Below are 72,089 nucleotides of genomic sequence, written 5' to 3'. Positions count from 1 at the left end.
ATTTTTTGACTGGGTGAGCACACCATTTCTTTAAAATTTTTGTGTGTTTTTACACTGCTATAACACAAACAAGTCTTGCTGAGTCTGCACAATTATTGCACCAAATCGATTGCCAAAGGGTTGTTTGTCATACAATATGATTAGTTTTGCGATGTGCAGTATGGTTTTCATACAGCGCTCATTCCAACAGGACATGGTCCTCTCAGAGGAAATGAATGGCAGAATTTTCTATGACTGTTTCTATGAACTGGTCATTTATTTAAGGTGGAAGCCTATATAAAATGGCTGATTTTGTTAATGTGGAATTTTTTAAAGGTGGCCTGCAAAATATGATTGGAGATTTTTAATGTGGTATTTTTTTAATATGTCAGTTTCTATGAAGTAGCTATTTACTTAAGGTAGAAGTCTAAAAAATGGCTGATTTTTTAAAGCTGGTGTTCAATATCTTAGCAGTTTTTAAAGGTCTTTATGGTTATTTGAAGTGGGCATATATTTAAAGTGGAAGTCTAATTTAAATTAAGATGGAATGTCAGTCAAAATAATGGCCATTTTTAAGGATTATTTGAAGTGGTCATTTATTTGAGGTGAAAGTCTAAATAAAAATTTTAATAAATAAATACATTTTTTCAGATGGAATTTTTATTAAAGTGGCAGTCAATGTATATTGCCAGTCTTTTTTAAACTGGTGGTATTTTAAAGGTAGTATTGGATATATTGTTCAATATATTTAACATCATAGCTATTAAGAAGCATATAAGCTAATGTTTCAATAATGATATCAATACATGACAAGCCAAATTCAATGTTTGTTCACAAACTTTCCCCCTCTAGTTACATCTGTACCTAAATAATTCACAGTGCATATAAATAGCACTTAAAGGTGAAGTTTATGATTGTAATCAAAAACACTTTTTATAAAATTCAGATGTTGTTTCCTCACCATTTGCTAGCTCTCCAGTTTGTTTGTGTCTATTGTTTTTACAAAGCCCCAGTGTCTGTTTCAGTCCGGCGTGTTCGGATCAATTAATTTATCAATCTCAAAGATTTTATTTGTCATTGAAGCATGCTCATCCATTGAAACAAAACTTTTAGTTCTGTGTTTTCATTTATGGTTTGTGTTTTGCTTTTGTGTTTGTGTGATATAAAAACAATAAGGCCATATGTTAAACACATTTTTCTGGAATGCTGCAGGTTTTGGGGATTTCCCATTGTGTCTGTTCCAAGTTGCTCTGTGTACAAGCAGCACACACATTGTTCTACTGTTAATTCTGCTGACGTTTGCAGCTATTGCAATAGCACACATCATCATCTGCAACATCTTTTCTCCAAAAGCTTGTTAACACTCACTATAAGGAAGGCATTATCATAAAGCTGCACCCATTGCAAAAACAGACAATGAACTGTGCACACACCACTTGTACTGTTTTTTTCAAAGAAAGACATGAAAGGAAATAAGATGTGCTGTACAGGAGCTCAAGGTCACCATGCTGAATACCATTTATGGGTGATAAAGTCCACTTGTGTTACCTAAAGGTTAATTACATTCTCTTCTCCAGAAGGAGGTGTATATTTGTAATCTTTCAGTACAGATATGTGTAAAATTAAACAACATTAGTCCCGGAGATGAAAGGAGGCGTATGAAACCAACACTGGTTTAAATTCTACAAATAAAATAAATAAGATACCATTATGTTCTCTAATTAAAGGTACAGAATATATATACCCTTGAGGGTACCACTATAGTGACAGATTGTTTGTGATTCAGAACTAATCAATCTATTCCACATCAGTATCTGACCTTACTGATGATCTAGATGGACTAATGGATGCATTCAAATCCTTACAAATGTACTTTGATATCTAGTGTAAATTTCCCTAGAAAAGTAGAGGCTGTTACTTATGCAAGAAAGGGAACAAAATCACTATTAAATTAATTTTTAATTAATTTCAATACCACTAACACCCCAGAATAAATGTAGAAATAGCAGGTGTCAAACTTTTGGTCTTATGGTGTATCTCTCTCTTTAGCTCTCTCCATTGTTTAGCTTTCTATCATCTTTCTAACTTCTCCCTCACTTAATGATTCTCACCCCATTTTCTCTCTGCATATTATATGCCACTTTCTCTTTATTTCTATTCTCACTCTCTTTATCTAAATTCTATTCATGTTGTGCTGCGTTTAATTCCAGCTGAGCAGATTTAGCTTTGTGACTCACACACAGGTGAGAAAGCGAGTGAGCAAGGAATAATAGAGAGAGAGAAAGAGAGAGAGAGTGAATGGGAGGGGGTGAGTTGGATGGTCTCCCACATCCTCCTCCCTCCTCCTCTTCTTCTTCCTCCTCTCCTCCTCTCCCATGATGACATCACACAGAGCTCCTTCTGAAGGAAAAGCTCCAGTGATGATATCATCATCTTAATCAGTATTGAAATACAGTCAAAAGTCTGGAATCAACATATATATTAATACAAATATTTGCTGTGGCTGGAGCTTTTACATTTATATAAATGTGGATATGTGGATATGTCCTTTTCTCTATATAAATATACATATATATATATATATATATATATATATATGTATAGGGGATCTAAAGGGAATGTCTATGACTGTGGGGAAATGCTGTTCTCTTTGGTTTGTTTTTACATTCAGAAGCTCCACATCTTTTAAAGTGGAATATTATGTATAAGTAAAAAAAATGACTATTGTCTATATAATGACTATTGACGTTTAAACAGTTTGTACATTTTTATACATTGTTTGAATTACCACAAGAAGTAATTTGTTTAGTTTTGTAGCACATTCAGTCTGCATTTATTGTCATGTAGTTAGCCCTCTCCCAACTGTGGAGACAGTTCCAACTTAAATAACCCAAAACAGTAAAAATAAGTCAATGTTACCCACCTATAGAGCAGAAAGAGAGCAAAAAGCTACTTGGTACTGGGCCAGCCTAGAAGAGGCATTTTCTCTTACTGACTGACTGACTCCTAATTTTGAAACATGCATGCGTGAGTAGGAACATTATTTCACAGAGAGAACTTAAGGTGGTGCTACTACACCTTCAGTTGTTAGATCAGCCATATATCACATAGTGCTTTTTCACCAATGAGGAACTGAACTGAATTTGGAACCATTCGGCATGTTTCCACGAACATAAACTAGTTCGCGAATCAGAAATATTCCCGGTTGGAACCAAAGAAGAATAGGTTCTTCAGCCTGAACTATGGCTTCGTCCGTGGGCTTGTCGAGGTTCAGTAACTCAAGAAAGAGCTCAAATAAAGCTGGAAGGGGTCATTTACAAAGTTTCGTATAAATAAATAATAGGAAATAAGACAGGAACAAGCTCCGTTTGTTTGTGTTTGGCTCTGCGTTAGTTATATTACTCTGCTGTTCACAACTTCAGCAGGACGGCTCAGATCTCTGCAACATTTACACACATATCTCACAGAGAGAGTGTGTCTTTGCCTGAAATATTGTAAAGGGAAATGGTGAGGAGACATTTTGTGGTGTAAGTGTGTTTATAAAACTCCATATAGCTGCGCACAGCCACCTTAATCTTCATGTGCTTTAGTCTAACCTGTTCCATTGAATAAATAAGTAAATGTAATTCTTAAATTCAACAAAATAATCTTGGTCTTCTTTGTTCTTTGGTGGTAGATAATCTAGCATTTATTTTTAAATAAAATGAATAAGAAAAACACTGTGTTATATATTATGAACTACTTTTTTCACTTCTGAATTTATTAGTCCTGTCCTCCATATTTTCTGTACAAAACAAATACATAATAAAAACCACATGTAAACAAAGACATTGATATGAAGCACCAAAGCTTCTCCAGACTCTCCAATAACAAGAGTATGTATTTTGGATTTTCCTGTTTTTGAAATGCTGGAAACACCTCTGCGACAATAGCTATATGGCTAATGGCTTACCTAGTCTTGTTTTGATTAAAAATATGAATGTCACATTTATATTTGATGTTTACTTTGCTCTAGCAGTAATAGATTGCAGTCCTTGTACCTGAGTTTAATTGGCTTTAATAAACTATTGAGCCAAAGGTTTGTAAATACCTGCTCATTCCAAAATTCAGTTTTTCAGGCTATAGGCATATACACTTTTCTGGGAAGTTTTTACCAGTGCTGGGACAGTCCTGTGAGAATTTGATTGCATTCAGGATGTTGAATAATTACTTTTGACATTCCACCTTATCTCAAAGATATCGCTTGGTGTTCCAGCACTCCAGATAATACAGTTACACTCTAATAATACAATTCTAATAATGCTTGCTAGATATATGAGCCTCCCAGCTCCAGTGCAAATGGGAAAATGTAATCTTCAGATGCAAAATATCTTTAGAATGATTGATTGCATTAGGAATGAGGAATATCTGTTGTGTAAACAGATATTTTATAACTATTGCTTAAGTTACTGCAGGCACAACTGACAGAACTGAATGTGGTGTAATGCAAGACAATGGAAAAGTGCATTTCTTAATAAAAACTCCAACAATTTGTTTTATAATGGAGAACCTGCAAAGTCGTGATCCGTCTGAAACTGGAGGAGTGAGGACGAGAGAGCTGACATCTACTAAAAGAAAGACAGTGGCGGAGGTGGAAGTGGGGGTTGAAAGGATGAAGGAAGGTGAGTGACTCACTATTTGTGTTCTTGATCTTAGCTGTACTTTATTCCACTGGCGGTGGGGGTGAATTTCCTCAATATATGTAGCCCTTCAGGGGAGGAAGAGAGGAAAAGTGAGAATGAGAAAGTGAAAGAGTGAGAGAAAAAAATAAAGGAAAGTGATGGAGAAGGAAAAGACAGACAGGGGGAGGAGAGAGAGTGAGAGTGTGTGTGTGTGTGTGTGTGTGTGTGAGTGAGAGAGAGAGAGAGAGAGAGAGAGAGAGAGAGAAAGCGATGTCCCATCCTCAGGTGGAGGTTTTCTCCTACTTCCCCCCACCTCCAGCTTAGAGACAAGCTAAATTTAGCCCAGTAACTCACTGCCTTCATTACAACAGGGACTGCATCTGACACACACAAACACTCTGTCTGGTACAGACCTCTGAAGTCATGTCTTTGTGAATGCCAGGTCATTTTTCATTTCAACTGATTATATTTAGAAGTACAACAAAGAAATAAACATTGTGTTTTTTAAAAATTCACCTAATATTAAATCTAGAACAATGGTGTTTTCTAATATTCTCTAATATTCTCTAGATATCTAAAGAGCACGCTTGAGGGTGCAAATATAGCCACCATAGTCACATGTATTTCTGAGTATACAAGAAGTTGCAGGAATTTGCTGCAACAGTAATCTATATGCAATTATTTAACACCTGTATGAAACTGAAAATAATACAAAGACAATATTTAAATCAAATTCAAAACACTGGACCAAACCAACTCACAATGGTGTCAGGTGCCTGGTGTCAGTAAATGGCTAAAAAAACAAACTGTCTAAGTCCGGTATGCTACATAGGTGAGCAATATTGATATATTTTTGCTGTTTTGGATCACATAAGGTGGAAAGACTCCAAATTCAGGAGACAGCTAACTGCATTGCAGAAGGTTTTACAAAACCAAAACAAAAACTAAGTGTAAAAAAATGTAACAAAAACAACGTAAGTTCAATTTAGTTTCTGTAGTAATTTAAAAAGTGAATAATAACTTAGACAAATTCAATTCCAGCCACATACAAACAACAGTAATTTTTTCCCTCTAACATGCCATTCCACTCTAAAAAAACACAGACCAACATAAAACAATCAGAGAGAACTGGGTTTCCCCACATTCACAGATGTCCCCTTTAAAGTACTTAAAGGCAAAGTTAACAATTGTAATTAAAATAAGTTTTTACGTTTCCTCACCATTTTCATCTCTGCCCCTGTGTGCATGCTCATGTTTTACGAAGCCCCAGTGTAAATGAATTAATAAACAAAGTGTCTTAGTTAGGCATACTAAGCTTTCTCTTTTTGTCTCTGGTCATGACAGAGGCATTTGGTTATTTTTTAGACATTGGAGAGAACTCCAAATGTTGAAAAGCACAAACCGAAATGATTATTGCTCTATTCCTGCTCCGTAGGTAGGTAATATTTACTTATTTTCAGATCACTTAATGTGGAAATGTCTCCAAGCTCCAGAGACAGCTAAATGCATGAAAATAAACACAGATCGAAAGTGCTACAAAACTAAAAACTTGAGTTACAAATTAGTTTCTCTGGTAAACAGTAAATAAAAACTTATAGACAAGTTAAAATTCACCCACTTACAAACAACAGTTTTTAATTCCCCTCAAACTCTGTCTGAACACTAAGCACTTTTGTGAGTCCCTCTGGATAAGAGCATCTGTTAATCCTGTAAAAGTAAATGTAAACATGCCGTTCCACAAAAGATGTGAAGCTTAGAGCTATATTTCATCAAAATCCTAGATGTTCCCATTAAATAATGAAAGACAAAAAATTAGGGAGACCAAAAAAAAACTGCTGCTCAGTATTACAAACCAAAAGTGGTTTTCAGACCCTCTAGAGAGTTTTTTTTTCTCTAAATATGACTAGCACCAAATTTAGCATCTTTCTATACAAGCCCTAGCTACTTGTCATTGAAGAGAATGCGAAAAATGCTCCCAAAGACACATTTGCTTCAAAATATGTTTCTTTTTATTTAATTTTTCTAAACTCCTGAACTGAAATCACATATTTGATTGAGATATTCAGCTTAATTCTAGCAGTAAATACATGTGTTATGAATGTTTGATACAAGACCTGAAGAAGAATTTGGACCTGAAAATGGCAAAACGTCACGCATGGCGTCACACCTAACAATGGCTTGATCTTCCAACTCAGTGGGCAGTGTTCTGATCGGTTAGTGAGTGGATAGCATGCTGATTGGCTAGTCTGCTCCGCTGTTAAGGATATTGAGTTAATTATATTCAGTATATCCAATATATGTATTGGTGTATCAAATCTGAATATTGAAAGGGTATGTGTGTCGTCCAATTTATACTGTGACTACAGTATATATAATATACTGTCTATATTATCTGTGGCCTAATGGCGGGGGGCCATGGCCTAATGGTTAGAGAGGAGGGCTTAGGACTGAAATGTCATTTGTTCAATTCCCATGACTGGCAGTAAAATGTTGGGGGCTGTGGGAGTGAAGAAAAAGCACTCTGCCCTCTCCCTCAATCCATGGCTGAGGTGCCTTTGAGCAAGGCCTTGAACTCACACCTGCTCCATGGTCACTGGAGAGTGCTGCCCACCACTCTGGGTGTGTGTTCACAGTCCCTATTACACTGGTGTTTGTGTGGGTTCACTGCCACAAATGGGTACAATGCAAAAAACACATTACGTTGTATATGTGCAATGACATATAATTAAACATAATAACACCAGCTATTTAACCTGTAGGTACTACTGCAGCTTAACCCCCACATTTGACAAATTTTGCTGGTTTGAGTGGGATATATACAACAATGGATTTGGAATTCATGGGATCTAGCAACCCAAATCATGGGTTATGGAAATGTTTTGGTACATACAGGGTATCCTGGTATTCATATTTCTCATAAAGTAAAACAGCTAAGATTCAGTATTCCTAATATGGGCAAGACAACGACTAAAGAATGGTGTATGACTTCAGAGGACTGTGCACATAAACACTAAAATTAATATATGCAATAGGAAGCACAAATTGATTTTTCCTTAAGCTAAAGCATGCTCCACTGATCGTTCTGCACACTCTCACACACACACTATTACAAGAATAATATATTTATACAGCACTTTTCAGTTAGACCAGCTCAAAATTTACATTACTGAATATCAACAAATACAGGAACAGTAATAAAAACAGAGAGAGATGTGCAGGTGGACTGAAAACACAAACACACACATGCACACACACACACATTAGCACATTACCTACCACTCTGTGTCTCTGACCATCACATGGGCTTTTTATGACTCATCAGGGGGAATATGAGCATGGGGGTGGAACTGATTCTGTGAGAGTGTTTGTGTGTTTTTGTGCTGAAGCAGGTTGAGAAATGGAGATCACGTATGTGTGTCAGTGCACATAGTGAACCGGAAATATTTAATTTGAATAAATGATTAAAGCCTACGGAGAAAAATGGACTACTAACAACAGTGCAAGACCCAGTGTTGCACCATCAATTATGCCCATCACTTAAAATGTTCATCTTTGAGAGAAAGAAGAAATTCAAGTTCCACTCTCGATTCCGATCTGAACAAAACCACAACTGTGAGAAGAACAAGTCCAACTGTAGGTCTGAAAGGATGTGGAGCTGTCCAGAAAAGGAAATTGATGTGAAAGAAAAACAAAATAAACTACTGTTGTTTCCCAGAACAACGATTTTTTTTCAGACTGAACTTTGGAGATGCAACTGCAGATTTCTTTAGAAACTGAAAGTATATCTCCAGAAGAAGTGGTAATGAAGGCATATATATATATTTTTCTAAAAAGGATCATCCAGCGTGCATTTGAAGGCAGCTTAAGAGCTAGCCTAGATGCTATCAGCATGAAAGCATTTGCCTACTGACAAGTTTTGTTAGTTCCATGTAACTAGACTATCTTATAAATATCAGAGTTTTAAAGGAAGTATAGCAGGTGTGTGTAAATACAAATGGTTCTTCTAAAGATGCACACACAGTCTGTCATGGACTTTCTCATTTGAAATATCAGAATTATTCTTTCTTTAGATTTCTGGCAACCAAGCAAATGTAGCCAGCAGATAATGTGTATAGGCACAATATGATACAATTATATCTATAAAAATGTACAAAAGGAGGTTTCTTCTGTTCCCATGGTCCTATATTCCACAACTCTGAACAATACATAATGGGAACCTGAAAAACATGTTCCTCAGCTCTGTATTTACTTAACCTTCCTCCTGTGTTAGTTTTCTGTTACTATCTCTTATGTTAATTGGTCGGTTTTGACCCGTGTCTTAAATCAGCCATAAGATACCCTAAAAATAATGAATTATCAACCAATTTGTTTCTTACCTTTTGTTTACCTTGTTAGGCTTCTTTATCCATGAAAGGATTGGTTTTAATTTTTCATTGTTGCATACTGTAAACTGGAGATGTATACTCTACAAAACACAAACTCTAATCTGACTTGGTGTTACATGTCTGGACATGTCTGTCTTTCCTTGTTTTGTGAAACAGACAAAGATAGAAGCCCCTAACTGAAGCCCAAGTGTTTGTAGGAATAGCTGTAGTCTGTTGGTGTATAGGGTGTTTATGAGTCCAGATTTAGCACTTGTTTTTGTTTCTGATTTAAAATTATACCTGGGTTAAAATTGACCCTAACAACAGAAAAGTCATATATTTTTACAAGAGCATTTTATAATTTAGTAAAAACATTTTTTTAAATTATTTTGTTTAAATAGAAGTTCCTGACAATGTCAAACGGTCTTGATGCAATAAACAAATTTATGGAGTACTTGTATGCGTTTAAAGCCTAAAAACGGGTTGGTCAAGACCCTAACAGAAGAGGAAGGTTAATATTAGACACGTGTATCACGTATGTGTAATATGGTTTCCAAAGGACCCAGACTCTTATCTATGTAAATTTAACCCTGAACACCATAAAGGTTAATTTGTAGTGATTATGTAGTTGTTATGTAGTTAAAAACAGAATAATATTTTTGATGTATTTTAACTTGAAACTGGTCACATTTCAAATGAAAACAGCAGGAGGGTTAATTCATGTTAACAGTATATTGAACTATAACATAGCACCCAAGGAAGATATACACCTTTCCCATTACTTATTAGATTTGTAACTCAGCTATTGTTACATACCAAACATGAAGATGCAGGAGGTTTATTGAATGATTTGGTTGGTTAATACTTATCTCCTGTCCTTGGATTTAGAGTTTGGGCACGACTGGCCAAAATTACCCGTTTTACCTGTTTTAAGTGACAACTTAACAGGCACATTTTACTGTTTATTTGCTGAAATTATCATAAAAAATACCTGTGCAAAATAATGACACAATAATTATTATTATTTGCTGAAATTTGGGGGGGAAATAAGCCACCCATAGATGATGTGTTATTTTAATTTAAAAAATATCAAAAAACAAACCTGCAAAGGTGTATTAATTATGATTATGAGGATATCTTTTAAATATTGGAAGGTTATTTTTGGTAAATGGCAAACATCTCAAGTTTTTTCCATGTGACAGCAAGTCCAGTCCTACAGACTGGAGGCAGATCTGAGGCAGAGTGGAGACCAGGTTGAGGCAGAGGGCGAGGAATGTGTCTATAAAAAAACAGGAGCTTGTTAAACATATGAAAAATGATGAGAAAGGCTGAGTCAGCCTCCCATAAGTAAATACCAACCTTGACTCACAGCAACTATATGACTAACAGCTCAACTCCAACATGACCGGATGTCCACTGCGGCAGTGTTACACTCATAGAGCTCAACTAAAAATTGGACCCATAGTTACAGATGACACCTTCCCATTTCATAAATGACTGACAGCATAAGTGGTTTGTTTGTGATATATTAACTGAAACTTAACATTAAAATGTGCAGAAAAAGTATTTTTTTTCCTTAAAATAGACTTTCCCTTAATATCATATCATAAGGGCAAAACAGGATCCTAATTTTCTCAAATTTAATATTTAATATTTCACCCCATTCCACAAGTTAACACAGCTCCTTTGGGTCTTAAAGAAATATCTCTGACACAACATGTTTTGTTAAAAATACCACAATGACCAAACAATACAGCAACATTCTCCTTGTATCTAAACAGTAATGTTAAGAATGACTGGTTTCAGCACGCATTCCTTTAAATGAGAAAGAATCACAATTAAATTTGCACATGTTTCCACATTAGGAAAACACAATCACATAATTAAAACCACGTTGACATTGATATGAAGCACCAATGTCAAGGGTATGTATTTTGGGCTTTCCTGGTTTTGAAATGCCAGAAACACCTCTGTGACAATGACTATATGGCTAATGGCGGTCCGGCAAAACTAGACTTGCATAGTTTCTCTTTGCTCTTGCTTTTAAAACATGGGAACTATGAAGAAGAATTGCAGTAGTTTTGAAAGATATATGTTTTTCCCATTCTGGCTGGTTAGAGGACTTCAGCTGCTCATTAGCTCTGCGTCTCTGTTACAGTGTTTTCTTGTTTCATAATGTACAAGTTTTCAGTGGGTAACAGGTCGGGATTAGTTTAGATTCTCTACTCTTTTACTAAAGAGCCATGCTTTTGTAATCCATCCAGAATGTGGATTGGCCTTCCTTTACTGAAATAAACAAGGCATTCCAAGCAAATTCAGTTTTCTGAATAGCAGCCTGTTTCTCCAAATCCTGTATATATCATTCACGATTAACAGTGCCTTCAGAGATGTGAAAGTGACCCATGCCATGTTCAATAGTGTGCTCCCATAACATCACAGATGCTGACTTTTGAACTGAGCACTTATAATAAGATGGACAGTCCCTAACGTTCTTCACTATTGTAAGTTAAGAAAGATTCTTCCTTAATTGTTGTACTATTTACTCATGCAGTAATTTATATATATTTCTCAACATATGTAAATGAAATATTGGTAGGCTGCATTTGATTTGAGACCTGATAAATTAGTTGTGTTGAAATGTCCACTTGTTTCCAGTCAACATGTTCAAAGCTCAATTTTACCCAACTCTGATGAATAAGGACTACTGTATCCTGGAATGGCAGCACAGACACACACCCACACCCACACCCACACACACACACACACACATGTACAATATCAGCTATTTTGATTAAGCTTTTAACGCTGACCCTGATGACGCTCTCATTGTATTGTATTATTTCGGAAAAATAAAACACAGCTGACTTCAGCTTTGGAGGTTTTCAAGTTCCCTTAAGTAAAAACCACAAACACACATTAGTGTCATTTCTCTCATTCCCTCACACACACACACCCATACATACACCCACACACATACACACACACACTTCTAAATCACACTTACTGTAAATGACCAGCAAACTATACTTAAGAGAACAGAAATACAACAGGGGCAAAAGATAGAAGCGTAGAAGTTGGAGAGTTCATCATAATTATTCACATCTGATAGTTTCACCAACTGCTTGAGACTCTTCCAGACAATGACCCCTACAGTACGTTTCTGTGTATTTTACAAGATCAGAAACTACCTAAAATGGAAACCCTTTAACCCTATAAATTTGAATCAGAAGTCCATCACAGAACCTATAATTAAGACTATCTCTAGAAAATTTTAATAGAAATGTTATTATAAACCCCACAGTAGAAGCTCAGGTACCACCATGCATCAAGCATGATGACAAAAAATACAAACAATAGAAAATCAAACAGACAATCCATAGATGGTCATACCATGATTAACAGCAGGACACAATGCCAAAGGTTTGATTAATCCATAATATAATTATTAATTATATTATTATTAATTATTAATAAAAATACCACAATAAGTACACCATTAATAGAATAAAACCATAAAAGTACCACCTATAAAATAGTTGTAGAATACTGTCATATATAAAGATTTTAATAACGGCTGTTTATACCCATATGTTATTTTAACTGTAAACTTCAGAACAAAAGGAAAAAGTTCATTAAAATGTGTAAAAGTGCCCTTTGTAGAGGATGTGTTCACTTATATTCACCTAGAAAAGTCTTAATGGTAGAAAACACTTAATGATAGAAAACTCTTAATGATGCGACATAGTATGTTTGCCTGATCAGGGGATCTGTCTATGGGAGGACAGCAAGACTTTTGCCTGTGTGTCTGTGTATTATGATGAAAATAGTAGCACTTGATAAGGTTTTGGTAAGGTTCCACAAAATGAATGGAAGTCTTTGTAATTGCCCCATAATGCAGGAAAAACAGTGTGTTTGTATGTGGGAGTATGCAGTGCTGCTCCATGCATGAGCAAGTGTAAGACTGCTGGTGTGTGTGTGTGTGTGTGTGTGTGTCTGAGTGTGAGAGAGTTCAGAAGAATGAAGTTTTTGTGCATTTTCATGCACCTGCTTTACTTCCCTTTAAAAATTACATGAACTAGTTGAGTTACAAGGAACTGACCAAGCATACCCAAGGAGGGAAAGAAAAAAACCTTAAAAACATTATAATGTTTTCAAATTCAATCTATCTTCAGCTTTATCTCACTTCAACGAAACAAACTACTATTGTAGTTTTACTGCTTTACTACTATTATCACTATTATGTCATTTTGTCTCTTTAAAATATTGAAAATCAAAAATTGAAAAAAGTTTTTTGTAATAGTTTATTAGATTAGTATACTTTACATTATACTATACTAAATCATTATTTAACCATGTTTAACTAGTATATTTAAATATAGTCTTATCTTCACCCATAAGACCTAAAATTCCCAAATGGTAACTTTCTTTCACAGTGTGAAGAACCCTCTCCATGAGTGTGAAAAGATGAGGAGCTGTCAATGAGTCCACACTGAGAAATGGTAGCAAAAAGAAAAGAATAAAACAAAAAAAACGGTTGGACTTTATCAGAACAATGGACTGGCCACCCTGGAGCCCAGATGTTAACATCACTGTAAGTGTTTGAAATTGCCTTAGATTGAAAGAAGCACAAATTTCAACCAAATTCTAAGACTTCAGAGGACTGACAGGAGTATCTCAACAGTCATAAATGACCAGAATTTAACAGTATACAAGTTTTTATTCAAATTCCTTTCCCTTTTTATTTTTTTTGTAATCTGGCCTATGGTCCAAGTTATCATTATTGTTCCTTCAGATTACTGATGTGTTAAGTAAGGAAGGAAACAAAATTCATGGCAAAGTGATATAGACTTCCACTATCCTTGTGTTTTACATGCCATTATTGTATGCATATGTGTGTATAAGCACACAAACACATGTGGAACCATGGGGCATTTATCCTCCTTGCCTTTGTAAATTGAGCTATGTTCCACTCAGTTTTTTCAATAAGTAAACAGGAGCGTATGTTCTGTCCTAAATTGCAACAACCTCCCTATATATTGCACTTCAGACAATAAAACTACTTCAACCAAACAGTGCAGTAGTTTGACAAGGATATGTCAAACTTGTAGCCAAATACAAATGGTTTTATTAGATGGCATACAATGCACTACATGAGTGAAGTAATTTTATGACCCACAAGGTGCACTGTATAGGGTGTAGGAAGACATTTGAGATTCCACCTCAGTTTCATGATCATCTCATATTTTCAGAAAAGGAGAACTAATTTATTAAATTTTAAGCCAAATCAGAGACATAATTTAGGCAGACAAAATTATTTACATTCTAAGCGTGCAGGGTCAGCAACGATCAGAATATTTACTCTGTAAACTGGGTGAAGGGAAAAAGTGGCTTTTGTTACACGCTGAAAGAAATCACATGTATACTAAATGGATTTTTGAAGCTTAGAGAAGATGTTCATTTGTGTAATTGTCATGTAGGGTCACAAGAGTATAAAAATGCATTGAGGACTAAAGTGTTAACAGTTTTTCATTAGACTCTAGGATGAAAATGCTAATATGGCTAATAGTGGATATCGACATTTCCTCCTCAGTATAAAACCGCAAAATCCCTTTAACATCTGATGCAAAGTGTCAGTTGGCTTCTTTAATTTTAAATACTATGAGACCCTCTCCAGTGCAGGGAGAGGAGCTGTGTATGAGATAAATATATCCATCTTTCACATTGGTTTATCATAGCACTGCTTTGCAAAGCTAGACACACATTCCGCAAAATGGCAACTGCATGCAAAAAAATAAATCATGTGACATAAAGGCAAGGATACAGTACTCTATGTAATATACAACAGACTTCCATATAGTTTATTGACTACTGAAGACTTCTAGTACGGAAATCTATAATAGCCTATAGTATTGATAATCTATTTTTAATTAGCTCCAAGCTCTTTAAGCTTCAGGCATTTTTTTGGTTGATATCATACTCATTCTTTTGGGAAATTAACCAGAAAAGAATAGATGGAGAGTGTACCTCCCCAACTAAACACAGAAAAAAAACACAGCTGAACATGCCTTCTCAAGTGACTTTTTAGACTTTTTGTGGATTCCTGGGCTTTGAGGAAAGGTAAACACTCTAAAGCGACTGCCTGGCATCAGAGCTGAATTCAGGACACTGTGTGAAGGATGTGGATTGTTTTGGCCACGCACTGTCGTCCAGCTCAGCCCAGAGCTGCTCCCGTTTCCTGTCGGACAGGAAGTGACTATCCCCACTGGGCTTTGTGACGGCAAGAGAGCAGGAAGGGGAAACAGGCTGCAGGAAATAGCTCCACCACAAAAAGTTTACCCACTCTCTCATGCACTGTTCACACACTACTACTGTACAACCCCCTAATCCCAAAAGACTGGGACAGTATGTGGAACACTGCATAAACATAAATAAATAAATAAATAAATACATAAAGAAATAAATAAATAAACAGCACTTAATAAAGTAATACATTTTGTGAATTGACATCATACAGAGTGACAATATCCTGCACTTAATTAGTGGTGTTACACGTTATCTCCAAACATCATTAAGCACCACTACCTCACAAGATTTTTACATGGGTCATCGAGTAGGCACCTCCCTTCTCCTGTTTCGCTGATGTAAACCCACAACACCTCCAGAAATTTCAACAGTGTCCTAAACCCACCACTTCCAAGCTCAGTTTACAGTCCTAATTAAAGTAAAAGCTCTTCTGGAAAGAGCGTCTACCAAATGTCATATGTGTGAATGTCTGTACTGTAATTTACAGTATGTACAGTACATTAATGTTTCTAAAATTTTGTCTGTAATCAGGTCTCACACTGAGGCAGTTGAGAAATAGCAGCTTCTCTTACTCTGTCATGCCTTGGGTCTTGTAGTAATATTGATTGAGATAAAAGCTATTCCTGGCTACTAGCTATTGGCTTTGGTGTGTTTTCTGTTCTGTGTTGGAGTTTTTTTGGTCTACTGAGAGTGAAACTAGTACAGTCATAACAGCACCGAAACACCTCTCACCTCAGGCTCTGGGAAAGAAGTGGTGTGTGTGTGTGTGTGTGTGTGTGTGTGTGTGCTCAGAAACACATCAGTTCTTTAGAATGTGCCACCTGCATGCTGACACTTGTTTACAAAGGAGCCACATGATGCTTTGGAAATTTCAGACATCACATTAGTCCATGTGTTATGATTATACATTCAAAGGTCACTTCATTAGAAACTCTTCTCTTACAGTTCCACCTTGATGAAGGCCAGTTTCAGATTTTAAAGGAGCAATCAGCCATTTTATGACAAATTATATCATTATTTATGACCGATTAAAGCACATTATATAAAATAGGGCACTTTGAAGCAGCTGCATATCCGTTCCATCGTGATATATATATATATATATATATATATATATATATATATATATATATACACACACATACAGGGGTTGGACAATGAAACTTGTTGGGGTTGGCTAAATTGGACCAGCCTGGTGGCCAATCTTCATTAATTGCACATTGCACCAGTAAGAGCAGAGTGTGAAGGTTCAATTAGCAGAGGGTAAGTTGAACATCTCCCATGGCCTGCACAGTCACCAGATCTAAATATTATTGAGCCACTTTGGGGTGTTTTGGAGGAGCGAGTCAGGAAACGTTTTCCTCCACCAGCATCACGTAGTGACCTGGCCACTATCCTGCAAGAAGAATGGCTTAAAATCCCTCTGACCACTGTGCAGGACTTGTATATGTCATTCCCAAGACAAATTGATGCTGTATTGGCCGCAAAAGGAGGCCCTACACCATACTAATAAATGATTGTGGTCTAAAACCAGGTGTTTCAGTTTCATTGTCCAACCCCTGTATATATATTATTTGATTAAAATTTTCACACAAACAACGCATCAATGCAACAACATGGAATTTGTGACACAGAGATTTAGTGAGAAAACCTAGAGAACAATCACTATTTACAAGAGCTGTTTGTTTGTGTGGTCATTCACGTAGCCGGTGAAAGTACACATAAACAAAATCACACACACATACAACACTTATGTGTGCAGTGCAAGTGTGAAAGGCTGTGTGCCCATATATTTTATCAACATGAGTAGCTGGTTTTATTAAAAAAAGCAGATGACGCACACACAATAACAGCCCTATCTCACTTCCTGAAGTGTGTGCGTGTGTGTGCATGATGCAGTGATGTGGGATGGCTACAGTTTGAAACATGCTGCACCTTGACGTCAAACTATTTCAAGTGAATGACCCATTCAGAATCACAGAACAACAGCCATTCCTGACTTCAGTATCCTGGAAGTGATGGAAATGATGGAAGTTTGGACCAGCTGGTGTCTGATGCTACAATGCTAACAGGTAATGGAAGCGTATGGCCTGGCAATTTAGCATTAAGGAGACTACAGGCTTAACTCCTCACACACTTCTATAAGCCCCTCCTGGCCCAAGTACTCCTCTCTGTAGAACCAGAAATCCACTTGGTCGGAGTCAGATCACATCCGGCTCCACCCACATCCAACTCCTTCATAGGAGGTTAGGGTTAGGTTTACTGGGAGGAGCCAGTTGTAGTCTAAGCCAATGAAAACAGAATGAGGGAGGAGCTGGATCACATCCAACTCCTCCCTATGGATTTTGGGACCTGCAGTACCGGCCTTCTCCTCCTGGCGGCTCCTGCGCCTTAAAGGCCAAGCCAGAAACTTTATTTAATTGTCTTTCTCAATTCATTACAGCTGGGGATTATTATAGTGGATTTCAGTGAAAAATAAATAAATCATAATTTGAAACATATTTAGCCTTTTTGATTGGATGTTCTCCTGCTGCGTTTACTGTTATAACACCTTTATATGCTTGCTTTTGGTTATTTTTTATAGTAAAAATAATCAGTGCAGCCTTTCATTTAATTTTTTCCACAAAAACCCAAGGATGACTGTAGATATTGGAGTAGTTTATTGAACTTCATTCATTAAACAAACATTCTCTCTCTGCTCCTCGTCTTTGTCTTTTCTCCGGTGTGCTCTCCTCACAGTATTTAACACCCAATACACATAATGGTTATCTTTAAAATAAACAGTGATCATTTAAGTCAGTGATTGCGGAAAATTGAAAGACTATATTAGTAACCATAATAGTAGCTTTCGGAAGTGAACAGATCTCAATAGCACTCCCCTATAAACTATATTTTACAGAAAAAATCGCTACATGTTCTGCTTCAGCTTCATTTGCTGTGTATTTATCTCAGACCAGTGTCGTTTAACATCGAGGGATATAAACGAGAGATAAATGGGTTTATTAATAGATAAACACTACATTTTCCTACAATTTAATGAATTGCCCGTTGCTCCTTAAACAAAGGAAACAATTTTGCGATTTTGCAATTTTGTATGAATTACAATTTTGAAAATAAATTCCAGTGACATGGGAGAAAAAATTCTCATCTACAAAATGGAGGCACTGTAGAAAACGTTTTGGAACCATTGAGAAATTTGGAAACCCTTCCTTGAAAAAGAGGTTTGGCATTGCCTCAGTATTTAAAAAAATGGTGAACCAAATTCCAGGACATCCTCATTTAGAGTGACCATATGTCCTCTTCTCCCCACACATTTCCTCTTGGGGACTCTTTTGGCTGGGATTTCTAAATTGCTTAAATAGTCTAAATATCTTAGATTTGGCTTTTGTTGTCTGCAAACTTTTCCCCATCCCAATTCTTACCCCAAGGCCTTCCTTGAAGTGTGTATTTGATGGCATTGAATGACGTTGAAGAATGAGCAAAAGAGGAGGGTTCAAGTTTTAAAGTGATCAAGTGGTTGGAGATTTGAGATCAGAATTGGGACACACTTCGCCTTGCATCTCTTCAGCTGTGTACATCACTAATGCTCAATACTATGATGTTTTGATTGATGCTAGAACAGAAATGTGTTGACCGTTTGAGATAATCTCCAGATTATCTAATTATTTAATAATCTCCAGATTATTAAAGCCAGAACACAAACGAGCATGTTATAATTCAAAGTATCTAATGAGGCTGTGAATGGACTTAGCTAAAACATGCAACATAATTTGTCAGACTTTATATAGAAATATACACTGATCCACCATAACATTATAACCATCTCTTTGTTTCAACACTCATTGTCCATTCTCTCAGCTCTACTGACCAGGCAGGAGCACTTTGTAGTTCTACAATTACAGACTGAAGTTCGTTTTGCTCTACATAATTTGTTTGCTCCCTTTCACCCTGTTCTTCAATGGTCAAGACCCCCACAGGACAGATATGAGAATGGGTGGTGGATTATTCTCAGTGCTGCAGCGAGACTGACGTTGTGGTGGTGTGTTGGTGTGTGTTGCGCTGGTATGAGTGGAGAAGACACAGCAGTGATGCTGAAGCTTTTTGACATTGTGTCCACTCACTATCAAATGTCTGACACCAAACATGTTGTGGCAGATCAACTACACTTGGAGTAAGGGGAAATATGTTTGATATTAGGCCGAACTTATGCATTAAGACTGATTCATCTGGAATGCTGATAGTGACTGACAAGTAGAAACAAACACACTTCTTGAATGGGGATGGACACACACACACACACACACACACACACACACACAAATAGAGCTATGATATATAAAGTCTTATAACGATCTTGTCTGTCTGCTTTTCTTTGCAATAGCTTTTAGAACATCGCTGTGACAGCTTGATGGCATTCAACCATATCAACATTACTAAGGTCAGGTAGTAATGTTGAATGATTAGTTCTGCCACTCAAACTCATTCCAAATATATGAAAAAGGAAGCTCCATCTCACCAGAGGAAAAATAGTTGCACTGCTCCATAATCAAACGCTGAGTGGCGTAGACAAAACTTGATATTGAGCACAGTAAACACAAATACAAGCCCACACACAGACATGTTCTTGCATGCACAAAGACACCCATGCACACACCCATAGTGCAGAGACAGCAGGAGGTCTTGCTTACCATTTCTCTCCTGCTGTATGAACTATGCATTGTGCTTGATATATATGTGTGTTGGTCAGTAGTGTGTAGTAATGCACTGCATTTACTCCATTACATTTACTTGAGTAACTTTTTGGATAAATTGTACCTATAAGAAGTGGAACGGTGGCGCAGCAGGTAGTGTGACAGTCACACAGCTCCAGGGACCCGGAGGTTGTGGGCTCAAGTCCCACTCTGGGAGTCTGTGAGGAGTTTGGTGTGTTCTCCCTGTGTCAGCGTGGGTTTCCTCCAGGTGCTCCAGTTTCTATAAGTACAGGGAAAGTACCTGTTAGGTAAGGTGTAAGATAAAAATAGGACTGAGTAAGTAAAGGGTATGATAGTTGAAAGTATCTTACAAATACTTTACAAATAAGGCACGTAATTATGTTCTAAATCATTTGAACTTCTCGGCATAATTATAGATTACAAAATTGAATTACAAGTATGACAGTTTATGCAAGTGACTATTACTGTCATTTTTTTTATAAATAAGGAATACAGCTTCTATTTTACATTACTTCTGAATGTAATTATAAAACCCCAATTCCATTAAGTTGGGACGTTGTGTAAAACAAATAAAAACAGAATACAATGATTGGCAAATCCTTTTCAACCTATAGTCAGTTGAATATGCTACAAACACAAGATATTTAATGTTCAAACTGATAATAATGAAACTTAATTGTTTTTTTTTTTTAAATATTCACTCATTTTGAATTTGAGGCCTGCAACACGTTCCAAAAAAGTTGGGACAGGGGCAACAAAGATGAGGAATACTCAAAAAACACCTGTATGGAACATTCCACAGGTGAACAGATAAATTGGAAACAGGTGAATGTCATGATTGATTATAAAGAGAGCTTCCCCGAAGGGCTCAGTCATTCACAAGCAAGGATGGAGTGAGGTTTCCCTCTTTACGAACAACTGCGTGAGCAAATCATCCAGCAGTTTAAGAAGATTTTTTCTCAACATACAATTGCAAGGGATTTCATTGTCTACAGTCCATAATATCATCAAAAGATTCAGAGAATCTGGAGAAATCTCTGCAAGTAGGCAGGAAACCAATATTGAATGCACGTGACTTTCGATCCCTCAGGCAGCACTGCATTAAAACCCAACATCATTCTGTAATAGATATTACCACATGGGCTCAGGAACACTTCAGAAACCATTGTCAGTGGACTGTCCGGATTGTTATCAGCGCAAAGTTCAAAAGCCAGCGTCACTGATGGTATGGGGGTGTGTTAGTGCCCACGGCATTGGTAATTACACATCTGTGAAGGCACCATTAATGCTGAAATTTACATACAGGTTTTGGAGCAACACATGCTGCCATCCAAGCAACGTCTTTTTCAGGGACATCTCTGCTTGTTTCAGCATGACAATGCCAAACCACATTCTGCAAGTGTTCTACAACAGCGTGGCTTTGTAGTAAAAGAGTGCGGGTACTAGACTGGCCTGTCTACAGTGCAGACCTGTCTCCCATTGAAAATGTGTGGTGCATTATGAAGCGCAAAAAAGGCAACGGAGATACCAGACTGTTGAGCAACAAAAGTTGTACATCAAACAAGAATGGGAAAGAACTCCACCTACACAGATTCAACAATTAGTGTCTTCACTTCCCAAAAGCTTATTGAGAGTTGTTAAAAGAAAAAGTGGTAAACATGCCCCTGTCCCAACTCTTTTAGAACGTGTTGCAGGCCTCAAATTCAAAATGAGTGAATATTTGCAAAAAACAATGAAGTTTATCAGTTTGAACATTAAATATCTTGTCTTTGTAGTGTATTCAATTGAATATATGTTGAAAAAGGTTTGCAAATCATCGTTTTCTGTTTTTATTGATGTTTTACACAACGTCCCAACTTCATTGGAATTGGGGTTGTAGATCCCTTAAAATTATTTACAGTGCACATACAGGGAAGGACATGGTCAATTACATTCATTACAGGCACTATCAGAGTTTCAAGCAGTGGCGATTGCTCTAAGACTGCAAGGGAAGCTCAGCTTCCCCTAAAATGTACAAAAATAAGTGATCAAATATATGCTGTTGTGTGTACATGTCATTGAATAAATATGCACTACAATGCACTCAACTTTTGTTCAGAATCATCTTCTAATAACTGGTAGAGACGCGGCATTCCTATCAATCATTCCCGCAGCTCTACAGTGCTGGTCCACATAGTTCAATAGCGAAGGGCAGCGAAACGAGACGAGTGATTGGATAAATGCTGGGCTTTGTCCCGCCCATCGGATGCTCAGCGTCTCTGGGGGTCTATGGGACAGTGGGCTGGCCTCGGCTGGCCCGGACGCTCAGCTTCTGCATGATGATTGGATGATCTGTCTGAGGCTGAATTCCTTTTTGATTGGCAGCGAAATTAGCGAATCAGCGATCCTTTGGTGTAAAGATCCGTGGGAGCACAGGCGGACACACTTCACATGGGCCAAGGCCGTTTAAGCAGCCTCCCAGTAAACAAGGAATGTCCCTGGACGTTCAAAATAGGTCTAAAAATAGTCTGTCCGTCAAGGACATATTTTAAACATCAATGGACGTCCAAAATCCATCTTAATAAGTTAGTTAAGTGGTGACCAATCGATAACGTCAGTGGACGTCCAAAATATGTCTAATAGTCGTCTTTTCAATGTCTGTGTTTGGACGTCTTTTCAACTTTCATTTTCAACCTTAAGAGAACGTTGATTAGACGGCAGTCATTACGTTATTTCAACGTTGAATCAACGGCTAAATGTTTACTGGGCTAGCTCTGCTGGCCATTGAGAGGACACTAGTCAAGTCCCTGGAAAAGACGTCTTGTTGGTACGACAGGGTCACAGATCATTTTCTTAAAAAGGAACGGAGGGTAGAATTTACGTATAAATAAACCGACATATTTTATGATGTAGGCAGAAATTGAGCGTCCCCTCCTTGAAAGACCAGCATCCGCCACTGGTTTCAAGGTGCTTTGTACTCATTAGGTTCAGAAAATGTAATTTACCTCAATAATCATCATCACGTACTTCTGAGATATTTTACTCTGTTTTGCCCATATGTATTAAGACATTATAGGAACATAACTAACTAATGATGGAATGGGTGTTTCTCTTCTGGTCTTCTTCCTTATTTGTAACATGTTTGTAAGATACCCAGTAATAACCACATATTTCTAGTATCATACCCTTTACTTACACAGTACTTATTTTATCTTACGGCTTACTTAACAAGTACTTACTCTGTACTTACCCAGTAATTAGCATACTCTTTACTTTAACTTGAGTATATTTGTGAAGAAGTGATACTTCGTTACATTGAGCTACATTCTGTTCTTTATATTCATTCATTCATTCATTATCTGTATTCATTATCTGTATCCAGTTCAGGGTCGCAGTAGGTCCAGAGCCTGCCTGGAATCATTGGCCACAAGGCGGGAAGACACCCTGGAGGGGGCACCAGTCCTTCACAGGGCAACACAGACACACACACACATTCACTCACACCTACGGACACTTTTGAGTCGCCAATCCACCTAACAACGTGTGTTTTTGGACTGTGGGAGGAAACTGGAGCACCCAGAGGAAACCCACGCGGACACAGGGAGAACACACCAACTCCTCACAGACAGTCACCCGGATCGGGAATTGAACCCACAACCTCCAGGTCCCTGGAGCTGTGTGACTGCGACACTACCTGCTGCGCCACAGTGCCGCTCCTGTTCTTTATATTCTGCTACTTATTTATATCTATCAGTCCAATGAATTATCTCTTTGTTTTGTTTTGTTGAGACTTCCAACAGAGGCTCTGTCACATGACTGCATCTCACCAATCAAATGTATCAAATCTACCATATACCAATCAAAGGGGGTATAGTACCACACATTAAAGACTTAAACACTTAGACAATGGCTCTGATGATCTTCTCTGTGTGTAAGTCTCTCTCTCTCTCTCTCTCTCTCTCTCACACACACACACACACATGCACACACACACACATTCATGGCCCACTGCAGTTCTGTTTTAATGCTAATAACAAGACATGAGTGAGTGTTACAGGAGACGGAGTGAGTGTGTCCATGTCTGGTGGCAAATGCAGGAGTGTAACCTATTACTCGGAAAGCCAGTGCATCACACATTCCACACACAATTTATTCACATTCATTTTGATATCTCCTTTCATCACATCATCCCTATTCTTTCTTTCTCTTTCTCTCACTCTCCCAGTATGGATATATGGATCACTTGATATATGACATTCTGGGCTTATTTCCCAAAATTTGCGCCCACATTTTTTACACTACTATGCATTATTATATTAATTGGAGATTATTTTACACCTTTCTACAAACTGTTAAATCCGTCCTACATAATGGATCTTGAATAAAAATAAAAGCAGACTTAAATATGGCGTTCACATTTTTAAGTAAAACAAACTTTTTTATACAATTCTGAAGATGTTTCTTCACCATATGCTAGCTCTCCAGTCTGTTAGCCACACACAGGCCTAATGTGTTTACAAAGCCCCTGTGTCAGTAAGGGGCACTAAGGGCATCAGTAAAAGACTAAAAAAAAACAAAGTGTCTCAGTCTGGTATGCTAGGCCCTCTCTCTCTTTACATCTACAATGTGAAGCAACAATGTAGGTGTGTCTATAAGAGTGGACAGTAAGAGTGTCTGTCATACATGTACACACAAACAAACTAACACGCAGGAAGCAAGACGTTAGAGTCTGAAAAAGTAGGCATCATTGTGTGTAACGCTCCAGACTTGGTGGTTTTTCACTGCATTTCTCTCGTGTGTTTGTGTGTGTGTGTGTGTGTGTGAGTGTGAAGTAGTGGCATGTTATTGCACATTAAGCATTAACTATGCTGACGTCTCTGTATCATGTTCTGTTTGAATCGAGAGATACCTCGAGCTGTGAGAGTGTGATTTGTCATAGTCACCCATCTGTCTCCTTACGTAGCACACAGGAAGAAGATGCTCACATTGCTCACACACACACACACACACACACACAAATCACTCACTGAGCTTCCCCATCATTTACGACCAGGGTTGTACAATACCTTTATGAGCAGGTCGCGCTAGTGCTAGAAAGGTAAGTGTTATAGCAAAAAAAAATTGGGAGTGGCAAACAGTAAAAAAGACAGAGCCAGGCCTTGCCTTCAGCTCACATCATAAAGGTCAACACACACAGGAATAAAAGAGATTTCTCCTGTGGGATTCTAGTAACATTTTAAGGCTAAACAGCTCTGGATTAAACACGGCCATTTGAAATAATGAAGTTATAAACTCTAATTTTGTGGCTGCACTGGAACAAAGGCACCCAATGCTGCATTTTACTATGGTTTTAAAGCAGAGGCTCATTTATTGCCAGAGTTAGAGTGGAAAAAAAAGCCAATAACAAGGTTACTGGAGATGCACAACAGGTCTGACACTTAATGGTGTCCAATTTCTAACAATGGGACTTTAATCATGGACACCACACCACAAAAAATATATCTCCCAATTATTAATTAAATACAACTAATTATGTCTTCACAGTGTTTGTTGTGACTATTAAATCTGAATCATACTTTACATCATTACGTGTAAAGAAGTTCATTACATGTACAGAAAGTGCAAATAATTGAAATAGTTTTATCAAAATGACATATATATTAATTGTATTCCCATCTGATGTATTACATCTGTCATTAATATTAATAGTAGTATATCAGTAATCTGTGTATTTATCAATATAACAATAATTTATATTTTAACATTAAAATATCCATAACATTAATTCTGTTGTTAAATGCTTCATTTGACTTTCTGAATGCAAAATCTCTGATGCAACTAGGCCTCAAGGTGTCAATATAATGGCTATTTCATAACATGAAGAATCATTTACATAAGAAAAAGTGTTATTTTCTATGCTGCACATTTCTTTCTTGGTGGGTGTGTGTTAAGCCTCACTTCCGTTCTCTCTCAGGAACTGAACGTTTAGTGTCCACGCACCAAGCCCTGAGTCACTGGGGGTCTCAAAGGCTGCTCTGGTGTCAGTGGTTCTCAGTTTCCCAAGGTGATAAAAGCTTGACCAAGCTGACCCTGGATCTGTGTTTATATCTGTATCCCCCACAATGTGAATCAACAATGTGTAAGAGTGTTCTAGGCTGATCTGAGGTCAGCTGTATTGCTGAAGATGATGGACATGATGAGTAACTGAGCCACCCTGATGAAGGACACAGAGCAGCAGTGTCCAGGCCACAGTTAATGAATCACAAAAGCTTGGTCATCCTGGTCCATGGTTTGTTGATATTTAAAGCAAAACTAAAAGAGTTTTGAAAGCAATGCACTGCAAATATACCTGCCAATTCTAAACCTCTTATGAATATGCACATTGTAAGATTTCTTGATCATTTGACTTGTGTTAAGCGATTGTATCTGTAGTCCACCCTGGACTGGACAAAGTGATTGCTAAATATGACTGAATGAATGATTAGATTTAAATTATTTGACTTGCTAAGTTATCATCCATATATATAAAACATGCCTTAATGTGATACCCAGTGATACATAATCCAGCAATGCCATTGGATCAAACATAGAAGTGAATGTATCACTGAGATACTCTTCAAAGAACTGTGTTCAACATCATTAACAAATCTAAGCATCCGTAAAACAGGAAAATATTTACTTCTACTACTATTGATCTAACCTCACTACATGTTTATTTTGGTCCTTTTCTGTGCTCAGCATTATAATATAATATTACCCAAATGTACATTATCATCTTTTTTTTGGCCAAGATTCTAAAATTTCTTATTTAAATTGCACCCCAAAGTAGAAATCAGAAGCATATTTTATGTGCTCCTGAATACCCCTTGTGCATATACATTTCTGAACCCTGGCGATAGCTGTTTTGTCTCAGCTAGCAAAAACAATCCTCAGATGGCACACCTGATGACTCACAGACCATAAGAGCCCCTGAGGGGGCAAGCTTCACACTGTGAGCTGTCAGTCAAACCAGAAACTATCGGTTATGACTCACAGCTGAAAACATAACTGACTTAAGTGTCTACATAATCAATATGGGCAGGTTTGTGAAAATTGAAGCATTTAAAGCCCAATGTTGGGGGCTTTATCCCTCTAGACCACACATTGCATGGAACATGTTGGTGTTAGTCTCCTGTGCAATCCATAACATCTAATGCATCTTTCTGTGGAGATTATACAAGCTGTAAATTAATACATCTTAAAATATTTTAAAGTGCCTTCACTTAGCTGTTTGGAGCATTAATAGTCCTTTTACTTTTTTCTTTCTTCTGTTTATCTGGTTTTAGACAGAAAATTAAAAATTAGTTTGTTATAAATGCTATTTGAATACAATACAGGAACCGTTGGAGGTTATGTTTGTACCCCACATCTCCACATATTTCAGGGAAGGGAACACCACAGACAACGCTTTTAAAATTATAGCCTGACACTGACATCTAGTGGGGAGTCCGTGGTAATGCATATATCACAGTGGAACTCCCCTTATTGTTAGGGCATTTGGATTAAATGTTATTAGAAATGAACCACATCCATTCCAATTTGCTTTTGGGGTGATAGGGGGCTCCATTTCCCTTGTGTTGATATAACATTTCTAATGTGTTAACTAAACCACAACTTGTGCATATAGACATCTATTAGATAGATTCAAATAGATGTCTGTAACTACAAGGTAGACATTATCTTGAGATATCTAGTTATTAAAACTCTTGCTTTGCGTAAATGTACGAATCTATTTGATCTTATATGTTTGAAAAGAATGTGTGTGTGTGTGACTTTCTATCGGTTATAAACAACATACGCTAAAACGTTTAGAACCTTCCACGCAAGATATGCAACTAAAATGTGCCCCATACAAATTTACGGCTTACAGTGTAACTACAAGAGCACTTTCCTTAATATAGTATGTTTCACCACTTCTGCACTCTAGGTGGCATTAACAGTTCGGCCCACAAAGCCTGTGGATTAAGATATAAAACAAAATGGATCTGGCATTACTGAATGGTTCAGAAGAGGATTTTATCCATTTCACTGTTAGCTTTTTTTAACCGTTTGCTTTGTGTCTACATGTGGGAACAAGGCATATATACTTGAGCTATAACCAGAAAGTATTCATAGTTAAGCATCTTTAACTATTTAAATGTGGTCTACTTTTCATAAGCGCATTTACAAATTTTAGTGTGTTTTTACAAAGTACTGTTGGCCCCACATGGGTTGGACCTGAAATAGCTTAAGGATGACCTTGGGTTTTGTGTGGTTTGGTACATGAGACTCGGGTGGGCTGCCTGCATCAGATTAATGTGGGCAATCCAGTAACTCACTCTCTCATACACACACAAACTCAGATATATCCTGTTCTTTAATGGTCGAGAGAGAGAGAGAGAGAGAGAGAGAGAGATTTAGCCCTGTTTGATTAAATTTGCCTAAAGCGATAGCTTCGAGTAAAAATCATCTTTTAGTAACATCACTCTGTAACTAAAAACTGATGAAGTATACACACGAAGTTTGCACTACAGGCCTTATGTGACCTTAGACGTCCTAGTTCCCTTAATAGCAGCTCCCAACAAATGACAGGTTATATGCAGAGTGCTGCAAGGCAACATAATCCCCAATAAAACTGTATTTCAGATTTTTTTTATCATTATCTCACATATGGTGGTGCAGCAGGTAGTGTCGCAATCACACAGCTCCAGGAACCTGGAGGTTGTCGTTTGAAGTCCCGCTCCGGGTGACTGTCTGGAGTTTGGTGTATTCTCCCCCTGTCCGCGTGGGTTTCTTCCGGGTGCTTCAGTTTCCTCCCACAGTGCAAAAACATGTTGGTAGGTGGATTTGTGACTCAGAAAATTTTCCATAGCTGTGTGTGTGTGTGTGTATGTTGCCCTGTGAAGGACAGGTCATCCCTCAAGTATCCCTGCCGTGCGCACAACAATTCCGGGTAGGCTAATTAATTAATGATTCATTTAATAGAGATGATACAACCTTGCCTTAAACTGTGTTAAGTAAGCTCAACTAGACTTGCTAACAATGCACAATGTAATTTGAAAAGTACAGACTTCAAAATGGCTGCTACAGTTTTAACAATGAAAATTAGATTTTTATTTTTTTCAACCAGTTATTCCTTTAAGAGCTTTTCAGTGGTAACAGTTACAGTTGAAATGAACAAAGGGTGACACAGGATTTGTTTTGGTCTTCAGATTTGACAATCTTGGTGTTTATTGTAAGTATTGCAGTTTGACTTACAGCTATTATCAGAGTGCATGTTTCACAAAGCATGGCCCCAAAGTTCAACAGGACCTCGCTTCTCCTTGGAATAGGAATAGCTTTATCACACAGGCCCATTCTCCCTTAACCAAAGCTTTCTGAACCCACACATTCTCACAGACTTGTACAGAGAGCCTGCAGGGTATGTAGGCATCAAGCTTCTCAGTGCTAAGCCTTTTGGGCTGTTTTCCAGAACAGTCACGATTACAGAGCAGTTAAAGTGGTGTTTGCAGACAATGAAATCTGTGCTAAAACACTTGAAGGAAAATACCCCCTTTATTTCATGTATTCAATATACTCAGAGTTGAGCCGATCTCAGATCAGATTCCTTCAGGGTTTTTTTTTAATGCTTTTAATCTCCAGAGACTGATCTGCAAACATGTCACAAAAGTGCTAGAAATGTGTGCCCTCTTGGGTCATTTGTTCTGAGAAGCTTGATGCAGCTGGATGTCTCTGTTCGTTCATGGGTCAGTTTCCTGATCCCAGATAAGCACCACTCAAAAAAGTCCATCCAAAAGCCAGTATGATGGTTTTTGTGGGATTTAAAGTGTTGTATTCAAAAGCACTGGTTTTCAAATATGGGCCCTGGCTTTAAGTGCAGATTAAAGAAAAAATAAAGGTACAAATGGACAAATTATGAAAAGAGATCAAGGAAAAAAAAGGTAGTTGCTTTCTCAACAATGGGGTAAAGAAAAAAATTGGGAGAAAGAGTGATACAGTGTTCGTCTGTAGTTTGGCCTGGTGTTAAAACAGCACCATGTTCAGTCCAGTTCTGCTAAAAAAGAAAAAGAAATGCTAACACTAACAATAAAAGAAAGTGAACAAAGCTAGCATCATGCTAACTTGTGCTCACTATCTTCTGTTCTGAGTTAGCAAGTCTGCTTGAACTCATTTTTAAAATCATTGCTTCCACATTGAAAAATGACCATCGTAGATGAATGTTACCCTCCAGGGGAGTGTCCACATCTATTGGTAGGTCACTGAAGCTGCACTCATATGGAAACGGCTGTGGTTTTGATGTTACTTTACTTCTGCTGCTCAAGCATTTACTGAACCTGACGGCGAACAACAGCCATAAGTAGGAGGACGAGTTAAAGTTCAAAGAAAAGAAACGACAATATATATATATATATATATTAAAATTACACTGTATTCAATTTACTGCTTGCTTCTCCCTTCACTTCTGTGATCTGAAGAATCTGCCTGGGAGAGGAATGCATACCAAAAAGCAAAAGCAAAAAAAAAAAAAAAAAAAAAAAAAAAAGGAAAAAACCCCAGAAAGGATGACAAATAAATTAAGCTACTCCTCCAATGATGTATCAGGGAGGAGAAATAAATACGAAAGAAAACTTCAGACTCATTCCTTCCACTGATGAAAGATAAAAGTGGAATGAGTTTTAACAGGCGGAAGACCAAGAGGGGGCTATTCAGGTGCATTGTGGATAATCTCCACCCCCAGGATCCTTAACGCCGACATATTTTACCAATAGTGGAATGCCTCACAGCTTTGACATTAAACAAAAACACACAAAAATAATAATAAACCATAGCTATCTAATAAATAATAAGAGCACAACTGAAACGTTTTTTTTTGTTTGTTTGGTTGGTTGTTTTGTTTTTTTTTGTTTGTTTTGTTTTTTGTAATTTTTTTTCCTTAAACGAGAGGTCCGTGCTCAGGGTCCCACCACAAGCTTTCTCCTCATATGTGTCTTGTTCTTGGAGCATGTTTTCCAAAATATTTTTTTTGGGGGGGGCACAAACAAAAAAATAATATATTCATGAACAAAATATTAGTACTTTTCATGCCACTCTGCCAGCGCATCTGATAGGATAGTAAATTTTTCCAAAAATATAATTTAAAATGCACAAAAAACACAAGACAAACAGCAACAGAGGCAATAGTTCTACCCATGGGTATCTACCTTTTTTAAACTCCATTTTCTTTTTTTTTTCTTTTTTGTCTTAATTTATTAAACTATTTATGTATTATATACAAAAAAACACAAGCAAGTTGGATTTTGCTCTTTTGGACGGACACTGAAAGTGCCTTTGGAGAAAAAAAAAGAGAAGAGGGCAGGTAGGGAGTGTGAGGCCCTAACATGGAGATGGGTCTAGAGGAGTTATTGCTTGTTACTGCTAGTCGGGACATCTACTCGAAGGCTATGGTGCCTGGTTTCTACGTTCAGCTCTATGGCGGGACAGTGCAGAGTTGCTTGTAGCTGCTGTGCAGAAACATTGGTTTCTGCTGTGTAAATGCACCAAAATTGACCTCCCCATTAAACATGGGAATGATCGGTTTTTCTTTTCGTTCTTTTCTTTGATGAAACACTGCAGACATTTTTGAAGGGCTTTTCTCATCTGCGCTATTCACGTAGCACCAGTCGATGTAGTTCGTGCCAGGATTATTGAGCAGCCTTCTAAAAATTTTAAGACAATCTAAAGACATGGGCCACTGATCTTGATATGCTGGGAGCAGTGTTCCAGTAGGAGTCCAAATCGTACATATTTCATTGGTTCACATACGTTCAGATTGCTGTTGTGTCACTTGAGAAAGTCCCGACAGGCGACAAGTTCACAAGCCTTTCGTACACCAGGTAATTTGATTGTTTGAAAGCTGGAGTGAAATTAAAATAACACATAATGTTGGATTGAAAAAATCTCTCAATCTGATATCAAAGAAATGTACTGAATTTTTATAAACTGTCTAAAAAACTCTGGCTAAAACATTCTGGAACATCAAACCAATCAATAAAAAGGAATCTGGAAGGCTTGTGCTCTGGTCACCTAAATGATGTGACAGATTCTGAGGGGGCAAACGGTTTGGGTGATGAGGCAGGGGTGGAGTGTGCGGGACAGTGTTTTTGTTGAAGTCGAATCATGGATTTGGGGGGTGTACTTGTTGGTAGTCGTTATTATGGGAACTAGTATGTGTGCGAGTGTGTATGTGGGCGTGTCTTAAGAGCTGAAGGCGAGCTTGAGGCTGCAGGAGGAATAGCCCTCATCACTGGCCAGGCTCTGCAGGCTGCTGTGGTCGTCCAGGTCGCTGGTGCTGGCCGAGCTTACACTGTCCAGCTCTCCATGGGAGAACTCAGTGCTCTCTACATCTACCTCAATCTCCTCTGCAAAGGGAGAAAGAGACAAAGATATTTTACCAATGCTTTGAAACATACAAAGGCAATGCATTAATTTGCATTAGCAAATTCGATCTTTTTTATGTGCCTGAAATAGTTCTAATAAAATGGCAATCCCAGTGTTCCACACACCAACATTAACAGCTAAAGCTTGCAACAGCATAATATTTACTTTGATAAAATAGATAGATATTTAAACCTTTTACTTTATGAACAAAGAGAGGATAAGTCTAGCCATATACTCCTAACAGCAGGGCAATTAGGAGTCAGCTAGTCCTCCACATTTATAAAACATTTATCAATCCAAAGTTTTGCTAAAAACAAAATTCATGCTGTTGTTAAAATAAACATGAGAACAAAGCCAATCTTTTCTCATAAGGAATTACTGAAGAGAGCAGACCAAAAAATGATCCAGAGTTAAAATAATGGTTAGATTACAATGATAGGGGAAATGTGAAAAGCCTAATACTGATATGGACTCTCTGTCAATAACTATCCATATATGTGAGCGATATGGGTATTACTGTGTGTACCTTGATCAGAGTCAGAGCGGTCAGAGCAGTGGGTGGAGCCCACACTGTCACTGCGTATCCTCTCAGTTTCTCCGACAGCACAGGTCCCTCGCAGGAAGTCCAGCTGCCGGCGAAGGCGCCTCTGCTTCCGCTCCAAACTCTCCAACTGATACTGAGACTTCCTATCGGTCTCCTCCAACTTCTACAGAGAGACACATGTGGATATTTGAGTCCTACCAATCTTTGAACTACTACAGAGAGAGAATGAGACAGAATATGATATATATCAGTCCTGTCAGCCACCTCAAACTACTACATAGAGGCAGAGTGAGATATTTAAGCACACATCAGTTCTATCAGGACTGTTATCAGCATGAGAGGGAGAGATGCTTCAGTCCTCCTCCAACATCTACAGTGTGTGCGTGTGTGAGAGAGTTTTTATCAATTTTCTCTAAATTCTACACAGGGAGTGTGTAGACACCTAAGACTGAAAATGTATTTTTGCATTGTTTTTCAAAATGCTAATCTAGATTACGATATTTAAATTTATACTGTATATGTTGCTAGAGTGTGGCACAGTGGCGCAGCAGGTAGTGTCGCAGTCACACAGCTCCAGGGGCCTGGAGGTTGTGGGTTTGATTCCCGCTCTGGGTGACTGTCTGTGAGGAGTTGGTGTGTTCTCCCCATGTCTGCGTGGGTTTCCTCCGGGTGCTCCAGTTTCCTCCGACAGTCCAAAAACACACGTTGGTAGGTGGATTGGTGACTCAAAATTTTCCGTAGGTGTGAGTGTGTGAGTGAATGTGTGTGTGTCTGTGTTGCCCTGTGAAGGACTGGCGCCCCCTCCAGGGTGTATTCCCGCTTTGCGCCCAATGATTCCAGGTAGGCTCTGGACCCACTGTGACCCTGAATTGGATAAGCGGTTACAGATAATGAATGAATGAATGAATGAATATTGCTAGAGTATAAAACATTAATTGGGTTATATATAGGTCAATGGTTATATCAGTATATGATTTCACATGAATAGCAGTGTGACATAAATATTTTTCCCATCCGCCTCTGTATTTGTGTGTGTGGTGTTTACTAAAGAGTTCAATTCTGATTGATATATACACATTGCCAGTGTGAACAGTGACAATACATTACAGTTGTGTAATGGAACATGACCCCTGGAGAGAGAGACACACACAAAATATGTTTATAATCAATACTGACTATAAATAAGCTGTGTTTGCATATGCTTTTGTGTGTGTGTGTGTGTATGTGCATCTGCGTTTATACAGACATACACTGAGTAAGGCACTTTACAGCCGCTCTGAACAACGATGAACCTTACTTCCACATTCTTTATGTGAGCTTTCACTTTGTGTTTGTGTGTGCTTGTGCTTAGTGAATAAGGTACTAGTACTAGAGTTTGGTAACATTTTGCTGTAGGTCGATGTTCATAATGCTACCCAACACCCTCAGAAACATCCACAATGTGCCAACTCTCATTAACACCTTCTGGGGATTCTGGGGATATTCAATAAGGCAACTTTTATGACATGAATCATTTTTACAATATATGCCTTATTAAAGTTTATGTGTAAATTACCCTTTCCACAACATATATTTTATTCCCTACAATTAAACATGCTATCAGTTTGTAAACGTAAATAATGTTTCTTCTACTCATACAAAAATGAGATTTGGAGTTCCCCAAGGCTCCATTTTAGGACCTTTACTATTCATATTATACATGCTGCCACTGGGCAGAGTTATTAGCAGGCATGGCATTACCTTCCACAGTTATGCAGATGACACACAGTTATACATATCAGCCAAACCAGGCGACAAACCAACACTAAAGAAAATGGAGGACTGTGTTAAAGAAGTGAAGCATTGGATGTCATACAATTTCCTTCTGCTAAACAGCGACAAAACCGAGGTTCTCCTTCTAGGTCCAAAACCTGCTATAAATAAGGTATCAGACTTAATACATAATTTTGACTTCCCTGTTCTCCCGAGCTCATCAGCTAAAAATCTGGGTGTTATAATTGATTCAGATCTATCATTTGATCAGCATATAGGTAACATTACAAGAACAGCTTTCCTACATCTTCGGAACCTCGCTAAGTTAAGAAATTCCTTATCCCTCCAAGATGCGGAAAAATTAGTTCACGCTTTTATTACCAAGGTTTTACTCCCAAGGTTTCTTCCTCCAGCCTCGAGGGAGTTTTTCCTTGCCACTGTCGCCTTCGGCTTGCTTGCATTGGGCTTTGATTTAAATGTTCTGTTTTGAAACTGTGAAGCTGCTTTGTGACAACGTCAGTTGTAAAAGGCGCTATACAAATAAATTTGATTTGATTTGATTTGATTTTTGATTACTCTGCCTTAAAGGTTGACATATGAAGATAACCTCTGTACTGATTAATTGTCATGTATCGGGCCATGTAATTCATGTTAAAATTCATCCTATTCAAGTATAGTTGAGACTAACCTGCTGTATTTGAATGGGCAGATGTATGCAAATGTGTTTTTTGTGAATGGGAATATGGAATGTAACAGTTTCACCAACAAAAGTCATTTATTTCACTTGACATATTTTCAGTTTCCATGACAATGTTAATGTTAATTTTTCCATTTAAATATATCATTCGTGGAAGTGGAGAACACCCAAGGAGAATTCTGTTTTAAGAAAGTGTCCGCTGTGTTTGTGTTTATGTTAATGTTACCTTTATATGTGCTTTTGCTTTGTTGAGCAGGCCCAATGTAGTGTGGCGGTTGCAGTCTGGTCCCAGCGGGATAAGAGTCTTCAATCGTTCCAAACAGAGACGGAGGTGTGCTCGTCTATAAACACACACACACACACACACACACTTAGAATAAAGCACCCACAAACATGCCACAGTGGTGTGAATAAAATCGGTTTATAAACATGACATCCATTATGTGTCACAGTGCAATAAGCTGTAGTCCCTTCTTAAATCACGAGGCCTGAGATACAAACTTTTAATACTACATACATCATCTCCCTCACACAAATGTTGGGACCCTTTTGGAAGCCTACTTTGTGTGGATTGGTTCAGGCTTTACTATAATGGATATTGCTGCTTTTGGCTACGATGCATCTTGAAAGCATAAAGGCAATGATATTTTTAAATGAACAAACACTACTACAGGAAGACCCTGCATGAATGTATGAAAGAAAGAGTGAAACACAGAGGGGGGGGGTGGCGGCAGAGAGATTGTTATCTGTGTGTACAAATCTTATCAGGTCATTTCATCTTATCAGAAGTATCTGTACTGTCTATCTGTCTATCTATCCATCTATATATATATATATATATCTTTGAGACAGAGAAAGAGACACAGGCACCAATAATAAAACAAATTTATATGCAGGGGTTAGACAATGAAAGTGAAACACCTGTCATTTTAGTGTGGGAGGTTTCATGGCTAACTTGGACCAGCCTGGTGGCCAATCTTCATTAATTGCACATTGCACCAGTAAGACCATGTGCATCCAATGGTTCAAACATTGTATCCTGAAGGTGGTGCCGTGTATCAGGATGACAATGCACCAATACACACAGCAAGACTGGTGAAAGATTGGTTTGACGAACATGAAAGTGAAGTTGAACATCTCCAATGGCCTGCACAGTCACCAGATCTAAATGTTATTGAGCCACTTTGGGGTGTTTTGGAGGAGCGAGTCAGAATGGCTTAAAATCCCTCTGACCACTGTGCAGGACTTGTATATGTCATTCCCAAGATGAATTGACGCTGTATTGGCCGCAAAAGAAGGCCCTACACCATACTAATAAATTATTGTGGTCTAAAACCAGGTGTTTCAGTTTCATTGTCCAACCCCTGTATATTAGGAGTACCAATAAGTTCAAAAGTTTTTTGAAAATTGTAATTCAAAATTTAAACATGCTCCTGCCATTTTATGGTAACTGGTGTGTAGTATTAAAAAATTCTATTTTCTTTTTATTCATCAAAATAACCTAAAATTTAAGTAGTTTGAAAATGGCAAATGACAAAAATGTATTCGTTACTGCATTTGTTGTGCATTCTTGGAAAAGCACTGCAAAACATGTGCACTGATTTGTTCTATTCTTGAGGATAATATTATATCCAAGCGTATGTGTGAGTTTTGGTTTATATGATTTAAAGATGCATTAATTGTTAATTTTATTTTGTCATATTTGATACTATGCCACCATAACCATAAATTGACAAAAGAGCAGGAGAACTACTCGCGAAATGTAGGTTTTCTACTATAGAGTTTTAGCACCAACCAAACTGAACACACCTGTGACAGCAAATCAGTGTGTTCAAATTCTTCCAAATATTCAACATGGGTGTGTGGATACAAACTACACAGGAACTAAATGGATCAGTTAAAAAAGGAAACAAACACTGTCTAGAACTGAAATAAACATACAATCACAAATACTGCACAATTGAATGTGCGGTACAACTTTGGGTATTACTTCCTGTGTGAAAATGCTCTTTGAAAAGCTCATAGCCTGCAATTTTCAACCTAAACATTTGCCACAAAATATTGCACAAAATTGCTTATGAATATTAAACTGAATAAGTTAAACTGACTCTTTGAAATCTTTGAAGTGTCCACACTTGAGCCAGAGTGTCCCATTCTATTGCCAGTACTTTTAGATTATACAAACTATGTACATCAGTTTTAGCAATAGATGCCCCTGAGAGTAGCTGAATACATAATTAGAGGGAGTGTTGGGATGCTTTCGGTCTTGAGCTGTATGCAAAGAGCTGTGTTGTATGGAAGTGCCAGTCTATGGTGTGGTTGAATAGGAGTGTGTGTGGAGTATCGTGACAAGTGTGGGTGTGGGACACTGCATTATTGTGAATCCATTAATAGCTCCTCCACTCCTCTACTGGAACTGTGTGAATGACACTCCATCTGTAGCAAGATTACACAACACGTGGCCTGCAGTTTGCGAAAATCCATGTGCACACAGACACAGACAGACAGACATACAGACACACACACACAAAGTGTAGGCACATTCTGTTAAACTACCCACAATGCAATGCAACCAGGGACAGCCTGCATTAAGGCGTATGCTGGACCATTCTGTTCTCTGTCCTCTTGTTTATCTCAGTTGAACTACAGCTCAAATTGTCCACAAATTATTCCTAAGCTGAACCATTCCACTCTACTATGTAGTACAGAATTACCATCTCTAATGCAGGCCAACAAAACAATAGGAAATGATTCCCATAATATTCAGGCTAAATACACTTTACAACAGCTGCAACTGCAATTCTACATCTATGGTCTGAATACTTTCAAGATACTTTTAAGAACCATGAATGTAGTCTTGGGAAACTAAAAAGAACTAAACTTTAAAAGTACACTACAAATGGCTAACTTTCAGTAGCCTGCCCCTAAGGATTAATCAAATATTCCTGTACATACAGAAGTAAACCTCAAGACACCAAACATGTCTGAACTGTAAGTTAGGATTCGTGTAAATCTGACTATCACTATAACCAGGGTTGTACTGTTCTTTACAGAGGACACTGAGTCCAAGGCCGGGTTAAGCCTGGACATGTAAAAGAGTATGCTTTGAGGTGGAGTTACTCACATCCTCATTGCCCAGACAAATTCAGACATGTTTTCTATCTTGGACACAGACAACACGTCCAAAAGGCCTTCCTCTGAAAGTACAACAGTTACTCCTTCACACATTCTCCATATGACTCAACCTAGAGATTTACTGAGAAGAGAGACATAGTGAGGTTTTCACATATATTTTGTCAGCTGACTCCACACACACTATTTCTGACCTCCTCCTCACGTCCGTCCAGTGACTACACACACACATATACATAAACACCTGGTGAAAGAAGCAGTTTACAGATTGCATGTCTTGACATATCCCTCCAGTGACTCAAACACGTGTGTGCATGTGCACACAGACACACACTCAAAACAACCTAATATACTGGAAGGGAGAAATCAGGAATTCTAGAAAGGTTTAACCCTCTCTTATGAAAAATTGAGATATATTGGCTAACAGCTCAAAATGTTATATTTTCATGACATATGACATCGAAATTTGCTTTCTTTTCTCATGACATTAAATGAATTAACAGACACTGAAACTGACAAATGAGACAAAAAGTGTTTTAAGCGTTTGTCCAACTGGATTGTTGGTCATGTAGCATGTCAAAGAAGACCAGAATTGTCTCAGAAATAGATTACAACAATCAGATATGCAATGACTCTTTTGGTTCAAATGCTATCAACACAAAATTTCAAAACGTTTGTTGTTTGTTACAGGTAACCTAAGATAAAATAAGTCTTGCGATTTTGACTCACCCTGTATGTATGTGCGTGTGTATAACTCTCTCTTGCTAGTTAACATACAAACCTGTGTGTGTGTGTGTGTGTGTATTTAACGTTGCTCTTTTGAATGGTCCCGCTGGCAAGACTACACTATTTTTACATTTTTGTGTGTGTCAATCAGAGAGAGAGAGAGAGAGAGAGAGAGAGAGAGAGAGAGAGAGAGAGAGAGAGAGATTTTCACCGGGAGGTGTATTCAGCATTTGAGTACATGTGTTTCCACGGGAACAGACACCAGATTCACAGCAGTAACTCTTTGTGTGTGACGTGCAGGAAACTGTGAGGCTGATGGTTATGATTACTCTACTTTATTAAAGTGTACTTTCAGGTGTTTATTTTGATGGGGAAACAGGGTGAATTTGTTCTCAGATTAGCTGTGGATAACAAAATGCTGCCAAAACTTGTGCCCAAAGATTGTGCACTCTATTCCATGATATTAATATATAATAATATATTCTATGTATTGTATATAATAAACTTTGAGTAAAATAACTACAAAATTATGCTCCGTACACAACAGCGGGCTTCCTACATTAACATAAATTATAATCCAATGCCTGGAGCTTTGTATTGGTATGAAGTTCCATAAAAAGGGCCATAGCAAAGTTGCTTGCTGTTATAAGAAAAATGAATTGTTTTTTATCACTGCAAAAAAGAAAATACACAATATCTAATAAATAACGTCTTATTGGAATCTACAACCCCAATTCCAAAGAAGTTGAGACGTTGTTTAAAACATAAATGAAAAAAGAATATGATGATTTGCAAATCCTTTTCAATCTATATTCAATTCAATACACTACAAAAAGAAGATATTTAATCTTCAAATTGATAAACTTTGTTTTATTTATTTAATTTATTTATTTTCAAATATTAACTCATTTTAAATGAGGCCTGCAACATGTTCCAAAAGAGTTGGTTAGGGTAAGAAAAGACTGGGAAAGTTGAGGAATGCTCAAAAAACACCTGTTTAGAATAGTCCACAAGTGAACAGGCTAATTGGAAACAGGTGAGTGTCATGATTTGGTATAAAGGGAGCATCCCGGAAAGGCTCAGTCGTTCACAAGAAAGGACGTTCACTTAGTGAACCACTGTGTAAGAGAACAGTCAGTGAACACAGTTCATCGCTCAATCTACATGTCTACAACATGCAAAGCAAAAGAAATATATCATCAACACCCAGAAACGCCACCAGCTTCTCTGGGCCCGAGCTCATCTGAGATGGACTGCTGCAAAGTGGAAAAGTGTCCTGTGGTCTGATGAGTCCACATTTCAAATTGTTTTTGGAAATCATGGACGTTGTATCCTCTGAGCCAAAGAGGAAAAGGACTGTCTGGATTGTTATCAGCGCAAAGTTCAAAAGCCAGCATCTCTGATGGTATGGGGGTGTGTTAGTGCCTATGACATGGGTAACTTGCACATCTGTGAAGGCACGATTAATGCTGAAATTTACATACAGGTTTTGGAGCAACATATGCTGCCATCCAAGCAATGTCTTTTTCAGGGACATCCCTGCTTGTTTCAGCAAGACAATTCCTAACCACATACATGCATGTGTTGCAAGAGCATGGCTTCATAGTAAAAGAGTGCGGGTACTAGACTGACCTGTATGCAGTGCAGACCTGTCTCCCATTGAAAATGTGTGGCACATTATGAAACGCAAAATACGACAACGGACACCCTGGACTGTTGAGCAACTGAAGTTGTACATCAAGCAAGTATGGGAAAGAACTCCAGCTATATAGCTTCAACAATTAGTGTCCTCAGTTCCCAAATGCTTATTGAGAGTTGTTAAAAGAAAATGTGCCCCTGTCCCAATTCTTTTGGAACGTGTTGCAGGCCTCAAACTCATAATGAGTGAATATTTGAGAGAAACAAAAAAAATATAATAAAAAAATAAAGTTTGTCCGTTTGAACATTAAATATCTTGTCTTTTAATATATTTAGTCTATAGGTTGAAAAGGATTTGCAAATCACTGTATTCTGTTTTTATTTATGCTTTGCACAACGCCCCAACTTCATTGGAATTGGGGTTGTATGTAAAAATGCTATAGGTAGACTAATCTGTATATATCTGCACAATTTTAGTACAATCATAGTGCAAAACCATGTATCAGACAGGTTCCACATGCATCAATCAACTCTCAGCTAAAGAAAAATAATGTAAGTCCTCTTTAATCTTTGACATATTTCATATCAAATATAAAAAACCAACTCCATCTAAATACACCCACCCTCACTCATCCCAGATTCCGTTCTACCAATGAGTGAATAATTAATGAGATGGAGAATGTGGGACGTGACAGCACGAGGAGAGGTGAGAAAGAGTGCGAGTAAAGGACAACATTAAATGTTCCACATGCCAGACATACTATCCTGGTGTATGTAAAAATGCAAACTGCAACTTTTTTTAAGGATTTTTTTTAATTATTAACAGATACAGAACACGACAAAGACTGTCATTAATTGTGGCACTAAATTTTGTTGCATTTTGTTAATTGTGTGAGTATCTAAGTAAATAAGTTTCATGATTATAAATATAAAAAAAAAAATTAATAACAATAAAAAAAACACAACAGGAATTCAACAGAAAAGTGTGTAAGACCCCGCAGACTACCTCAACCGCTACTTTCAGATAAAAACCTTGCGATGCTTTCATCTTTGAGAGGGAGGAGAAAATCAAGCTCCACTGTTGCTTCATATCTAAACAAATACACAGAGTCCGAAAGGATATGAAGATTAAGATAAAGAAGAATTTTGCGTAATTGTCCATAAATTGCATTCTCACCATCAAACTCTACCATCAAAGCTCTTCTCTCTGTGGATAATGGAGAAATGGTATAGCTTTTCTCCTACCGACCAAAACCCTAATTCCTTGCTGTGCATGTTTATGCATACATCATTTCTGATGTAACACACTTCACAAAGGATATGTTTATAATAGAATAACTGCATATTCTTAACTCTTCAGTTACATTAATGTAATGTTAATGACAATAAGAGGGAACTACATTTTTTGGATATATTAGTCAAATAATTTTTACAATGTAATGGATAACTACCATTTTTGATGCTTCAGAATCGACATGTATATATGTGTGTTTGTGAGTGGTTCATATGCGTTCTGTTGAGTGTAACACCCTCCCCTGACCTACTTATAGAACAGAACATAGGGAAGCCTGTCTGTGGAGGGAACTCACTGTTGCTATGCGTCGTCACGGCAAGGGAAGCATCAGGATCTACAGTAAAGCGTGAACACGAAAAACACACACACACACACACACACGTGTACAGACATTCATGCACACGCACAGCCCTAAAAACAGAATAAAAATGCTCTGTGCGTTGCAAAGGAATCATTTCCTACCAGATGTTTTTGTGGCAGAACAGAAACCTCAACAGAGTGTTGCTGCTCACGTGAAACAGAGCAGGACAGAAAGCAGAAGCTTTGGGCACAAAAACAAACAAGTTAAGGCCACAGCTTGGCCAGAATTAATCTGATTTACACAATCTCCCCCTGCCCCATACCCCAAATGTAGTCAATTAACCAAGACATGTTTAGGGTCCGAATCCCGATTCGGACTGGAGCCACGTGTAACAAACAATGTAACAAAAATACTCCACCAATCGGCATCAAGCAACAAACCGTAACTTTGTACACTGTAAAAATGTATTTGAGGCAAATGTGTGCTGATTTAGGCATTTACAAGTTTGTACAAAAATTTCTAGGCCATATGTTTCCATTAGTTTACTGATTCTGAATTCTGAGTCTCAGACTCCAGTGCTAGGCACATAACAGATTATATTTGTGGTAAGAGGGGAATGGCCTAAATGTAGTGCTTTTTTTTGATGAAACTATCATAAGTCAGGCTTCAGTTCATTTAAATGCAGTTATTTGTTCTCACATATTGGCCTAGACAAATGAGTCCTCTAAACAATCAGTGTCCTTTATTGCAGTAATCATCCTGACATGTTAATATTTTGCAATGCTCAACACTAGTGCAATGTGCAGCATTCTACTAATCTCTCTCAATCTCATTTATAAACAAATCAAACATGCAGCAGGCGGTCGTGATGAAACGCACGTATTCAGGAGTGTGTGTGTGTGTGTGTGTGTGTGTGTATGCAATATGCATGGACCTCGATTCCACCTCCAGCTGCAGCATAGTCATGGGGAGGGCTGCTTTTTTTTCCCACTACGGCTTCCCCCGTTTATCTGTGTATTTGTGTGTGTGTGTGTGTGTGTGTGTTTTCTCCTCCACTTCCTCACGTGATGGGCTTTGGTGTTGCAGGTCACATGATTTGGTTAATGCATGGATTATAGAGAGAGGGAGAGACATGGTTCGGGGTCAGGCTTTGGAATCTCAAGCCAATTCGGAGCTGATCAATAAATGTTCTGATCAACAGAGCATGCTGACAGCTTCAACCACTTGAAACATCAATGTTTCAGGTCAAACGAAAAACACAAATACATTTTTATATACTGTCTGACTGTATGATAGAAACCAGCACATACACAGGAAATCACTGAATTATTTATTATTTACAGAAGGAACCCAAAAAAAAACCTAATAAAATATAATATTATATATACACACATATATATATATACACACACACATATATATATATATATATATATATATATATATATATATATATATATATATATATATATATATATATATATATATATACACATATATACACACATATATATATATATATATAAAATTGCTATACCTGTAGCCAACACATCTGCTCACTTGTTCACACATCAGGACGATAATAGTGTAATAGGGTGAGATAGGGTGGACAATATTTGGGATAAGGTTTTGGAAGAGGATTGAAGATAACAAGATTTACAGATTTGAAGCAGAATATCACATGTAGTTTTGAAATCATGAGCCACTAAAAGCCAGGAACAATTTATTCCCCAACATTTAAAATAACTAGATACATAATTGTGGAGTTTTAATAACATGTATTAATAACAAATGAAGCTGAGGAATGCTAGCTGTGCTGATTACAACAGATAAAACATAATTAAATGCCAAGTGTATGCTAGAATGCCCCCTTTAACAACTTCTAGGGTATTTCTAATATATATCCTTGTTAGTAACATATATTAATTGATAGTTATGTTAGGTCTTGTTGCATCTGAATAAAAATAAACAAAACATACAAACTTCGGTTAGAAGATATGACTGGCAAGCGAGACTGTATTTAGAGTAAATCTGTGAATATGGTTTTGTGCCAAGCATATTTTTTTGTAACAATATGACAAAAATAAAGGTTTGCAAGCGCACATTTTTGGGCGAATATTATTAGAGATATATGTGGAGACAGGTGACTGACAGACAAAATCAGTCACGTTTTGGAGGTAGGATACAGGCAGATTACATGAGCTTCCACCCCCCCCTCACACTCACACACCCACACCCACACACAGATGGAATGCCATTAACTGTGCTAGTTCTCAACTCTGTGTAATCTGCCCCAAAACGGTTGCAGCAGATTTAGCAGGGGGAGAGAGAGAGAGAGAGAGAGAGAGAGAGAGACAGAGTAAATTAGTGTCTACATCATCTAATAATCTACTGTCTAAATGCTGGACTTACCATCAACAGAGAATGGGTTATATATGCAATTAACAAACAAGCTTAAGTGTATTTAAAAACACACTTTTTTTATTGTATTGTAAGCCAGACTGAATGTTTGAATATTTTAATCATTCAATCCCATTCATCTCCATCTTTATAAGACGCTGATCAGTTGGTTAATATCATTCATTCATTATCTGTAACAGCTTATCCAGTTCAGGGTCACGGTAGTTGGTTAATATGGATCATTAAAGATTACAACACTGTGACAGCGCTTGGGTTAAGCACTGCAATCATGTTTCTGAATATCATGTTTCCAGAACAAGTACTTCCTGACAAAGAATGAGCTTGTAGTGTCTGCTTGTTATGGAAACTGGCAACATTCTCGACACAAAATCACATCCTTCTCAATATCACTCGAGCCACAAAAATTCATCTTCTCCCTCAACGCTGATACTCCCAATTTGTTTTTACTTGGTCATCATTGATGTCCAATTCATTTTAATTGTCAGCATACTCACTGGCCATATGTCAGTAAGCTAGTTATCACAGCAGGCAAGTGGAAATATTGTGAGTTGTAGAGCTTTCCACCATCATGTGGTGGAAAGCTTAGAGTTTGAAACAGAAATTGCGTTTACATAATTACTTGATGTCTAATAAAACAGGTAATTGATCTTCCGTGGGATCATAGTGAATGTATTTTGTTATTAAAGGTGGATATTTCTGAATGTACTAATATTAAGCTTGACTGGTGAGCTGCTCAAAACGAAAAGGCAATAATAATTTTAAAAAATCTCCAAGCCAAATGGCCACTTTCTTTGCATATTTAGTGGCCAAAATATGACGTGGCATGAGAGCCAGACTATAGGAAATGCCAACCCCTGCCAAAAGAGCATAACTTGCCCCTCCCTCTTTGGGCAGTGTCTGTTAGCTAACACTAACTGAGACTTTGGTGTTGTGATAGCTGCAACACAAATATAGTGATGGTGCTTCACACGTCTGAGAGGAAGCAGGGAGATTTTTGTACTTGCTCCTTAGCTCTCATAGATGTTTTGTTGTTTTAAACAAAGAGTAGATTGTTACCATGCATAATTATTTTGTAACATTGCACTTACTTGCTCGAAAATATTTCAACAGTTGGATGGAAACCTGGCTAAGGGCAATAAAACACACTTAGTCAAGTTGCACAATATTTCAGGTATTAATCGTATTATCATGGCTGGGAATTAAAGATGGATTATCGACATGAACAAACTCGTGCAACGTCAGACAAAACAAATATTTTGTGCTTATTGGGCAGACAAACAAATACTCATGCACAGTAACAGCTGTGGTGGAGGACAGCCCATAGAGGCCCATCAGTAACACATGGATTAATTCACATGCTGAGCTCTAATCTTCCCAGACCAGCAGACCCCACTCACATGCCCGCTGAGTGTATGTTTGTGTATGTGTGTGATCATGAAAGCCCCTGTAGAAGGGTGGGGGTAAATTTGGGAAAGCTGTGACTGCTCTCTCTGGGGTCAGTTTTTGAAGATGTGTTGACCCCTGGGATGCAGGAGCTTCTGGATTAGAGTCTAATAAACAGTAGTGTGATTGCAAAACAAATACACAAACAAACAGATTACAAGAGAAAGCTCATACACCCAGAAATAGACAGTCGGTGCAGTAAGAAATACATAATACTGCCAAAAATTTGTAGACACATGCTCGCCCAATGTTTTGTCTGATATCGAAGGTAATAACTGGTAGTTTAATGAAAAGCCAGCTTTTACTCTTCTCGAAAGGCTTTATAACATAGTGGAACACTAATGTAAGGATTCTATACCATTCAGCCACATAAACATTAATGAAATAATGTAATTAGTAAGGTACTGAAATTAGTTTTCGCACTCCAACCCATACATACTATGCTAAAGGTAGTTTTATCTTTTTTTTTTTTAGTATTAAGGTCATCATTACTATATAAAACAGTATCTGTACCAGTCAAGATTTTGGGAAATTGAGCCCTGGGCAAAAGTCAGAAAAATAATATAATAATAAGGAAAAAAAAAATTTAAGAAAATAGATAAGGCCAGATGTTACCAGTGTGTTTGCCTCTGGTTCACAAGAAGCCTCTGCTGATGGACAGATAATCCCAACACACACACACACACACACATTATGAGATCAAACGCCATGGCATGCAGGACAATGCATGCTGGGTCCAGATCAATGTGCTGGATTGAGTCTCATTGGACAAACTTCAGTTCAGGAATATGGCTGTTGGGTGTGAATTGCTGTAGTGTGCTGCTTGGATGACTAAAATACTAAGGTTTTTTTTCCTGAGCTCATTTAGTTATCTCTTGATTATTCCTGGTTAATTTCTTCGCTATTAATGTTTTAGTTAATATGCATGTATTATCCATTATTATAATTTTAAATATTCAGACACTCACCAGAACACATTATACATGCACAGGATGCAAATTACTCAAATCCACAAAGCACATTTCATTAAACCTATAAAAATGTACATTTTGCTACTCCTGCCCAGATAATGATAACCTGACACTCAGACAAAATTGTAACATGAATCTTGTCCCATAAAAAAGCAGGGCAATCTCTGTCCTGTGTCATGAATACTTTCTTAAAGCAAACAACTTTCCACAGTAAACATAAGCAGATCCATTTTATGACTCTTTCTTCCATACTAGAAAATAAATAAACAGATGTTATGCTAAAGCAGTCTTTCTGGAGACTGTGTAATAATATTTTTGTCCAGAGTGCCCATCTTTGCCAGTTACAAACATTTTAATCACTTTATTTAGCATATAGCACTGTAATGTGGCCTCCATGTAATATTAGTTATAATGTTTTAATAATTCACTAACCGCTAAATTAGTACATCTAAATCTTCAGACAGATCATTCCACTACTGACAAAACATCATTTATCCACAATTTATTGACTACAAATCAGAGCACAGCACTTCATACCCACTCTTAATAGGAAGAGTGCATGCTCTGCTGTCACTGTGTCCCACTACACACTGTTCAAGATGCAACAGAATGTTACAGGTGATTGGTTGTTTGCATGTCATTTGTAGCATATTCTATTCTAGGAGGGATCAGGTAGGCTGTTCAAGAGATTTGTGCATTTGTTGTGCTTTCCTGTCGGTTCGCGTTTAAACACATTTTAGTCTCAACATTAAATGTTCAATCAAATAATTTCCTTTACGTTATCAATGACGTGTCTATCATGATAAATGCTGCTAGTGTCTGTAATTGTATTTGCCTTTCGAAAACAACTAAAAAAAAACTATTTTCAGACACTCAATTAATATTTATTTAAAGCTAATCAGAATGGGGACCTCTTCCATGCCTTGTCATATTCCTGAGTAATAAAGAGTGTTCCTGCTCTTAGCTAATAGCTGTGTATGATGAAAAGCGGATAGTGGGGCATAGTGATGTAATAAAACACAAAAGCAAACTAATTTTGTGCAGTATTGTCTAGCATTCTTCACTAATTCTTCACATGTGGATTTATTGTGTGATATTTTTATTGTTTAATCTGTCCTCATTTAATTAGTGATGTGTATCTACATTTAAGTAGTTCCTGTGCAATGGGCTGCTGTTGTGTTTTGGGCCTGAGGAAACACATTTCATTCCAGTGTATACAGAGGAATGACAACAAAAGCCTCTCAACTTTTATAATAAAAAAATGTTAAAATGGCAACTGAAGTGGAGTAGCTGGAGCTGCTCTGTCCGCAGTTCCCAGCTGGTCCTGTAACTGTATCCACAGGAGAATGGGTGTGTTGCGGTAAAGCAGTCTGAGACAAGGTGTTCTTTCACCTGAACTCAAGGCAAATGCAGGATGAATGACCTCTGATGCTCCAGTGTCCTCTACTCTATTTGACCTACCTCTGAGGCTCAGAGACACCAGGGAGAAGCTTTCTGGGTGTTTGTGACCATCCTGGTGGCTACAGGGAGTGGAGCTTCTGTTGTTAATTTGCACTAGCACGTACAACGGTGTGCATGTGTGTGTGTGTGTGAGTTTGAGAGAGTGAGAGAGAGAGAGAAAGAGAGAGAGAGAGGCTAGTGGGACCAAAGATCAAGTCCCCTAAGCTGCTTTTCCTGGCAAAGAAAAGCTTAAGAAGCATCTCACACACACACACACACACACACACACACACACACGAGAACAAATGGCCCCAGTTCTACTGTAGGCATTCAGAAACCACTTTAGGAATGGAACGCTCCTGCTGCTTCTGCTTTAACACAGCAAAATAAAACAACAACAAAAACAACACACACAAACCTATATTACAGGACAGGGTGTACTTCCTTGCATACAGGCATGTAAATGAATGTGTACACCTGAAACAATTGCTCTCTAGTGTGTATATTAACAACTGAGGTTATAAAGCAAGAACTAGAAGCAATGAGGGCCCAACTTTTTGAAGTAGTTTTTACATAAGACACACCACACTACTTGGATATTTCAGTGTCTACTGTTCTAGAGAAACTGCCACATAGATGAGAAGACAGTTGAAAACCATGTAAAACTCTATCTGAACTTCTGAATAGACAAGAAACGTGTCAGCTCTAAACAGGTTTACAAAAGAAGTCAGTGAGCAGGTTCTTTTCTAAGTAGCGGGTAACAAGTTTGTCCATGGTAACAGATTAATTTAGAGATCAGATTGAAAATCTTAGTATTCCTTTAACCTGTCCAACAAGCCACAAACTGGGAAAACAAAATACAGCAAGCAGCTGACAAATAAACATGTCCATCACCCTGTTAAACCACAACTAGAGAGATGCCACACGCTACTATATATATCACAAACATGCTTACACCATGGGGTTTTCCAAAAGCAAAAGAGGAGGAGTACATGAGGAATGAAGCTTGGGGAAAACACAACAGGTCTGTGACTGAATCTTCAGCTGATCCATGCTAAACAAAAGAACCAACGCCCGCACCAGCACACTGCTACACACGTGTTTACAGAGAAATCAAAACTGAATGCTAAAAAACACAAAACTTTCGTATCCTGAATGACAGACTTTACTGGAACATTCCTCAAGTTTACGTTCACATTCAACATTTGAGAAACACAATGGCATAATTTGTGCATTCTTAAAATCAAATGAATATTATTTGACAATAAGCTACAGTATATCACCAAAAGCTAGCGGGCACCTGTTTATCCATCTTTTCATTTTAAACGAAGGGTGTGTACAGAGAGTTTTTCCCACCTTTGATGCAGTAACAAACTGGGATTTCATTTAAAAAATTCAATAATCCATAATAAGTGTTATGCGCAATAAAGAAATATTGGCAGATAAAAAAGCTCTAAATGAGTCATGTTTCCATCCTTTACCATCTTGTAAATACACTTCAGATGATATAGGCTCCATGATCAGGGGCAGCATCGAAACAAGTGGGATTGAGAGATCTGAGTGGGTTTTTACTTTAATCAGAATCATTATAACATGCATATTTATCAGAAACACACTTTATCTTTAAAAAGTTAGATTTTAAATTTATTTTAATTATTTATTCATATTTTTTTCTGTCATTTCAAATCAAATCAAATTTATTTGTATAGCGCTTTTTTACAACTGATATTTGTATTTATATTTGAGACCTATCCTCCTCTGGTCAATCTATTGGTAATAATAGTTTGGAATCGATAAAAACTTCAGTGTAGAATAGTGTAGGCAGCTCCAAGGCAAGTGTTGGTGGCTGAAGCATGGGCAACTGGTCTGAAATGTGGAGCAGGAGCTCGACAGTCATCCATCAATGTCCAGCCGGACAGGTGGGCGGTCGTTTACTTGGAAAAAAGGTAAAGGACTCGAAAAAAAGGTGAATGGCTCGGAAAAAGTTAAAGATAAAGAAAAATTTGTTTTTAATGTTTTGACAGGAACGTAAATAAATGCCTTTTGGTCTGTGACTTCCGCACAGTGCTGTATATATGTACAATAATCTACACATGCACTAAAATAAGAAGCTCAGTTGGTGCTGGTATGAAAACAGAGTGGTCCTAAAGCATGGAGAGAACAGGAAGACGACTCTGGGGAGTCCAGTAAAAAAGCCTGTGGTTGCGCAGTACGTGGCTCTGGCACATGCTGTACTACGTGCACAGTATGTATGGCCCGGCCAAGACAATCGTTTATTCATAATACCCTTTTCCATCAACTCTGTTTCATATTTTGATATTTTTATATTCTAACTTTTCCAAAATCTTTGTGATTTTTTTTTCTTTTTTTATTTATTATTTTGTTATTAACTATGTGGATGGAAAACCCACTACTGTCTACTCTTCTGGGATGGATTTTAAATTACATGTTGAAACATTTATGTGAGGATTTTATGATATTCACCCATGTGATAATTAGTGAGGTCAGGTGTTGATGTTGGATGTGTAACTCTGAAACAAAAAAAATAATATTCCAACTCAGGAGGTTGGATGGAGATCCATCACTGCAGAGAATCCACTTCCTCTGCTCCTCAGTCAAATGATTGGGCTGTATAACCCACTCAGTATCATCCTATTATATTGGTCAATTCTTTTTATTTATTTTTTTTTACAGAAACACTTACAGATACACTTTGCTTAGTTCTAATTGGTAGGTGTGAGATTCAATATCTTGTCAGCTACACCCTAGACATCAGTCGCAGCCAGTGACACCCCTGCTTATCACCTACATTTTGATTAAGTGGAAAACTACATTGAACACTAGATCTTTAAATACTACATACATTTTGACTATGCACACGTATTGCTAACATTTTGTTTTATTTTATGAACGCCAAAGCATAAAACACCTTGTGACTAGACTGGGTTTCACATACCACACCTGCGGTCAGACTTAAAACACAAGCTTCTAGAAGGTGAAGATGATCAAAAGGCTGTCTGCGAGTGTGCACGTGTGTTTTATCTGTGTCTGAAGTGGCGTGTGAGCGATCGGAATGTGGTTTTAAGCCTTTCATCTTCTTCCTGACGCCTTATGAAGGGTTCTTCTATCATGACTGCACCACTCCTTCACATCATACACATACAGAAACACACACAAAGAAATAAGACACACACACACACACAGCAAATACATTCCTTGATAAACACAAAGCATCTGCCAGTGGATATTGCAGTAAATCTTTTTACTCCACATGAGGTGCACAATGCACTGCTTATAAATTGTTATTGAAGTGTTGTTATTGAAAAACTTTATATCATGGACTGGAATAACCAGTCAAAGTGTTTGTTACTTATTTATAAATGTGTTTTCATCTCCATATCAAAACACCCACTGTACAAGGAGAAAACCAATACATCTGCTTATTTAAATTTGTTGAAGTACATGGCATGTTGCATTGGCCATTGCTGCATTCCAGTTATGTACTACACTAATACTGTACGGTATATGCTATGTACTAACCTTTTGGGAAGGCTAGTACACAATATATTGACACACTACACTGTTTCTTGCTAACAGGATGTGATGAAATGTTGCTATGACAATGCACATCATACCAAGCTGCAGCTGCAATGCTGTTGTCATTTTTTTCCCCTCAAAGGCTGAAACACAAATATCTTCCTCCACACTGTGTAGTGCACAGTGTAACTCATAAAAGGGATGGTGTATTGTATGTCAGGTAATAAAACCCTTTGTATTTGATATAAGTTTCACGTCCCATTTAGTGCACAGTCTGTGTTTAGAAGTATTATTTTTTCCACTGGTGAAGTGCACTATATAAGGAGTAGGACACTATTTGGGCACAACATTTCAGACATTTGTAGCTCCTCACTTTCCATTTCCCATTTGATTATGGGACAATAGTGTCCATCATTACCATACCCAAAAATGGACTTAAAATATTTTTTTAATATACTCAACTTTGATGGCAGAAATCGCCACAGAGCTGAACATGAACCTTAAGGAGTAATGTCAAAGCATAATGCAACACCTAGCAAAAATTTTGCAAAATTGTCACATTTGTCATACTGGGAAGCCTGTCTCTTTGTGACACTTCCCGCCCCCCCCCGTGATACCTCTACTGACGCACAAATATTTCATGTCACGCTTCCTGAACTGTCCGAACCTTCTGAGTGCTGGGTGTGTCAGCTGACTGATTGGACACCAGAAGCCACATTTTAGCATGTTTGCGTCTGCTGATTGTGTTGTGGAACCACTGTGTGGTGGTAATTTCCTCTTTTAACAGTTGTTCCTGTTGTCTTTACACTTCAAAGGCTTTCATGACGCAGCAGAACAAAAACTTCACCCTTATTGTATGGGAAATTGAAATCAGAAGCTAAAAGCTAAAGCCTAAGGATTGGTTCACCTAAAAACATTAACCTCTTGGCTTTGTCAATATTAAAATTTTTAAACTAACTTTAAAATTGAGTGCAATGAACTGACAGCAGAGCCATGTAATGAACATCAGTCAGTGACAGATGCTGTAAATAATGTATAGTGAAATATTGAAAATGTGTATAAAAATCATTTAATTCTTATAGAAACATGTTAAATTGCAATATATATGGATACTGAATTACTGTCCAGCTCTAATAAAAATGATCAGTAACACTTTCTGTAAAGCCTATATTTATAAGTGCAGTTATACCTCTTTGTAATTTGGTAATAATGATTTTAAGCATACTTATAAACTCCAAAAAATGCCTTAAAAGGCTCTTAAAATGAGCTATAATTGACACAAAAACAATGAGTTATACATGTGTGTCACTATTTATTATAATGCCTTTTATATGGATAGTGAACTGTGCTTAAAGTTATTCATCATTTTTATTTATATTAATTAAAAATGTAAAGTGTCAGTCACTACTTGAAGCATTTAGTGATGGCATTTTAAAGATTTAACATCGAATTATAATTGTTAATATGCATTATACATGTTTTATACTTATGCACAGTTTATAAGAAGGAGCAGTGACTTGTGAAGCCTACAATAACCCTGGAGTTTGAAGGGTTAATCTATTTGCATTTGTATACATCGATGAGCTAAATTTGATTCACTTGCACCCAATGAAGAATGTTCAAAAAGGTTCAAAGAGGACACAGAGACTTCAAAGAAAAGGTCACGTCTCTATCGGGAGTGTGTGGGAGGAAGCAATAACAACTTGTTGAGTTTCCTGTTTAAGTGGAGCTGGCGAGGTGGTGAAGTTTGGGCCGCTGGTGTGGGAGCGATCGTGACATCAGCGTGTCTCAGCGCCAGCCTGCCGTCCCCATGACACATAACGTCTGGCTACTATCTCACTGAACCAGTCGGCCGAGCAAACAAACACAGACAGACAAACACACACACGCACGCACTCCCGTACACACCCAGTGACACATGAAAGGCTTACTATTCGAGTGCCATTGAATTTGGGTGGAAGTAAAAAGAAAGACAATCCACACAGACAGAAGGCTCTGTTTACTATTTTATTATTCTTGGCTCTATGACACGTATAAGCTTGGTCAGATATCTGTTGCACAATATATATACTGAAAGATGCAAGTGTGATAAACTATGCAATAGTCTAATAGTACTTTTGATTCTTTAGGTAAATAATCTAACATTACGTGGACAATACATTCTATTTGTTGGCGAATCAAACTGTACACAATTTTGCAACCTTGACTTCAGTAAAATGAGACATGTTCGACACTACACACACAGACCATGTTCAATAAACATAAGTGTAAGTATGTGATCTCATATGTCTTACACTATTTTAGATAGTCTATATGAAAATGCAAAGGTGGCAATTAACCTAAAAATATTTCACATTTAAAAACATCAATCCTATAACCAGATTTCTGAATCATTACAACCACAACACCTTTCCTGAGCTCCTGAGATAACTGCAGATTCTCAAGAGGTCCCAGGATTGTGTGTGTGTGTGTTACATAACTGAAGGTACTGATCTTGGATCAGTTATTTTGACTTTCTTATTCTAATGAGTGCACTTAAAATGTTCAGAAGTGCAAGATCAGCACTCAGATTATTCATGGACTTTAGACAGCAAAAACACACTAGACTGCTTCCGTATGGCCTACAAAGGCTGGTATAGTATGTGCCTTGAAGTGAAGTATAGAGTAGTTGTGCTTTTGTAGTACATGTGCATGTGTGTGCGTGTGTGTGTGCATGAGTGCGTGCCAAAGGGACCCCCACCCACCCGGTGGTCTAACCCAAATCAGATAAGACGTTCCGGACTAAATGCAACCCTAACACACTTGTCTGTTCAAAAGGACTCCATGCATTACATTCCCTCCTAGAGGAACACAACATGCTGTTTAGACTTCGGGAAATTGGCATTGTTCTGAAGCACACACAAACTGTATGGCCAAAATTTCTGGACAACTGCTCATCCAACATTTCCATTTAAATAAAACATATGAAGCAGGGAATCAAGTGCCCAAGGAATCGTATTAGTATAGTCTACCTTTCCTAACTGAGGTGGAAGGGTAGAATGGCAGTGTTTCCCACAATTCTAACAAACGACACAAAAGTTACATGCAAACTTCAGAGGAGAAAAATAAAACAAATAAAAAGTGAATATCTAAAACTTAACCCAAATAAAAAGGTGTTTTCCTATACCACAAGAAATTGTCATTAAGTACAGATAAAATTACGACCTTAAGAAACCATCTATTACCATTTTAGCTAAGTGAAGTTATATTCTTCTTTCAAAATCTGGCCAAAACTGTTTTTTGAGGTTAAACAAATTTCAAATCTATAAGTACTTTTATATGTGCAATAATATGTAATCAATGTAAACAAAATTTAATTCAAGCTAAATTACTCAAGGTAGGACGGCCCATAGTGTCACATTTCAGACACAAGTGCTCTCCTGGCAGTAATGGGAAACCTTGGCGGTGTTGCATAAGGCAGAGCTCGAGGTGCTGAGGGAAGCAGAAGGGCATTTAGATTAGCAGAAGTGGGTCACTTAGTTTCATTTTCAGCAGCCTGTTGCTGAGAAAGGAGCCACTAAAGATGGAAAAGGCTTGATACAGCATGGCTTAAATGGGAAATCCTGGCAAAGTATGTGTTATGTCTCTGTTGTGAGGTATGGACGAGTCTGAATTAAGAAGGGACATAGCTTCTGCGCTTGTAAAGTTTTGCTTTTAAAGAAAAAGCTCAGTGAAAAATACTACAGAATGAAAGTGTATAGCTGCCAGTGAGCATTATGCAAATGACATCATGCTAATTGGGGTATGGAGATTTTATGGTCACTGCTAGCCAACAGCATACTTGACTGAGCTGTTTTTTTAACACTACGCTTTAATAACAAAGTTTGTACTCACCGATTCTTCTCCAACTCATTGTGTGTTGACCTGAAAAAAAGTAAAACATGCCACTTTAAAAAATAATCAAGGAAATAACTACTAATGAATCTTAAATCAATTTGATCTCAAATGTCTCCCTACTCCCAAAGTAGTGCACCATGTAGATCATAAAATACCAGCTTCTACACTCAAACAGTGCACTCTAATGCTAATAAGCCATTTGTATTCATAGCTACATAACTCCCTATCCAATATTTAGTGCACCATTCAGGAATGTATGCCATAAGAATATGAACCGTTTGATATTCAGCCTAGCTTCAATCTCTCTAAGATTTGAAATATAGCTTAAGCCTGGGAAATGTCTTTAAAAGGTGTACAGTTATTATCAGGCCAAAAATAAACTTTTCTTTAATTTGGTGTTTTGCATCCTGTCAGCCTTACATTACACATATCCATTAATTTTGACGTTGGCATTTGAGTATGTGATCTCCTAACAATTTAAATCAAATTTAGTCCTCTAACTTCTAACTAATACTGGATTTTATGACAATATTTAGTCTTTATTTTTAATAAATTACCACTTAATATTTTACAGTCAAATTCTGGATAATATCAACTCTTAAAGAGCCCAGATGGCATGTTTTAAATCAAAGAAAGCAACATTAGTTTAACTTAGTTTTGTAGCACACTGTGTGTCAAATTATGACTTTAATTTGACATTTTGCATTGTATTTATTAATACTAGCATACAGAATATATTTAATGTATCATAATGTTTTTGGTGTGATATTGTTACTTTAAAACCTCTAATTGTCAGGGTATAAATGGCAAGATTTGACTGAAAAATCATTTTTCTTCATGAATAAAATGTTTGTTCAGACATATTTTAAATGAAAACATATTATTTTCTCTAATGCTTTATTCTAGAGCAATTCCTGCAATAATAATAAGGAAATTTCAATAGCAGAACAGATTTTTTCATAGATGCTCAAATATAGAAAATAACATTAACAAACTTCGGCTGAATGTGAAGTACTACAATTGCCTACTTTTTTTCCTGAGTGATGTAAATGAATGTATGTGTTTGATGCCTGGACATGTTCACTACAGACATAAACACATTGAATAAACACTAATAATTCACCCATTTACATCAGAATTGTACTTTATCTGTGGAGTGCAGAACATTTTAGATGGTGCAATAGAAATTATACACAGAAATGATAGCAAAACTGAATTGCTACTTTTTGATTTTTGAACACTGGGAGATTTCTGTTGCTTTCTTGTAAAACACACACCCAGCTAGTAGTCATTACCATGGAGACCAAGGGGCCCAGCTGTAGACTTCTCATTGGCTGAACAAAAGTGGATATAATAAAAACTTTGTTTCGTACTGAATTTAAAACAGAATAACAAACAAATACATGCAGGATCCCAACCAAAGTAATATTACATTTTCTAAATCTAAGACAGAAGTCCATCCAGTGCCAGTTTCCAGAACAGTGTTTCTAAAGGTTCCAGCTCATGTCCACCACTTATAAAATGTGCAGCACATATCAGTGTAATTAAGTAGAGATGACACCTCAGTTATGAAAAGATGTGGTCATAATTACCTACAATACATAAAGTCTGATCTAGGATCAGTAGATACTAGTTTGCTTTGGTTTGCTTTGTATATTTCAGTATTTTCCTTAATCCAGCATATCCACTTTAACTCAGAAAGGACTTCTTACTGGTGTGTTTAAGCAAAAAACACAGAAATGCAGCAGGCAGGTTTGGTAACCACTGGATTACACAAAGGTTGATTCTATATTTACACAATGACCGTTCAGTGCAGTTGAAGGAAGGCATGGATTTATTAATTCATCTCTATAAGACCCACCCCGCCAGCTCCATTCCACCATTGGTTATTAGCATGCTTTCTGCAGCCTCTTTCGCAAGGGCTGCACAATCGAGATGCTTTGTCTGCAACAAGCAGAATAAAATGACAGGGAGATCTGCGGAGACACGAGGGAGAGCACGCAAAAAAGAGAAGGAAAACAAAGGAGGAGTCTGTACCCTATATATATGTGCACATGAGAGAGTTTCCCTCGGTCCACAGCAACAACACTATAGGATCTCCCTCCCATCTCTCGAGAACCAGTGTGTTGTTAATAATGTAAAGTGAATCAGACTCTTTGTGTGGCGACAGGCTGAAGGGCAGCAGGCTTTCTCCAGGCTGCTGCTCCAAATGGCTGGACGGCAGCTTTGGCTCAACTACTGGACCAAACGTTGGCCCAGCAGGGGCCACTTGCTCCACAGGGTCATGTGGACACTTTGCAATATTGGCCAGTTCATGTTTTTTGCTATCCTGCTGCTTAGTGTTGGGCGATATGGCACAAAACAGAACGTCACATTAAGGGCTGAAAAAAGTCACATTTCAAATGGTAAAACCTGTCATTTTAATTATAAACCTGCACATTTTTTGCAGTAGATATTTAACTCAGTAAAACTTAGCTTGTAACCTGACTATGTAAGTGGAGCCAATCTGAAGCAGCTTGTGACGTGACATCACAAACATGACAAACTAGCAGGCACAACAAGCCCAGCGTTCCGCCATAAATCAGATATGATGGTCTCCTTGACCAAGCAATAGATATTTTAAAGCTGAGTCGTTTTCAGAAAAATCACAATAAGATTTTTTTTTCCCTGATCATCCTTCATTCTGATAATATTTTAGATATTTTCATGACATATTATAATTAGTGGATAATTAGTGTATAATTTTTCTTTAAATTTGAGAACATACTGGAATGGAACACCACATTTAAAAAGGACTAAGATACAATAATGTATTTGGCCAAAAATAAACTAGATAAGAAGCAACAGCAAGGGAAAAGAAAAAAAATGCACCCAAATCAGGTGCTTGTTTTTATGAGCTTTACTAGGTTACTGTACACTTGTGGTTGTTGTTATTTACAGACTGTGTTATATGTGAAGTTGCTCACTGTTCTAAAATTATTGAGGATGTACATGCAATACTGAGAAATGTATATCTTAATGCAAATTATCAGCAACGTGTCTTAACAGAAATGTTTAATGCAATAAAAACAATGTATCGTTGCATGGCTAACCTCAAAGGTGGATTACCCAATAGCCTGTGTACTTCTGCACTTCTTGAAGCAAATAAGAGTTGAAGGGAGGGAAAGTACTTGATTGTGATTTTTCTTATAATCTTGCAAAATGATCAGACCAGACAAAACCAGAAGTTCCACATTTAAAAGTAGTAAAAATAAAAGTAATAACATGAGGAAAAGACAGCATTCAATGCGCTGCTTGTTGCTATGCAGTTTCTCCAGCTATTATAAACCAGTTCAGGTAGCTTGTTTATGTTTATGACCTTTGAGATATGGTGTCATTTAACTGCATTACCAATCTTGTACCACCATTACTGACTACCTCTAATTCAGCTTGACTAATGACCTGGGTGCTTCTGCAAGTCTGGTTGAGAAAAAGGGATGAAAGGAGTGGAAATAAACAGAGAAAAGAAGGTAGTTTTATTTTTCCAGCTCCAAACATCATGTGACAGGAAGTGCGATGTCGAGGGAATTTACGTGAGGTTGTACAGAATCCAGGAGTAACTCTGGATATGAAATACTGATCGATTAATTATTCATTTAGCTTCTATTAAAAAATTAAGCACCCTAAGGTGTTTGTATGGGTGGGTGTTAAACATATTCGAGGATAAACATGCATAGACAGATTGCAAGCAGGGAGGTTTGAATGCATGTCTGCAAAAGACAGAATCAAAAAGAACAGAAGATTAAAATGCCACACGCAGTTTGCGATGACAGCCCTGAATGGCCATGCGTTGCAGAGAGAGGGTAATAAATGGTATCATCATTATAATCATGCTGTTTACCTAGGAGGGCTATAGACCTATTGTGGTGAGTAGCGTTGAATGGAAGCTTCAGCTAAAGCCTCCTCTGGAGCACACTCAGACAGGTATGCCAGCAGATCAGATATCATACTGCAGCCATGCATTCTTTCTCTGTCTCACCCTCTCTCTCTGAACGTCTCTGTGCTCAGCCTACAATCAGTCATCAAGATGTCTGACAGACAAATGCAGAACAAACCAAAGCAAGGAAGCCCTGCCTCCACACAGACATGCATGCACACATAAAACAACCCAATGCTGCAATCGCAAGCAAAACAGCTGCAGTAATGTAGCTCTGTTTTTGCAATTTATATATATATGATTTGGATACAAAGACTCTCTAAACATGGTGTATGTAGTGGTAGGACAAGTGTACAGAGATTCATACCTTGGCTTCCGGTGTAATAATATCATCAATAATCAATGCTGATGTGAGATATGTAAATATTAACCTTTAATATTAAGGCAATAATATGCAGTCAATTTGTCTCAGCAGCAAGACAACAAGAAAACAATTACTGCTGTAAATAAAATGCCCTTACAGATTGTGGTAAAATAAAAGCTATAAAAATGCACAACTGCCTGCTGGAAAAGGCATGACAAATAAGCATATATACATTAATTGTCACATCATCAGTAAACTCTAGTAGATATGGATAGTACAATATACTAAATTAATTTATTATTTTCATAACAAAGACAGTAATATTAATTTTGTCTATTCACCTTGGCAGCCTGAATACTAGGCAGGCTGTAAATAAAACGCCTTTAGGGAAGGTGGTCAAATGTACCCTTTCCTCAAAACGACAGACTTGTGATTATAATCAACAAATTTGTACCATAGAATAAGGAACGTAAAATGTATAATTACATATCAATTATATTTTTGTGAGATGTAAAATAATTAGCAGCAAAGAAATGGACAAAATACTAAGATATATGCCCTTGACTCTATGAAAAGAGATTGTGAATTTTGAGACGGTCCCTAATCGCCATGCTGCAGCAGAGCCGTTTGACAATCAGCTGATGAGAGCTGTACTCCCCTCCCCCTCAAAACAGTCAAAGAGACCAACATTTACACCTGCAAGCATGTTTTTCTTCAAATATGACCACAACACGTCCAAACAATAAATGTGAAAGCTTTCTTATGGCAGACAGGCTGATAACGCAGCACGGTTTTGTGCCCTCTGCTATAAAAGGATAAGTGCAGGTTAATAATGTCTTAATCGATGGACAGCACCCGTCATAGCGTACATAATTTAGTAAATGTCGTAGAAATAGCTTTGCTTACCTGTTGTGACTGTTGCTGTACTTTTTATTTCGGAATTTCCTTTGTCTCTGGTAGGACGAGCTCTGAATAGACGGAAACGTCGAGGCATATCCGTGCTCACACTCTGCGCCAAGCACAAACACAACAAGAACGGGGCTCAATAGAATGGATATGAAAACGAAGTATACTGAACATAACAAACATAATAAACATATAATGCATGAAGGGTGACAATAATTTCACAAACACGTTCAATACAAAGAGGACAAGTCATTACATCACAACTCGGACAAATAAAACAGATTTAAAACTGGCTATTTCTACCTCTTTCCCTCCTCTCTATATATTCGGCAGCGTCCAGTAACCTCTGGATATTTAGCACCGCGGTCATAACTGGTTTTAAAGAGCAGATTAAATAGCCGAAATGGGTTTTGCAGATATTGCTTCTACGCAGTACGTTTAAAGTGATACACAACGTATAAACGACCTATATTTAAATATTTGCTGGTTCTGACGAAGCGAGTGTCGCTCTGGAACACTGTACTATTCTGTTTTATTTTTCCTCCTCCTTAAACCGGTTTAACAGCAGAGCGGTCAGGTTAAAAAATAAACCCGCCCACGCCTGAATAGTAAAGTAGTAAAATAGCTACGAAAACGAGCGACTAAAAAGTGTATAAAATGAATAGAAAGTGTAGAAAAACGCCCCGAAAAGCGGCCGAAAAGTCTCTCTCTGCTCTCTCCTCCCCCAGTTTGTTTACCCAGCTGAGTGCCGAGCACCGAGTAGTGCAGTGCGCATGCACGAAAAACCACGCACGCAATGACATGTGGGAGATGTAGTTTTTTTTTAATTAACTAGACAGATCCCGTGACAGTGCAGGTTCTTTTTCACACAAATATGATAACACACATCTGCATATTCTGATACACAAAGACTAAATGTTATTGCACAGTGACTCAATGCACAATGTTAAAATCACTAACAAATGATCAGTTTTACGTTACAAATGAGCTACTGTTCATTAAATCAAAAACCTCAAAATATCTGCATCTATTTGTTAGTTCTTTACTGGGTGCTTATTACAATACTTTAAATTTTAATTTTACATGACACAGTAGATACGCAATCGCACTTTAAATGACGAAAAGCCGCGGGGCTTAAGATGATCTTTGAACAAAAATTACTTCAACTCCCATAAGCCCTCACTCTTTGAGGTTTCAACGGCCACTGTGAAGCCAGGCCCAGCAACAAGTGACGTCACGGACAAGCTCGTGATTAATTGGAGTACAGCACGGCCAGCCGTGCCAACGCCGACAGATTGGACCAATCAGAATCGAGAGCGGTGTCCATGTGGAAACCATGTGAGAGCTCTCCCCCCCACCCCCCCGCCACCGTCAGCAGGAAACAAACATGGGAAAGTTACAGAATCTGGATCATACACTTCGATTAGTGTTTATAACGCTGAAAAGCCTAATTCAGCCAAAGTTACTTGCATTAAAACACTTTCAGCAGCGAAATCACTCACTTTAATACTTCTCAAACGACTTTATTTAACATTTGTAAAAGCACCACCTGCACCGCAGCCTCTCTTGGAGTCATTGAATTAGCTTAATAAAGACAAGAACGCAAGCCAGCATCCCCTGTCTAACGTCTAACAAACGATATTAGTCGTTTCTGGCCTCATTGCAAACATTAACCCTCAGAAATGAGCAATGTAGCCTATTATTAACATTAATAAACTACTTTTTGACGCCCCAACTTGCCTTAATACAGTCACTGTATTCACTGGCCTTGATGTGGAGCTGATCCAGTTAAACAATTCATAACCTTAAACTTCTTAACAGTTATTGAACACCCGCCTGGTCCAAAAAGCCTACTGATAAGGGGACTGCAATAAGATTGGGTGCGCACAAAAAGGCAACAGACCTGGAAAATATCGTCTACACAACCCCTTGCATACATCTCCTTAGAAAGTACCAGAACACAGGATTACTTCCGTTCTAGCTATGATTTAGTAAGGCATGGAGTTGAGTTAACAAACAACTAGTTACACCTATCTCCCAAATGATCTCACTCCATTCTCATGACTTGATTATCATCGCTTAGGCCGATCTCATTCCCCAGTCTTAGTAAGTCATGAACAGAACTTGACTATCTTGTTCCCCTGCCTCGTCGTGGTTATGACTTTCTTACTAGAAATTAACTACCCAGTCTCATGCCCTACAGGTCATGCTCATCTCTTTTGTTTCCACACTTTAATAAGTTGTGTCCATGCACTATCATTATTTTTAGTTTTAAAGAAGTCTGGATCTTTGTGCTGGGGCAGTTTTTAACTGGGACAGAGGGAGGAGAGGTGGGGGAGAGAGTGGGGGAGAGAGAGAGGGAGGGGGAGAGGGAGGACAAGCTGCTCAGGCTTAAACCCAGCTGCATCCCACTGGAGGAAGAAGTGCTGAGAGGACTAATTCTGCTCCAAAAAGCCCTCCCATGCACAAAGTTACACCTTCACAAAGATACCTCGGGGTAATCTAAGCATTAAAACCCAATGAAACACTATGTACCCTCAGTTACAAGCGGGTGTTTATCTCGGGGTGAAGTCTCAGCTCCTTTGTTGTCTGAGTCTGTTGACAATGAAGCTGCTGGAGTGAATGGGACCCGGTGTGAAATGGAAGTGAATAAACTCAGCAGCGGGACCAAGAAGAGGTGTCTCACTTACTTCCATCCTTCCTCTCGGCGCTCTCGATGTAGCTAGCCGCCTCCAGAAGTACCTGGACGTTTTTGAGGAAAGTGTCTATGTCCTCCATGGGAGAGTCTCCTGAGCCGAAGACGTCATTGAACAGGCAGCCGTTAACCGGAGAGTCCGCGCGCACCGACACGTCCTCCACCTTCACTTCGCGCCTCTGCCGCTCACTTCTCACCATGTTTACCGCTGTTTCCCGGTAGTTTTAGCTGGGGTTGTCCTGCAATTCTCTGAGCTGAATCTGAGGAGTTCTGCTCTCTCGGTGTGAATGAGGAGAATCAGCTCCTGGGGATGAGGAGGAGGTAAAGAGCCCCGAACATCCGCGCGGTCCTAGTGCCCCTCCCCTCATACTTACAGCCTAAGAGGAGTCACTCTGCTCTGAATCAGTGAATCATTAGAACCGACTGAGCTGGAATGCACTGTCTTCTATAATACTGCAAACAACAGCAATGCACAGTGTGCTTTTAAATTATTTTCTATTATTATTAAATAGGTATTCACACTTTAATCTAAATATTATCACTGTAAGAAAGTGTCATATTTCAAAATCTTGCCAATTTTTTTGCCAGATGCTTTATGCTCCAAAATGACCAGGGAATATATTGTGGCCTTTTTAACTTATTAAACGTTATCATATTTTCCTTGTTCTTGTAAAGAGAAAGTTTTAAAATAATAAATACCAACTATGGGGTTCTGGGATTGAGTAGTTGGATGGCTGTTGAATAAAGTATGTATCTAATAATGTCAATAATAATGTCAACTGACGTATGATAATCTTGTTAGTATTCAAAGCATACTAAAATATTTAGCATTAATTATTGTGAGAATATTGTTACAGGCCATCATTCGTTGACCTAGATTTATTTACGATATAATATTGAAAAAAAAAGTAAATCACATTAAAAACAAAATTTTATTATAAGATTTTATGAAAGGGTTGGAAAATGAGAAGTGAATCAATGAATTGTTGAAAAAGATGATTCATTGAAACGGACAGTAAGGAAGAATCGGTTCAGTAAATTGAATCGAACTGTATACAAACTTCCAACTGTGGGCCCTGTCTTGCACCTGTCCCATATAAAAGTGTTTTCAAAGTTACAGTTTTATGAAAAAAGGTTGCTAACTCTAGATGACAGAAACATATATAATTAAAACCAAGTTATCTTAGTGATTTCAATGTCAATGAGATTAGCAATTTTATTAAATTATTTTTTTAAATCATCATGTAAATAAATACTAATTAAAAGAATATAAAATATGCAGGCTTATTTTTTTGGGCCATATTGCCTAAACAAATGTGGGCAAAAGAGCCTGAGCTGAAGTGTCATTTAAATTCTTTAGATTTCAATGCCATGTTTGTGTGCTTAATGTACGATCTATAGTAAATGGCAGTTTTTTAGCTCTGGCTTTTTCTTGGGTGATTTTAGCCTTTAAAGATGACAAAAAGAACTATCAAAATCTACTAATCGGAACCAGGAAATAATATCTTGTTATACCAGTTTCCATTCTTACTGTATAGATTTTGCTACACAGTGAACATTTTGTACTGATTATTGCACACTTAGGATCCTGTGCTGTTATATTTTTATTACACCACTCTTAGCTTAGATTCAAGCCTCAAAGTGTACTGCAGTAGTCCCCAGTCCCTTTCGCTCACAAACCTGTGAAACAGTATTTTTAACAGAATACATTGTGATACTCAATGGAATAGTAAAGGGATAACTGGAATAGAATTTACCTCAATTTTAATCCAGCAGCTGTGTTTGTTACATTTGGGGTTTAGTTTAAAATAGCTGCTTCTTATAACTAGCTAATGTTCGTTTGCCCAAGTAGATCGCTTATTTAGGTGTGTTATACATTTTCAGTTGACACATAAAAGTTAAGCAATTGCTTAGTGTACAATTCAAATCTGATCACTCAATACAATTTGTTACTGTGCACAGCCTACTTGACAAATTTTGGTACTACACACATAACATATAAAAGAAATTAAAAACAGTGTTAAATCTTCTGGTACTTACTTGCTATTAGCATTGTAGATCCAAACATATTTTAGCAAAATGACAATATTGGTTGACTTAAAAATCAAACATTATATTTGACTTTTGGCCAAACTGTTGCTATAATTTAAGGATTATTCTAATTTAGTGTGTTTAAGAGCCACTTTAAAGCCACAGACTGTACAGTCTTTATGTTGGAACATCTTCACAGGAGAGCGGTTCTGAGTCGCGGGGTGAACTGAGCTCTACTCCTGTCCCCTGTGGTCTCTCTGCTTTCACGTGTTAGCTTCGTTAGCTATGTGGGCTGGGCAGAGGAGTGCCCTTCTTCAACACTTCAAAGTATCCACACAGGCTCATGGCTGTTTGAAGTGCAGTTCACAGGGAGCATGAAAGAGGACGGTGAGTTAGAGCTCTGCACAGAGACGAGGAAATCAACTCCCTGGCCTTCAGCAGTGCGTATATATGAGCGTACTGAGTGTCCATTTGCAGGGCTGGACTACAAAGTGGTTCACCCTTTCAGCTCTAAGGATCAAGGGAGTTATTGTGTGTCCTTGAGCTTAGAGTGACTGGTATCAGATGTGCAAACTGAGGCTGAAACCTTTACTGTCATTCCATATACCATGAACCTTTCTGATTACGTTTCACTGATAGTAGCAGAGTATATGCATTTTTTAACTGTCTAAGATTAGAAAATTAATAACACTATTAATACCAAAGCAAATTGAAGGAAGTTGGTCAATTGGAGAATCATGAGTTTGATCCTGTGATACCCAGAGTGGACACTTTCATTACCCTAAAAGGAGGATGTCATACCTTAAACAGAGAGTCATACTACAACACAAACAAATGAATATCATAACATAAGAGTTAAATAATAGTATAAGAGTTTACGAGTTTGAGAAATTTGTAAAACTTTATTGGTTTCCTAACCAAAACTTGATGCTATATTTAAGATAGTGAGGAAGTTTCCTCGCTGCCTCCAAAAGATTTCCATTGGCCGGGAATCTGAGGTACATATCTGCACATTGTTCTGCAAGGTTCACACAGATCTACAGCTTGATGCTATTTAAATTTCAGGGGTGCCAACATTTTCGGCTATGACTGTACTTTCTGGTTTTACTTTCATGTGATGAGAGCTCTCCCAAATTTGTCCCTTAAGTAATCTGAAACAGCAAAAAATAAGTTATTATTACCCTCTTATGGAGCAGGAATATCTCTGTTCATGGTTTTCAGCATTTGGGGTTTTCTCCATTGTCTAAAAACCCCAGATGCTGGTTATGTGCCATGAGCAATGAGAGAGAAATATAGTATGCCATTTACAGACACTTCACTGGGACTTCCTAAACACATCAGACTGGTTTCAAACATGCAAATAGGCTGTAGAGCTATCATATTGTGAGGAAACATTTTCAGAATTTTATAAAAAGTGTTTTTTTTTAATGTTTTTTTTTTAAATAACACTGTTAACGTTGTCTTTATATTTGTTTCTGAAGCAAATGTATTATCAATGGTAAAATAACATTGTTCATTAATACACCTTTAAACACACCACACCAATGAACACATGGTCTTTTTAACTACATAGAAATGTAGTTAAATGTAGAAACACATTCTGAAAATGCTATAGTCATGTTGTTGCATTTATAAAGTCTAGTTAGCTTCTTGTATAGCTGTTTATTCTTGACCTATTTTCACAGAAAATACCTAGGGTGTACAGATGTTTGCATATGACTGATTATAGAAATGTCATGTCCTGTCTGTAGTCTAGGTGCATGTGAGTGTATGTGATTGATCCTCTGTGCTTTGTTTTGCAGGTGTGTCATGTCTCTAATGACACTTCACAGCCGAGTCATCCTGTTCCCGCCAGGACATCTCCTCGTTAAACCCGGCTTTAGGCCTTTAATTAAAGGGGAGTTCTCATGTCCAGGAGTGCACAGGCGTCGCATTAAACGTTGAACGACTGGCCGGCCCCTCAGACTCTGTGGAGTCTTGGTGCCTGAAGAGTAAAGACTCATTCTTCCAGGTTCACCATGGTGATGGCTCCTGACCTGTTGGACCTGCTCAAATATTTAACATATGGTGATTCACTGTGAGCATGAACCCCTGACAGTGCTCAAAGCAGATACTTACCACTATCCCTGCAGGGCCTGGAAAAAATAGAGCATAACCAGGAGTGGAGGTGATAATTTATGAACAGATATTTTAAAGTTATGAGACATCTTAAATATACACAGTTTCACCTTATGTCATATACTTTAATGTCCAACCAATTGTAGACAGCATTTATTATTAATAGATTACTTTAAGGTGCACCCATTATGGATACAGACACCTACCTGTGCACACAGCATGTATAATCTGCATAGAAAAGCATGAAATATAATACTCTGGAAGAGCTACATGTGAGGTTAAAGTTCAGCTTGCCTAATATCAAACGTATGCTAGATAGAATTAAGAGGTGAGTGGGTTAGAGGGTGACTCCTTTATTTTACCACTGGTGCTACAAGGCTAATATAGCTAAACAGTAATGGAAACAATTAGCACAAAGCAATGTCTCTAAAGTTTATATATATATATATATATATATATATATATATATATATATATATATATATATATATATATATCAGGTTCTATTACTTGTTAGCTACATTAGCCTCATAGCTGAAATATAAAGCTTAAAGGAGAAATCTGTAATATATTTACTGTATTTAGTCATACAATGTCCAGGGTGTGTGATTGTAGATTAAAGAAACAATAAAAGCTAAAATACTGCTGCCTCTCATAGCATTGCTGAAGCAGTATATTCTCTTTGAAAATTGCCCAGTCCGGAGCAGAGCTCCTGTGATCCAGCCCTCTGAGGTTCTGCTTGTGATCTCGCCCTTTGTCCAATCACCTTACAGTCCAAACCCATCATGTTGCTTGGTGTATAAACAGCCATGAAATGACCAAGTCATCAGAGTTATATTTTACTGGAACAAAAGCCCAATTAACCTTCTAAACATCTCCATGACCAGACACAGGGTAAACTGAGAGGATATATCGGCTTTGTGTTTTAAAAGCGGAGCCAGTTTAGATGCAGAAACACAACCAGAGCTGGCTAATTTTCTCTTGAACAGGCAAATTATTTCTGAAAGAAATATAGAAGTACAGACACCTATGTATAAATTAAAAGTAGGAAATGCCATAGGTTGTGTGTTTTATATAAAGAAAGTGAGGCACAGCGACATTTGAAAGGTGTCAGGACTGTGTGTTGTCTGTTTTATAAGAAAAAGGTGAATAACAACATGATTGCAATGTGTAAATACCATTGTTTGTTTGTTTGAAAGAAATTGAGGTAGATTCATGTGTATTCCTCAGTGGTATGTGTGTAAGAATTGTGTTTAAAAAGCCTTGCATAATCACCTATTTAAGGTGGAATGGAGAAATCAAGCTTGGTAGTACACAGCAAATATAAGAGTTTCTCTAGTAGGTAGATGTTGTAGTGACATGATGTACACTTGGTCGTGTAATTTAAATGGAAAAAATGGGAAATAAAAAATGTTTCAAAACGAGTTTTGTTTATAAAACCTATAACGCTAGCTCTAGCTTCGCATAGCTGTTTAAGGTGGAAATGTATTGAATAAGACATTGGAGAATAATGCAAATAAGACTCTTAATCAGACCCATTTAAGGTTGATTTAAATGCTTGAACATGAAGATTGTGAATAAGAAGCAAGAATCTGCCTCCTACATTTATGGCTGAAAGGAAAATAACACCATCCTTGTCTAGACATCCTTGTCTAAAATTTTAATGTGGTTTAGACGGTACATTCTTGTAAATGCAGGGCAAACAGTGGCGGCTTTTTTCATTTTTGCCTTTCACTTAAGTAGGTAAATGTTTAGTGACACATAAAATCACATACAATTGGTTTGTGTGATTTAAACAGATAAAGTGTAATAACAGTTGCTTCAAAATGTTTTAGAAGCTATAGCGCCAGCTTCAGCACTTAAGGTGGAACAGAGAATTCAAGAGAACAAATGGACACGTAAGGTGGAACGAAATGTTTGTGGTGGAAAGGAAAACTGAAAAGTAACACCAGCCTTGTCCTGTGAAAATATTTAGGGTGGGTTTGGGCAGTAAAGGCTTGTTAATGCAGGGAAATTGGCTGCTCGTTCATTTTTTGGCCTTGCATAGGTAGATGTTTAGAGAAATGATGAACACTTTTCTGTGTAAATATGTTGATTATGGCCCATTCTTCTTAGCTATTACATTCTAAAGTTCTTAAACTCGTCTCTTGCTTGTTCATTCATTTTTCCTCAAATTGGCAATCTGGTTGAGATTGACAGTTGGGGAGGAGGGGGAGGAGGCAGACAGCTCTCTCCACTGTATTATAGGTCAGATTTTAAACACTTGGTGTCAATATTACAGATTGCTCCTTTAAGAAAATTTAAGACACCAAACATCTCTTGGTTGATGGGCTACATCTGGGCTGAGTGTACAATTCTGTAAATTACATTTTTCCCCCTTGAATGTTTGTCTCATATTAGCTAATATTGTGTGAAGAGGTCTTTAAGGAAATCGAACATATGAATATTCTCTCAAATGACTTTTTCAGCTTCCAAAATTTGTGTAAATGAACAGGCTGGGTGGAGGACAGGAAGTCATGTTGTACATTTTTATGTCATTGTCATTACTGGATCTACCTACACACTAAGTGTCTACACACACACACACACACACACACACACACACACACACACACACACTCACACTAAGGCAGTTTAGTGTAGGATAAATGCTGCAATTCTGCACAGCTCCCCAGATGGAGGACTGCATGATTAGCTGGAAGCTCTGACTGAGGAAGAAAGAGACAGAAGTGTGAAAAATGATGAAAACATGTCCCGCATTAACAATTCTCCCTTCTTCATTCTACAATTCATACAAATGATCAGCTGATTGCTTATTATTTATGAATAAGCTAGTTACAACAATAATAAAAATAATAACAACTATGATGCAAATTAAATGCACTTTAAAAAAATTTTGTAGGCCTTGGCTTTTTGAACATTTCTGTTGTTCAAATATATGTGTCAAATATTATAGCAATATCTTATATATCATACTTTGATCAGTATAAATACAGTCAGAAGGGTTATAGTGTAATTTATCCTGAAAATAATCCCAATAGGAATGTCTACTGCTCAATTGGCATGTAACCAAAACAAAATTATGTGAAGTGAGTATTGTCTGTAATTGATTTACAGATATTCTTCTTTTATGAAGAACATTCTTGCATTTTGTGTTGCATATTGCTTAAGGCATAACAGTGCTGAGTTATATATATTGAGATGACTGGGACACAGGATATTAGATTTTTATTTCCACGCTTTCTGAAATCATAAAGTACAGTGGGTGGCTCGCAAATAGCTTCCATTCTCCATTGTTTATGCCTCATAAGACATTTCAGTAAATGGGAATCGTAAAACAGGGACCTCCCTGCTTGAGTTGGCTGTGTGTGTGTGTGTGTGTGTGTGGGTGTGTACACGCAAATAGCTCTGGCTTTGGCCCTGTTTGTTCTTCTCTGACTCTGTTTATGTTTGTGAGTAGCTTGTAGCATGGCCTCAGTCATCACTATTGTTCTTCTGTTTGTGTGTGTGTACTTTCTGAAGTTTTAACAGCACAGTGACGCCTACATACATTACTCCAACAAAACAGTCCAGTTGACTTTCACAACTGGCCTAGGTCTTGTTTGACTAACCTGCTCTCTGTCCTAAATGTGTTCAGCTCAGCTGTTAACCACATGGATGTCTTTTGGAAATTGGTTTACTAGTGTCAACTAGGGATAGACCGTGTGTTCTTTCATACCTACTGTTGCTTGATCAAACAAGCTGTAGATAACTATAGTAAATATCCTTTACAAACTGTAGCAAACAGGAATGGACAAATATTTACATTTAGCATGTACTATTAAAATTCTGTATCTGCTACATCAGACACTTCA

At 37.6% G+C, this 72,089-nt stretch overlaps 1 protein-coding gene across 2 annotated transcripts; it reads right to left on the bottom strand.

The window, feature by feature from the left end:
- Nucleotides 1–29,123: 29,123 nt before the first annotated feature.
- On the bottom strand, nt 29,124–64,414 carry LOC136679242 (max-interacting protein 1-like). Of its 2 annotated transcripts, none has more exons than XM_066657666.1 (6): nt 64,082–64,414; nt 61,392–61,494; nt 56,203–56,232; nt 35,653–35,767; nt 32,960–33,140; nt 29,124–32,414 (listed from the first exon to the last, which is right to left on the bottom strand). In XM_066657666.1, the coding sequence occupies exons 1-6, from the start codon at nt 64,284–64,286 to the stop codon at nt 32,251–32,253; spliced, it is 798 nt and encodes a 265-aa protein (XP_066513763.1). In that variant the 5' UTR covers nt 64,287–64,414; the 3' UTR covers nt 29,124–32,250. The 2 variants fall into 2 exon arrangements, with proteins under 2 accessions (XP_066513763.1, XP_066513764.1); XM_066657667.1 differs by lacking the exon at nt 64,082–64,414 and adding an exon at nt 61,695–62,117.
- Nucleotides 64,415–72,089: the final 7,675 nt, after the last annotated feature.

Source organism: Hoplias malabaricus, chromosome Y (genome assembly GCF_029633855.1).
Source record: "Hoplias malabaricus isolate fHopMal1 chromosome Y, fHopMal1.hap1, whole genome shotgun sequence".
NCBI classification, from domain to species: domain Eukaryota; kingdom Metazoa; phylum Chordata; class Actinopteri; order Characiformes; family Erythrinidae; genus Hoplias; species Hoplias malabaricus.
Note: the sequence above shows the minus strand (reverse complement) of the source record. Positions and strands in the feature narration are given on the sequence as shown.

Bases quoted from the DNA above. Each gene is read 5' to 3' on its own strand.
- LOC136679242 (XM_066657666.1), bottom strand. From the start codon at position 64,286: ATGGTGAGAAGTGAGCGGCAGAGGCGCGAAGTGAAGGTGGAGGACGTG. The intron at 61,495-64,081 runs GTAAGTGAGACA...TGCTTGGCGCAG, and splicing joins CGCCGAGAGGAAGGATGGAA to AGTGTGAGCACGGATATGCC. The intron at 56,233-61,391 runs GTAAGCAAAGCT...ACTTTTTTTCAG, and splicing joins TACAGCAACAGTCACAACAG to GTCAACACACAATGAGTTGG.